Source organism: Ambystoma mexicanum, chromosome 8 (genome assembly GCF_040938575.1).
Source record: "Ambystoma mexicanum isolate Mex_15411 chromosome 8, UKY_AmexF1_1, whole genome shotgun sequence".
Taxonomy (NCBI): Eukaryota; Metazoa; Chordata; class Amphibia; order Caudata; family Ambystomatidae; genus Ambystoma; species Ambystoma mexicanum.
In genome coordinates, this window is record NC_090929.1 from 1,441,486,843 (window position 1) to 1,441,558,931 (window position 72,089).

A 72,089-nucleotide genomic window follows, 5' to 3' on the forward strand; every position below is an offset into this window, starting at 1 on the left:
CCACTCGCACAGGCCCTTTCGCGTGTGAAACTTCCTGCGCACCCCAGGAATACACGTACCCCACTCGCACAGGGCCCTTTCGCGTGTAAAACTTCCTACGAACACCAGTAATATACGTTCCCTGCTTGCCGTGTGCTGTGTGGCGGCCCTGTATACTGGTCCAGGGTTATCGCAGCCCTTTGTGCTGGATTGGGGATTTTGATGGCTTTTCCTTGCAAGAGGGGCGTTCTTGGGGGCGTAACTGGCGCTGCTGCAGGGTCGCTGCGCCACTGTGCACCACGTCTGGTTTTGGCAGCTAAAATACATGAATACTTTGTGCGCGGAAATGGATTTTAGCGCACGCGGTTGGCGCAGAGATTCGCACACGCACACTGTGTGCCAAACGCGTGCGCCACTTGTGCGCTAAATTCTATGAATTAGCCCCTTAGTTGTTACTGTTCCTCGTCATGCCTTCCAATATATGAATTTTCAAGGTCATCATACTGTCGTCTGAACGAACACCTTGAATTGGTTGCTTTTGGGTTATCTTTTTGTTGTTCTGTTCTTCTCGCTTTTGTGTATTCTATGTTGTTCGCGAGGGATTGACTTCCTGTCTTTTTTTGTCATGTGATGATTTTAGTTTGGAATTCGAAGCCTAGCCTCTTCAAGGTTTGCACATTCTTCATCACTCTTTGCTGTGTACTCTCTGTTGCCAGGTTATGTAAACCTGATCTGTTTTTGCGTGGTCGTTGAATTCGATTGGATTTATGTCTGCAGACAAAATTGCTTTGAGATCAGGTATAACCCTCAAGAGTCTCAATACATTTGTCTTATTTAGAATCAGTCCACTGGTCTTCGGTGATATTTGTTTTATTGATATCACTTTTTCTTGGCTACTGTTTCTTGGATCTATGAATGCAATACATGAAATTTGTGGGGATGAGTTTGTGCTGGATACATTGTGAGTGCCTTCAGCACTCCTGGGCTTTTCTTCTATATTCAAATCATCAGGCAGAGAATCATTTGAGATATAGCTATATTCGTTGTGAGGCGTCCTTCCATAGACTGCTCCAGTGTTCCTTCATTTCCAGTTTCTTCATATTTATCTATGATAGTTAAAGATGAAAGTTGTTGGTTGCAGATCTCATTTTGTTCGTTATTCTCAGTTTCCACTTCTCAATGAATTTGTTGTTCATCTTTGGATATTTCTTGTTGTCTGTCGGGAATTTCTTTCTCTTTGTGAAGGTTCCGGATAAATTGACATCTCCATCATACTGTTGATGGCAGCTTGCTCTTCATCTAGGTCTATCTTTTCTTGTGATGTAGTATTAGATTCTGTTTTAATTGTTCTTTTGTTTTTGTTTGAGCTGCCTCTTTGGCTTTTAATTTTATAGGTGATTTCTCTGGTAGTGTCAGATTTCTTAAAAATGCCCATGAGCTTTTTTTTGCGTTTTTGTTCCTCTTTATTTGCAGTTGTGGTTTTGTTTGTTTTCTTTTTTCTTGGGGCACTATTATTGTTGAGTTGTGTATCTGGCGATTAAATATCGCAACAGCTTGTTGCGCCTTTTTTGTCTCTACGTTCATCTCAGCTGTTGTCACGGTTTTCTCCTTGATGTTTTCTTTTGCACGACTCACTGCTGTTTTTTTTTCCGTCCCTCGTTACAGATTCTGCGTTTATCTGCGTCTGGTCTTTTACTGTTTCTTCAACTGTTGTTTGTGGAGTCTTAGAGTTGCCAGAATCATTATCTGTTGGTAGAGCTTTTTTCTGTTGCTTGTCTGCTAACATTTCTAGCATCGTTATCATTATTTGGGCTTTTTCCACTCTATCGTTACTGGCAATCTTGCAGAGTCGTGCCTGCCATTGATGAGAAGTTTCTGCTTCTCGATATAGTCTTGTTTGAATTTGGCTGATTAGACCTTCCATAGGATTCAGTTTCATCTGGACCATCGCTAGGAGAGTCGCTTAGTCTCTCAATTTTTCTGCTATGGTTTCATAGAGTTTTACAAACAGTATTAATGCGTGGGTTGATGCCGTGATCATTGTATTTTGTAGTTCTAGCATAGATGTGGGCAATGCTTGTTGTGGAAAATTATTGTCATTGTTGCACATGCATTTCCTATTTCTTGTTTTATTATCATCCATGATTTGATTCTGTTCCTTCTCCCGTTGGCTCCACATATTTGATTCAGTTTTAATCTTGTTGGGAAATAGTTTTGTTTGTGGATTCTGACCCCATCCATCCATCTTGGGGTCTATAATGAGAGTTGAGGTCATTCTTGACTCTTTCAAGGAGTCCTGGCGATCCGATAGATAGAATATCAGAGCTCTCTTTTCTGGGTTGCCCATGAAATCTTCTATTTCTTTAAGGTCCAGTGACAACATTTCCTCCTGTTTATTTCTTAATATTCCTGTCATTGATGATTGTCTTTTAGTCTCATTATAATGTGATTGCCAGTTTAATTTGGCTTGAATGTCTTTGGCGTTTTGGGTTGTTGTTGTCATTCTGTTATCAGAGTCTAGTGAAGGTACTAGTTTGTTGACAGACAAAGGTTGGGTCACTGACACCGTTCCCAACTCTGAACAGGTTTTAGAGTCTGCTAGTAGGTGGGGTCTTCGTTCTAATGATTCATTTGCTTTTGTTTCTTCTTTTTCTGTGTTTGCGTTAATCTCCTCCAATTGCAATAGCTCCTGTGATGGCTCTAGTTGCATATATGTGTCTTCTTTAGATCTCCCTTCCTTGGGTTTCTCTTTGTCAGGGACGGACAGAATCAGTGCGCCCTCTGGCTGCTTGGGTGGATTTGAGGCCGCAGTTACTGGGCAATTGGTTTCCGACTTCGCTTGCACCTCGTGCTCTTCATTATAGATATGTTCTGTTTATTCTGAGCATCTAGTGCTATCATATCCTCTTGTAGCAGCAATAATTGTGTCTCTGACAGTGTCTGGACAGTTCACTGTTCCAAAGCGATTGCAGATTTTGCTGCCTGCCTTTTTCAGGTCTCGTCGCAGTGTGGGTCGATTTTTCTGTCATGGTGAATGTATCTTATATTTTCTTGGCCGTTGTTTATTTGCCACTGGTATATTATGGTTCTTTTTGATTCAAGCTTAAATACAGACTTTCTTATTGAGATCACTTCCAGTTAGAAGCTTCGTTGTACACCTGCAGATATATGAGGTGTTTGCAGTCTCCGGGAGTGGGAGATGCCACGCGCCTGGCAGACTCTTCTCACCCCGATAGAGTTCTAAAACCCTGGGGGAGGGAGTCTGGAGATATTAACCATTTATAAGCCGCCACCGCTGCGATGTTGTTGGCGGGCCCCCTACCCTGTGATGTTTATGTATTGTCACTTTAGTCCGAGGTAGTTGGAGATTTCCTTTAGGAATGACCGGCTACGGCTTGGCTCAAAGAGGTAGCGACAGCCTACGCAGTCACCAGCTGTATCGCGGAATTGTGGAATCTCTTTTTAATCGGCTCTTGGGAGTCGGACATTTCTTTTTGGAATCGCCGCACATGGCTTGGCTCAAAGAGGCGAGAACCTCCATAGTCACCATCCGCGTACGGAGTCTATCTCTAGGCAAGTACAGAGGTAATGTCACACTTTCACGCTTATGTTATCATCTGAAGCAGAGGTCGAGGGTGAAATCATAGCAGGGTGGGGGAGGTTACGGGCTTACCGTGTTCTGTATCAGTTGTATTGGCTGCTAGTTTCCTCAGTCCGTGTGAATCTTTCATACCGTTGTAGCTCCTCCCCCACCGAACACCACAAAACACTTACGCACACTTTCGCTTCCCTTTCACGAATGCTGGAAGTTTTAAACAGCTGGTGCCCAAATCCTTAAAGATGCAGTACTTTAGTCGAACAAGCTGTAAATCCACGGGTCAAAACGAAGCAAAAGCGGCTCTCCCGAACACCACCAAGCACTTACGCACACTTTCGCTTTGCTTTCGCGAATGACGGAAGTTTTAAACAGCTGGTGCCCAAATCCTTAAAGGTGCAGTGCTGTAGTCGAAATAGCTGCAAATCCACGGGTCAAAACAAAGCAAACACCCGGCTCTCCCAAACACCCGCAAACACTTACGCACACTTTCACGAATGTACTACTGGCATGGCTTCCACAAATACCAGACAAAGTATTGAGGTTACATGCAGAGTTTTTGTTTAGACCAGAAGTACCCACAGTGGTGGCAGAAGGGCAGATAATTACAATTGAGCTAGAAGCAGCACTAGTAAGAGAGAACAGAGTGATTTTACATGGAATAGATGACGAAGGTGTGAATTGGCGCACATTAATAGCGCTCAACTTGGTACACAGACTGACTTGACAGATGAAGACTTGTTTGAAGATGAGGACTCAGATGACGAGGTGATGTTTAGCATCAGTCTCACGTATCAGTTGCAAATTGAGGAATCTGATTGCAAAATTCCTGTCTACCCCAGGGAATTCCCCTCGTTCTTCAACAGGGTGCTTCAGATTAACCTAGGAAATATATAACTTGACAGTGCGGTCATCCAATATGTGGTTGACATCTTATTGTGCAGCACAATGGAGGAACAGTGCAGGAAAGACACAGTGAAATTGTTGACAGTATTGACAGAAAAGGGGTACAAAATTGACAAAGAAATTTTACAATATTGTCAGGCGGAGGTCCTATAGATAGGCCAGCTAATATCAAAAAAAGAGAGGAAGGTGACACCTGAAAGAGCAGAAGCAAACCCCAAAGCACCCGAGTCAGAGACAGTGAAAGAATTACAGGAATTTTTAGGCCTTTGCAATTACTGTAGGGCAAGGATCTTTGATTACAGCACATATGTTAGACCAATTTTAAGGGGACTGAAAGAAACACAAAAAGACAAAAGTGACATACTCTGGACAGGTGAGATAACAGATGCCTTTGATGAGTTGAAACTAGCACAGTTTCAATGTTATGGATTCCTGAGTACAATGAAGACTTTTTCCTGTTCTTCCTTTCAAATGGAGTAGTGATGATGGCTGTCCTGGCACAGAAATGTTCTATGTGATACAAATCACTCAGATGATTATATGTGCTGTTTTTCTAAGTTAGAAGATGGAATCCTGGAGTACTAATAAGACTACCAGGATCGGTAAGAGATTTGAACTGGGAGCACCAACCAAAGATGTTTTTTCAAATAAGAGGAAATGGTGCATGTTTACATTTCTTTCCTGTCAGGACATTTTCTTGTGTGTAGACAAACGCACAATGACAACATAAAGCTTCAGGCTATGAGGTGATAATATCAAATCCATTAATCAAAATTGTTAGGTGTCGAATAGTGAACCCAGCCAGATTCATAGCAGACACCATAAAGGAGGGAGATTATGTGCATGATTCTACTCTCTACACTGATTACTATGATAATGTACCTCATGTTAAAAAAAATGCAGTATGAGGCGGGAGAATTCTCTTTGTTGATGGGTCATCGACGATAGATCAGAGCTCTGGAGAGAGGCACAGTGGAACATCAGTAGTGAAGGCTGGAGAGATATAGTAACAAGCACAGCATTGTCAGTGCATTTTTCAGCGTTGGAAAAGGAGGGCTTCTTCCGTGCAGACAGCACACCAACCCAGCTTGTTCCATTATTATAAAGGCTTATAGATGCACTTGAACTTCCATTGGCTATCGCAGTAGTGAAGTGCGCAGTGCACATCAAAGGTGCAGACATGATTTCCCGCTGCCACAAGGCCACTGATCTAGAAGCAAAAATGTCAGCATATTTCCCAGAAGTGTCTGACATTGCAATTGCCCGAAACAAATACACATTTACATGGATGTTTTGCTTTTCCAAAAAGTCCAAGTATATATATATATATATATATATATATATATATATATATATATATATATATATATATATATATTTCTTATCTTTCACCCCAGTACACTTGAATGAATGGAACTTTTTAGGCTTGAAGGGCAATTATACACATAAAGCACACATTCTGTTAGATTATAACAGGGCTCCTTATGTCCGCTTATTCATCCATTGGCACAGCTGTAAGGCACATCATCTCACCAAGACTTCACTGGAAAGCTCCACACCAGGCTGGCAGAGAGATCTTCACAACAGGATGGAGAGCGATACGTCTATCCTCTCCAAAAAAGCTTTCTCTGACAGCCTAATCCAGTGCTCTCCCTATTAAAACATCACTCAAATGCAGACTGGCATTTTTCCAGAAAGTCCTACTTCTCAAAGTTTACCTGTAGCCCATTCCCATGGATTATTGGCCGAATAGCTCATGGTCATCTGAACAGGCAAACTATTCCCTTTCTCATGGGAGCGTGAAAAACAGTACTTGAAGCAATGCAGACTAGCATAGGTGAGCAAAACGTGTTTTTCTAATGGAAGAGCACAGACACCGTTCAGACTTCAATTAAATGCAGATCTTACTAAGGAAGAATAACGTGCATTGCTGCTCTGGGCACGTCCAGAATGCATTTCATACAGACTCCATGTTTTAGTAAAAAAACATTACATTTCAAAAGCATTACAATGGAACATGGTGACAAAGGAGGGATTTAATACACTACCCATAGTGCACAGTGTACAGTTAGAGGGGTGTGCACCACCAGAGAAGCACAAATTGTGGAAAAGGAGGGGGTGTTCATTGTCCCTCACAGAAGCAACATGGTGGCAGGACAGCACCAGGAAGCTTGTTATGTCCTTAGGACTGCTTACAGTAGCACTAGAACCATTGCACTATCCAGCACACATTAAAAGGGAATGTCTTGTGGTACTAATTTCAGAGGAGTGGTTTGTCCCTAATTCAAATGAGAGAAAAATAGAGTCCTAAACTTAAGGACCCTCGCACCCTCTGTACAGCTTCTAACTTATCTCAGTCAATTATTTCAGCAGACATATATATGTAGAGCTCTACTTTTTTTTCGGCTAACAAGCCTTCACCAGGAGCAAAAATGTGTTGTACCAAGTTCCAATTTCTTCAACTCAGAAATCCCCAATTCCAAAAACATAAAACAGTCAATTTGTATCAATTTCATATCTCAATTAACAATAAATACTAGACCTCACATGTTCTGGTATAGTCATTCACCTGGATTTGATGATCAGGCGATCCAAAGAGTCTAGCCAAGCTAGTTCCCAGAAACTTTAGGGGTAAAAAAGAATCATCATGAGTAGTCCCCAATCAATAGGTAGCTGTAGAGTTTATCAGAAGTCAAGGACAACTAATGTATATGAAAAATTGCAATAACCTGATTCGTGGGGATCATACCTCTCAAATTAGTATATACTGTTTGGACATCAGGGTTGAAGTAGATTGCCCCTTGGATGTTCCTCTCAAATGGGCTCATACTGATGCTGGGAATGCTGCAACTATGTCTGGTAAGGAAATGCATGATTATTTCACAGCTATGACGGAATGTCTCAACTGGTATAGACATGGAAGCCGAGCTTGAAGAACACAGAAGAAGCACCTAAACAAATTCACCCAGAAAATTTATTGAAATCACTTTTGTTGTATCCTGTAGACAGGGTGTTGTGCAGTAACTTCGCTAGGAAGTGGCACCAGACCTGTTTCTAAAGACCATATATTGTGGAAGCTGTCACTCATCTGCGGTCAAAATTGAAGGCAGATGCACATGGATCCATCTCAGTGATGTAAAACTCCATAGTGGAGAGACCCCCCCTGTCTGCGAATATTGAGCCTGAAGGTGAAGAAGACATGTCAAGACCTCAGACAAGATTGATGACAAGAGCCAATCAGGTTGGTCGTGGCCTGCTAGTCTGGCGCGTGTACACCTCAATGTTACTCTGCTTCTTGGGTCCCCCATCGGCTTTGGTCATTATGGAAGCTAAATGTGATTCAGGGCTTGTCTGTGCTTGCTCTCTGTGTCAGCTTTCCTCTTTACTACCAGCGTTGTCCAACTATGGCCCGCATGGACAGAGTGCTACAATTATGGGTGCTAGTTTCACTGCCCATGCAGCCCTGCCTTTACCAGTGAAAAGCAGCAGGATATTTGCATGGAGCTGGGCAGATGCATTCCTCTAGCACAAGGTATAATGCAAATGCCTAGTCATACAGTCGAGGTTTAGTCAGAGGCCTGCCCTCGGCCGATTCCAATCACCACCGCACTGCAACGCAGTGTATTTCCAATCAGCACTGTTCCCCCTCAGTGGGTCCTCCACTCATGTTCACCTTGTCGGGTGCCAGCGAGCTGTGTCCCACGTGCATCAGAATCTCTGTGGTGCACCTTCTCTCTCCCGATGGCCCGTTCCTCCTCACCGGGGCACTCTGATCCGTGCGTACAATTGAGGAGGGCTCATCCTCTGTTGCCTCAGATTTACGTGGCTTGGTGCACCCTCCCCAGAGCCCCTCCAGGATGTCCAGCCCAGCCCATGAGCTAGGCCCCGACACACAGTGCTGCGAGGCAACTGCCATATAACTTCAGCGTTCCTCCCTCTCCACCTTCAGGATTCTCGCCAGGCATGCATGGCAACTTCTTCCACCTCCTTACTTTATGTCAACAACTGACTCAGTTGCACAGGGCATATGGTGGATAGATTAGGTGGTCACTCCGGAGGTGCAGTGGAGTCTATCCATTACTAAGGCTGCTCACCACTATCCCCAACACTTAGCCGGATGTTAACACATTGCACCTGGCCAGGTTGCCTAGCATTAGAACATGGAGGTAAAGATGTCACTTTATTGACCTTAACCCTGCTAGTGGCCCTTCCTTTCAATATGGTCATTAGCCTTGAGTGCCAACAAGAGAATACCATTATTGACTGCACTCGTGGGATCTAATGCTAAATTAGAACATTGGTTTTATTTAGTTTTGTTTGCTCATTAAGCGCTCTGACCCAAAGGTATCTACACACGCTGTCCAGCTAATCATTAAATCGGCCCAAGAAAAATTAGACTAAGAAGGTTTTAATCTTCTTACAGAAAGCTTGTAGATCTGCCATATCCCTCAGGGTAGAGACAGGGAATTCCTATGATTTACAGTAGTAGTGCATCATTTATATAGCACCTTTCATCATTAGTATGGTCACAGCAAGCTGTAGATTGAACGCCCTCAGGGACCGGAGTCCAGGTATGGGACGTTCGAGGAGGTGCTAGAATGCTTGTTGGCCAATAAGAAAATATGAAGGGTGGCCAAATCCTTGCTAACCACCAATGTCGAGCTGGCATGTGGATGGGTGGTGAGTGTCACACCGCGCGCTCGCTCGCGGGTGCCACTTGCCTGTCCTAGGGTCCCGGGTCCCGGGTCCACGGCCGCAGCGGTCTCCTCCTTCATGGAGGCTGTACCCGCGGTGGCGTCTTTCCCCACGCCGACCCGCGGTCCGGATAGGCTCCGTGGACGCCGCCATCTTGCGAGGATCTGCGCATGCGCGGATCGTCAGTATCCGATGTCCCGCGCATGCGCAGTGTCGGAACATGCGTTCCAACCCTCGCTTTGATGCCGGGCTTTAAAAGAGCACTGCATACACAGGGACAACGCGTCTCAACACGGTTGTTACTGTGTATGCGCTGCTGGAGCCCTGGCGTCCGTGCCTCAGCCTCCCCAGTTCCTTGCTCTGCCTTATCCTGCCTTGTCCAGCCTCTCCTCCTTGTCCTCTCCCTGCTCCTTAGTCCTCCTACCCCTTGCTTCCCAGTTCTACTTAGGTCCTTGCCTGCCTCCTGGTTAAGGGTAAGGGGAGGTCCTGTCTGGGTTCCTGGATTGCTTCCCTTCTGCTAGGATAGTAGGATTCCCCTGTCTGTTCTGCTTGTCCTTGCAGACCTTCCTCCTTTACCTGTCTTGTGCCCTGCCGGTACCTGTGCCTTGCTGCCTTCTTGGATGTTCCGGAGTTCAGCTTCCACTATTATCGGTGTCTTCATCAAGCCTTCTCTGCCAGTGGAAACACTGTCCCGACGTCACGTAAATACTGAGAAGTGCCACCCGTGGCATTGGGAGTTGGTTCAGTGCCATCCTGTCATATATTGTCAGTAGGGTATTGGGCTAATTTCTCGCGCTACCCATTCATCGGCAATAGATACTCCGACAGACTGGCAACCTCAACTCCACGGTCTCCAGGAAGAAAAGGTAACCAGCGATCTCGTGAAGACTCGTTTAACAGATTGAGACGCCTTTCCTTCAGTCTCGACATGGACGACATGCAGGAACTACGCGAAGAAATGCGTGCCATGCATCTTGAAATGACCACCCTCCGCCAGGAGAACGACACCCTTCGACAAGCGATGGGCCGGAGTTTGGCTAACCCCTCACAACCAGCTACACCACCTGAGAACTCCATGGCTTACACTACTCCGATGAAGTATGATGGTGACCCGCGTCGAGTGGCAGAGTTCTGTACACACTGTCGGATCCATTTCCAGTTCAGGTCAAGTCATTTTGGTCAAGACAAGGCTAAGATCGGGTATATCCTTGGAAACCTAACCGGCAATGCACTTGCTTGGGCCGCACCTTTGGTCTCTACCAACAGTCCCCTGTTGGGTGATTTCGCTGCTTTCGAGAAAGCCTTTTTGGATGTCTTTAAACCGCCCAATTTGGCAGCCATGGCCCAGAATCAATTAATGGAGATCAAACAAGGATCAGGTGACATAATCCACTACATCAGTCGGTTTCGACAATTAGCAACCGATTCGCAATGGCCCGAAATCACTCAGAAAACCTTGTTTCGTCTGGGACTACGAGAAGAGTACAAAGACGAATTGCTGCACATCCCGGAGCCAGAAACGTTGCCTGCATTGGTGGAACAAGTCTTACGCATTGACCACAGGTTAGCTGAACGACGGAGTGAACGTCGCAGATCTGACAGGTATCACCCGGTCCTTCCGGTTCAGAACCCCGGACCAGCTGTCTCTACCGATGTGCGCCCAGAACCCATGCAGTTGGATGCCATCCGAGGCCCGTTGTCCGAGGCCGAAAAGAAAAGAAGACGACAGCAAAACCTGTGCTTGTATTGCGGTGGTTCTGGCCATTTTCTAGGCACCTGTCCGCTACGCCCTCTGAAGAAACAGGAAAACTAACAGGCCCGTTGTTTGAGGCGAAGGCAGCAGCGGGCCGCCTCTCTGAATCTGACCTTCCTCCTATGAACCCGGTGCCCTTGTTGATCCTGAAAGTCGGTGTTGCCTGGCTAGGGAAGTGTATGAAAACCGGGGCCCTTCTGGATTGTGGAGCATCCGGCAACTACATCGATGCCTCGTTCGCGATTGCCAATGGGATCCGTTTACATTACAAAGAACGACCAACAGTGGTCGAGGTGATCGATGGTTCTGCTTTGTCTTCTGGTCCAATCTGCCAACAGTCTGATCCCTTGTGGCTCTCTGTGGAAGGGCATCTCGAACGGATTTCGTTGGATGTCATCAAGTCTCCCTCTTTTCCGGTGGTGCTGGGCTTACCTTGGCTGTTATATCACAATCCTCAGGTCGACTGGACCGCTCGTTCCCTGGTGTTCTCTTCGACGCGTTGTCCTCGGGACTGTGGACTTCACGAAACCTTTCCTGCAATTTTGGAGTCCCTCAATCCTGCTGACGTATCTGCCCGTTTATGTGCCACTCAGTTGGTACCTCAGAAATATGCCGGATACCACAAGGCGTTCTCCAAGCCTGAGGACATACCATTACCGCCCCACCGGCACTTTGATTGTTCCATTGACATCCTGCCCGATGCGGTCATTCCCCACGGCAAGATCTATTCGTTGACTCAACTCGAGAAAGGCGTCCTACAGGAGTACATTAAGGATTGCCTCAACAAGGGCTACATAGTGCCGTCCAAGTCCCCCGCAGGATTCCCGTTATTCTTCGTCAAGAAGAAAGAGGGCACTTTGCGCCCTTGTATCGACTATCGTCAACTAAATGAGATCACAAGGAAAGACAGGTACCCATTACCACTCATCCGGGACATCATCGAATCCCTGAAATCCGCACAAATCTTCACCAAGCTGGATCTAAGAGGGGCCTATCACCTGGTGCGGATTAGGAAGGGAGATGAGTGGAAGACGGCCTTCAAAACACCTATTGGTCACTACGAGTACAGGGTGATGCCGTTTGGACTCTGCAACGCCCCGGCCGTCTTCCAGCGGTTCATGGACGATGTCTTTTCGGACCTTATTGGAATATCTGTATGGGTATACCTTGATGACATCCTGGTTTTTTCTGACACTCGTACTGCACACGTTGCGCATGTTCAGGAAGTTCTCCGTAGACTAACAGCTAACGGCATGTATGCCAAGGTAGAAAAATGTCAATTTCATATGGAAAGCATGGAATTTCTGGGCTATGTGATCAGCAGCACGGGAGTGCAGATGGATCCCGCGAAACTGCAAGCTATACGAGAATGGAAACCGCCACATGGCGTGAAGTCACTTCAAAGGTTCTTGGGCTTCGCCAACTTTTATCGACGCTTCATTCCACGCTTTTCTCAACTTGCCAACAGCCTAACCCACCTGACCAGTACCAAGGTGCCGTTTCTCTGGGACACGCAGGCCGAGGAGGCATTTCTGGAATTGAAAAAATCCTTCATGTCGGCTCCTGTTCTTAGACATCCAGATGATGAAAAGCCGTTTGTGGTTGAAACAGACGCTTTGGACTACGCAATTGGTGCGGTCTTACTACAGCAAGATTCAGTCACGGGAACAGAGCACCCGGTGGCTTACTACTCACGGAAATTGTCAGCGAGCGAGAGAAACTATGCGGTGATTGAAAAGGAATTACTGGCTATGAAAGCAGCTCTCGAGGAGTGGCGACATCACTTGCTGGGTGGGAGGTACCCGGTGGTGGTTCGCACAGATCACCGTAATCTACAGTTCCTGCGCTGTTTGCAATGCAGAACCTCCCGTCATGCTCGTTGGGCCTTTTTCTTTTCGCAGTTTGATTTCACCGTCACGTACATTCCTTGTTCCCAGAATACGAAGGCTGATGCCCTGTCTCGGTCTCTGGAAAACAACGTTGAAGGTGCCAAGGAACCGGAGCCTCTGATAGCGTCAAAGCATTTTCTATCGATGGTGACTCCCCAGCTCCAACAGTTGATAGAAGCCACACGAACGGATCCCTCGAGATCACAGATACTACAACGCTCTGACATCAGAGAACGTGACGGCTTGTTGTTCTTTAAGGATCGTCTGTACGTTCCCACCTTGGAGCTTCAGAAGATCGTTCTACAGAATTGCCATGATTCCGTCGTTTGTGGTCACCGTGGAGTCCGCACAACACAAGAACTGGTTGCATGGCAGTACTGGTGGCCTGGATGGGCCACGCTGGTAAAGCACTACGTGGATTCCTGCCCTGTATGTGCCCAGACCAAGATTCCTCGCAAAAGGCCCATTGGTCTCCTGAAACCCACGCCTACGCCTCCGTACCCTTGGCATACCATCGCCACGGATTTCATCATTGACCTGCCCCTGTCTGGTGGTTTCACGTGTATAATGGTGGTGGTGGACTGCTTCACCAAGACTGCTCATTTCTTGCCCTTTCCTAAACTGCCCACTGCCTCCCAGATGGCACAATGTTTTCTACACGAGGTGTATCGTCTTCATGGTCTTCCGGAGAAGATTCTATCGGACCGGGGATCTCAATACATCTCATCTTTTTGGGACCAACTGTGTCGGCATTTGGACATTCAGCGAGCCCTGAGTTCCGGCTATCATCCACAGACCAATGGGCAGACGGAGCGCACCAATCAAACCCTTGAGCAATACCTACGTTGTTATGCCAATGCCACTCAAGACAACTGGTCGGAATGGTTGGACACCGCGAAAGCGGCTTACAACAATGCTGTTCATTCTGCTACCGGACTCAGCCCCTTTTTCTGCTCTACCGGTCTTCACCCCAGTCTGCTGCCAGTTCGTCCTACATCTTCCAGTGCCGTACCATCTGCAGATGCCCTGGTATCCCTGATCCGCAATCAACATCGCCTGGCGGCCGGTACCTTGGCAGTGGCACAAGCACGTATGAAGGAACAGGCTGACAAGAGACGGAGCCCTGAGCCTGTCCTTCATGTTGGGGACAGGGTATGGCTGTCCTCCAAGAATCTACCGGTACGCAATTTACCAGTAAAACTGGCTCCCCGCTTTTTTGGTCCCTTTCGCATCATTGGGCGTGTTTCTTCTGTTGCCTTTCGTTTGTCTCTGCCTCGTTCTTGGAGGGTCCATCCTGTCTTTCATGTCTCTCTTTTGAAGCCCTATGTGCCCGATGTTATGGGTCGCACCTGTTCCCGTCCTGCCCCGGTTTTGGTTCGGGGGGTCCCTGAGTTTGAGGTGCAGGAGATATGTGATTCACGGATTTGGCGGGGTGCTCTGCAGCTCCTGGTCAGCTGGAAAGGTTATCCTGCTTGTGACCGCACTTGGGAACCGCGCTCCTTCGTGCATGCACCGCGCCTGGTTCAGGACTTCTATCTCCGCTACCCTTGGAAACCCGGTGCTCCGGGGTTGTCCGGGAGGGGGTATGGTGTCACACCGTGCGCTCGCTCGCGGGCGCCACTTGCCTGTCCTAGGGTCCCGGGTCCACGGCCGCAGCGGTCTCCTCCTTCATGGAGGCTGTACCCGCGGTGGCGTCTTTCCCCACCCCGACCCGCGGTCCGGATAGGCTCCGTGGACGCCGCCATCTTGCGAGGATCTGCGCATGCGCGGATCGTCAGTATCCGACGTCCCGCGCATGCGCAGTGTCGGAACATGCGTTCCAAGCCTCGCTTTGATGCCGGGCTTTAAAAGAGCACCGCATACACAGGGACAACGCGTCTCAACACGGTTGTTACTGTGTATGCGCTGCTGGAGCCCTGGCGTCGGTGCCTCAGCCTCCCCAGTTCCTTGCTCTGCCTTATCCTGCCTTGTCCAGCCTCTCCTCCTTGTCCTCTCCCTGCTCCTTAGTCCTCCTACCCCTTGCTTCCCAGTTCTACTTAGGTCCTTGCCTGCCTCCTGGTTAAGGGTAAGGGGAGGTCCTGTCTGGGTTCCTGGATTGCTTCCCTTCTGCTAGGATAGTAGGATTCCCCTGTCTGTTCTGCTTGTCCTTGCAGACCTTCCTCCTTTACCTGTCTTGTGCCCTGCCGGTACCTGTGCCTTGCTGCCTTCTTGGATGTTCCGGAGTTCAGCTTCCACTATTATCGGTGTCTTCATCAAGCCTTCTCTGCCAGTGGAAACACTGTCCCGACGTCACGTAAATACTGAGAAGTGCCACCCGTGGCGTTGGGAGTTGGTTCAGTGCCATCCTGTCATATATCGTCAGGAGGGTATTGGGCTAATTTCTCGCGCTACCCATTCATCGGCAATAGATACTTCGACAGACTGGCAACCTCAACTCCACGGTCTCCAGGAAGAAAAGGTAACCAGCGATCTCGTGAAGACTCGTTTAACAGTGAGAGGTGATCTAGAGAGTGTATGCTAGAGTGGGATAGTCATAATGTGTACAGCTACCTATCAGATTTTTTTGTCGTGAACAGAAGCTGCATTCTTATGGCAGAGGTGTTGTGTGAAAAGTATTCGAGTGTTGTATGATGGCAGATGCATGCGGGTCGGTGGGCATGCCTTTAGCTAGAATTCCATATGCAGGGAGTACGACAAGGTTAAAAGCATTGACTAATTCTAATAGCTACCTAGACTAGGCACGTTGGCTACACTCCAAATCACCAAGGTTGAATAAGAGGCTTAATTCTACAGGCTCTTCGATTGGAAGTGTGAGATCCTGGCTTCCTTCATAATTCTTCTAGGTGCAGTACATAGACTAGCCTACACATTTCTTATAAATGCAGTACATATTGGCTAACCTACTCAATTCCTTTAAGTGTAGCATAATGGCAATTTGATAATTCTTTGAAGTGCAACATATTGGCTAATCTTCACAATTCCTCTCAGTGCCACATATTGCTAACATACACAATTCCTTTAGGGGTAGCATAATGGCTATTTCGTACAACATATTGGATAACCTTCACAATTCTTCAAAGTGCAACATATTGGCTAACCTTTACAGTTCTTCTAAGTGCTACATATTGGCTAGCCTTCACAATTCTTCAAAGTGCAACACATTTGCTAACCTCATACATTTTCTTAGTGCAATACATCTGCATTATAACAGCTAACTAAAGAGCATGGTGCAGATCAACACAATGTTAAGAGCACATGGTAGTAATGTGGGAGTGGCAGGGTTTTAACAGAGCACAGTAATAGCTGTGCTCCCCGCCCATACTGCCTTACCTGGTGGGCTATCCCATCAGGTGCCCACGGGCTAACAGTGAGGTAGAAGCCCTTTACTGTAGCCCTTCACATGCTGCCTGGGCAAGGCTGCCCTGGGAATGCCACTGAAGAGGGGGATGAAGGTCAGTCACGTGTTCTGTGACACTCACACCAATGGGAGCTGCGATGGACAAGAAGGGGGGGTAAGGGAGGTGGGACTAGGTGTGAGCTGGGAGGCAAGGGGACACAAGGGAAAACACATGACTCTGCTCACCAAAATGGATGAGCTTCTCAGTAAAACAAATCACAAGCCAACAAAGCACTTACCATCCCATCCTAGACCAAAGAACCAATTATACAGGGAAGTATGAAACAGTAGAGCTAAACCTGATCTAAGTAGAAGTGAGGGAGTATATTTGTGCATTCTTTTTTATGTACCGGGGACAATTGCCATAGTATGCGTTAAAGGCAATCGTGGGAATTTTAAAACTAATCCTAGCTTTAATTGGTAGCCAACAAAGCTTACACCTGTAGGAAGTTATATGTAGGTGGTGTGGGGTATTAGTAAGAATATGAAGTGGAGTATTCTGTAAGATCTGAAGAGATTGAATAGCATAACATGGGGTCCCTGCATAGAGACCAACTTGGAGCCTTTTAGTGCTCTAGAAATCACATCAGAGTGATGTTCAGATAGCAATGGGTGAAGTTGTCTCAACACCATTAAATCATCATTTGTAGAACTAACCACTGAATGGATCTGTGAGTTTATAGAAAGGGAAGCGTTGAATATGATGCCTAGAGTTTTAACTTTCACCATGAGACGTTCTGTAATAGGATTGAGCACTGCACAATTAGTTGACATCCGTCTTTCTACCATGTTAAAGATTTGCTGTATTCTTATTTTGCTAGTAGCTTGGTCCTTTCCAAGTCTATTTTTTTAAACCACTCTTTATTGGCATTTAATATGAAACAGTGCAAGCAAGAAAAAAAAACTCAACAACTGCCCGTCCTCCCTCCCCTTCCCCTCTCCTTCCCCCCTGTCCCCTAATACCTTACCCCAACATATTAAGTAACTTTGATTTTAACAAAAGGAACGCCCATCCTCTCCCCTTACCCCCTCCCTTCCCAAAGTCTGAATATGTCCTCCGGGCTTCCACGCCCTCCAATGGCACAGCATATCGTCTTTTTTCCCATCCCTTTCCTCTGTGGGTTGGAAACGTCCACAACCATTCCCAGGTACATATCTCTCCCATTCAACTTTTCCCCCTTCCCCTCCTATCCCTACCCGCACCTCTTCACGGCGGTCGTAGGTCATTGTCACTTGACAGGTCATTTAGCAATTGGGACAAATGGATTGTTACATTCTCCCTGCCCCCCTCCGGGTCCACCTCCTGCAAAACCGTTAATTCCGCCAGGCCCCACCGCCGCACATCTTTCCGCCACTGATTAATCGCTGGACCATGTGGGCACTTCCACGCTATCGCCATTCGACGCTTAGCCAGTATCAACAGAAACCGTCCCATTCTATTCCGTATTTTGTGCCTCTTCCCCCCTGGTAGCTTCCCCCACAGACAAATCTCCGGGCACCGCTCCCATCTGGTCTCTAGAAGCTCATTCACTCCATCAAGGACTTCCTCCCAGAACTCAGCTATTATCCTGCAATCCCATACCATGTGCCAAAACCCCGCCTGCGTTATGCCACACCTGGGGCATTCGTCCGACAACTCCCCTTCCATTGCGTGGAGTACCACCGGGGTCACATATGTCCTATGCAGAATATTAAATTGGACCAGCTGGAAGCGGGCATTCCTTGATGTTTTCCGGACCAATTCCCAAACCTGCGTCCATTCCTCCTCTGGTATTTGACACCCCATGTCCGCCTCCCACTTCTCCTTAACCCTCAATTCCCCTTCTGAGGTCCCCTCTTGCAGAGCTTTATAAATCCGCAATATGCGTGCCCTACCCACCGTCCGCTCCAGGAGAACTCTGAGCACCGCACAAGGCTTCGGCTCCTCTGGAATTCCTGTCCACATCTCCGCCAGCCTATGAACCACTGCCCTGTATGCTAAAAAGAGGCCCTGTGATAGATCATACCTCTGGCACCATTCCTCTCAGGTGAGTAGTTTCCCATCTTCAAAAAGGTCCCCTACCTTCTCACACCCCTTCTCCCGAAGCCTCTGTATTCCTACCCTCCCAATCGCCCGACGGAGCTTCTGATCAACCCCCCATGGAAGGTTGCCTTCATAACGCCCCACAACTCCCCTACCACCCACATACTTCCTCCACGTTTCTCTCACCGCCTCAAATAATGTGGTTCTACCCCTGTCCCCCAGTGGATGCCAAAGCAATTCATACGGCCTAAAGCTCTACGGCAGGTCCCCTATCAGACCCTTAAGGGCCTCCCCGCCCGGTTGGTCCCATATCAGCACTGATTGCAATTGTGCCGCCACAAAATACTGCTCATAATTTGGGAGGCCCAGTCCCCCCTCCGCCCTATTCCTCCGTAATATGTCTAAAGACACCCTTCTCCTCCCCGTACCCCACAACAGCTCCCTAATCTTAACATCCAGCATTCTAAAAAACACCTTTTTGGCCACATATGGTATATTAGTAAAAAAATAAAGCAACCGTGGCAGAATCACCATTTTGCATAGCGCCACCCTGCCCATTAAAGAAAGGGGCAGAACCTTCCAAAATTGGACCGAATCCCCCATTTTAGATAATGCCCTCCCTGTGTTATGTACAAATGTGTCCACCATCTCATGAAATACCCGAATACCCAAATACTGAAAGGACTCCGTCTCCCACCTTATCTCCAACTCCGGCAAATCCCCCAGTGGGCAATCCCGTAAACCCCCCACCGGTAACAACACCGACTTCTCTAGATTAATGCGAAGTTCTGCAATATCTCTAGCAGGTCTGGCAGGTACACTCTCGGGTCAACCAGATACAACAATAAATAGTCCGCGTTTAGGGACACTATATGCTTTTGACCTCCCACCTCAATTCCAGCATCCATCATTTCCTGCAGCAAGTATGCCGCCAACGGTTCCAGGGCCAGGGCAAACAAAATTGGGGAAGCCACACACCCCTGCCAAGTCCCCCTTTCCAATTCTCACGTTTCAGACACCCAATCGTTAGTCCTCACCATCGCCAGCGGGCTCTTATATAAGAGGGCCATCCACCTACAGATATTTTCCCCGAACCCAAACTCCCGCAACACCCTGAACAACCATCTCCACTCCAATGAGTCGAACTCCTTCATGGCGCCGAACAAAGCTATTGCCATCTCCCATGTCTGTGATTTCACTAAGTCCATGATATGATGCAAACGGGAAATGTTCCCAGATGTATTCCTTCCCCCGACAAAACCACACTGGTCTGCATGGACCAAACCCGGCACCACCCTCGCAAGCCTGGCCTCCAGGATTTTCCCCAAGATCTTCCCATCCACGTTCAACAGGGAAATGGGCCGATATGCTGCGCAATCCCTCGGGTCCTTCCCCTCTTTCAGGATCACTGTGATCACTGCCTCCCTCATCGACTCTGGCAGGCACCCCTTCTGTAAGGACTCCTCATACACCTTTTGAAGCTGAGGCACCAGGAGGTCAGCAAACATTGCATAAAATTCTACCGGGAACCCGTCACTCCCCGGCGCTGTGCCTCTTCTCATAGTACGGATCGCCCAGCGAATGTCTCTCTCCCCAATTGGGGCTTCCAATTCATCCCGTTGGTCCTTCCCAAGTTTTGGTAACCTCAGTGACTCCAAAAGATCCTCTACCTCCATCTCCACATATCCTCCCTCACTTGTGTACAACTCCTTATAGAATGACAAAAAGGTTTTGTTAATCACACTCTGGGTTCCCACTACCTCCCCCGTACTTATCTTAAGTTGGGTTATGACTCGATCCGGATGTTCTCTGCCTATCAACCAAGCCAACAGTTTACCCGCCCTGTCCCCTTCCCCATGCAGCCTAACATCCCGCCTGCTGCTGTCAAAGAGCGACAGCTCTGCCAGGGTACCCTGATAAAGTTCCAGCTCCCGCGCCATCACCTCCCCCACCTCCACGCCCCTCGCCACCTCCCTGTCTATTTCAGTCACTCGGGCCTCCGTGTGGCGTAGCGTATCCAGAAGCCGCTTCCTCATCCCATCCATCATAGACAGACATTTCCCTCTCATAGTCACCTTAAATGCCTCCCAAAGCACTCCCCTAGGCTCCACCGAACCCTCATTCAACTCGAAAAACATTTGAATCCCTTCTCTAAGCTCACCAACAAAGGCTCCATCCTGCAACGCCTCCCTCTGCAACCGCCACAACCGCCGTGGGGGCCTCTCACCGGCCCCAAACAACTTAGCCACCAAGGGGGAATGATCCGATAGGGTTTGCGCTAGATATCTCGCATCACCAAATAACCGACAATGCTCCCTGCCTGTTAAAATATAATCCAATCACGAATAGGACCCGTGCACACCGGAGTAATAAGAGTACCCCCTTTCTTCCCCGTGCTTCTCCCTCCACACCTCCACCAAATCGAGTTCCCGCATTATCTCAGGGATACTGCGCCTCATATACCTCTTAGACACCCCCTACTTCCAGATCCGTCTAGCCCCTCGTCCAGATGACAATTAAAATCCCCCCAAATTATCATGTCTCCCCTATACACCCCCATCATACGAAGCACCGAGGGAAAATATTCCTTGTCGTCCACATTCGGCGCATACGAGTTAACCAAACAGACTGCCCCACCTTCCCATGAGCACTGCGCAAGCACCGTCCTACCCACCTCGTCCTTTGATATCACATCCACATTCAATGGTACCCCCCTGGCCACCCAAATGAGCACCCCCTTAGCCTGGGTTGAGTATGTCGTACCAATTACTTGCCCTCCCCACATTTTCCCCAGTTTCCCCAACATCTCCGCCCCACATGCGTCTCCTGTAGCAAGGCCACCTGTATTGCCTGCCGCTTCAAGAACTCCCCCACTCTACGCCTCTTCTGATAGTTCCCCAGCCCCCGCACATTCCAAGTCCCAATTTTCAAACTCCCCAGCCTACCCATTTAAAAATGTAGTGTCTACACTCAAGTTACCCCATCATCTCTCCCAACACCTTTAATACCCAGATCCACCTCCACCCCTACTCCTACCACACACCAGATTGCTGCTGTGCCAAAACTCTCATTTCCACCATATACCCAGACCCCACTCAGGCACCCAAACACCAAACCCTCCCCCCAGTTCCCCTTCCCCCCACCTCCCACCCCACCCTGTCTTCTCTCCCCGTCCCACCCCCCCTAACCCCTCCCTCAGCTCCCACCTCCCCCAACTACAATAGGAGAGCCCACTCCGCTGGGGGCTCATCCTCCCCTTTCTCTCACCCCTTAACTGTAGACCCCTTAGCTTGCCAGACCCCCCTTCCTCCCCTCCCCCGGGTTAGCCGCCAATAGGGTTGTTTGATCTGGCGGGACCACTACCTTCCCCCTGCCACCCCTCCAGTTTCATATCCCCTCTCGTTCCCAGATAGGTCAACCTGTGGTGCAAGCTTCTGTTCACCTTTCTCCACCTCATCCCCGTTCCACAACATCTTGGCGCCTCGCCACCTTTTGCAACCTTGTGTCTAGCCAATCCCACACCTCTCTTGGGGACGCAAAAAACCAAGACTTCCCCCCCGACAACACCTTCAACTTCGCCAGGAAAAACATCAAGTACTTCAAGTTGAGTTCCCGTAGCCGACTTCTCACAGCATCATATGACCGCCTTTGGCGCTGCACTTCCAGCGTGAAGTCTGGGAAAATCCGCAATCTCCCACCCCCAATCTCATACTGATCCTGCAGGATAGCATGCCGATCCCAGAAATTCATAATTTTGGCTACCATTACCCTTGGAGGAGCCCACGGCGGTGGGGGCTGGCCCGGGACCCTATGGGCCCTCTCTACCGTAAAAAGGGCAGAGAGACCCTTAATCCCCAAGGTCTTTAGGATCAATTCTTCCACATAAAGCTCTGCACTAGGCCCCTCCTCCCTCTCCGGTATCCCAACCAAACGGATATTACACCGTCTAGAGCATCCCTCCACATCTTCTGCCCTAGCCTCCAGCACTTGGGTCGCTCCCACCAGGCCCGCCACCTGATTTTTGAGATTCTGGACCTCATCTTCCACCGTGCTGACCCTCTGCTCCACTTCTGTCACTCTGTCACACACTTTGCAAAGGTCCGCCCTCACCAGGGATACATCCACTCCCACCTCTTTGATGCTTTCCTGAAGGGTGGACCTGGAGACCTGTATCGCCTCCATTAGCGAGTCCAAGGTTACCACACTTGCCCCCCCTTCTGTAGATCCCTCTCCGTCTTGATGCCCAGGCCCATGTTGCCCGTGCCCTCTGACCTTCGCCTCCGCATACTTCTCCATTCGCTGTTGGCTTTTACCCATGGCGACTTCGGCGACTGGCCTCACCGTCTGGCCACCAAGTCCTTAGCTCAACAATAAGCTACCAAGATCAGCCCTCACGATCACCCTGTGTGCCACCAGGGTGGCCCACTCCAAAACAGACCAGCTCCCACCGGCGCCACTGAACAGAATCCTAGCCCCTCACCAAGGTGCACTCTCCAAGGGCCAGTGTCATTTGTCCCAGAGGGGCCACTAAACAGCAAATTTCACATTCAAGTTCCTATTAAGGAATTTATTGTATATTCCAGTGATGGGCCCCCCGGCTGGCCCCAGTCCGGGCCTCTCAGCTCCTCCAACCCAGATGTTGGGGTCTTCGTGCCCCTTCCACACCGCTCTCCCTGCTTTGCAGCCACAGTGAAGCCTCTGCCACTCTGGTCCCAGTGACACCGTGCCAGATAGCCCCTTTTTTCCCACGTGGGAGGCCACTCACCCCTCTCACCTGGACTGCGTCCACGACACTTGAAGAGTCCTGGGGGGCCACTTCTGAACCCCCCACTTGCCACAAACAGAAGGCCTCCATCAGAGGGCACCCGCCAGGGACTGCGTCTCCCCCAACCCGACTCGCACGTCAGGTCCTCCTCAGCCCCTCCGCCGCCACCAGTCCTCCCGCGGCGAGGCTCTTTCACCTCGGCCCACGCCGCGTGACCATGTCGTCGGCCGCAACGCACAGGCCGCCACCGGCCCCCAGTCCAGAAGGGGCGACCAGCTCCACTCCGGACGAGGGGGGGGACGAGCCCGATCACACCAACAGTCCGGGCGGCAGCCTCTCCCCCCCTTTTCTGTCAGCTCCTCCTCAACCCCTCCTCAACCTCCAGTCCAATTGCAGCAGACCTCCTTCTCTTCGGCCCTCTGCGCGAGGCCGCGCTGCCGTCCACAGCCCACGGGCAGATACCGATTTGCAGCCCAGAGGGGCCAGTCAGTTCCGCTCCGGCAACCCCATCCACACCAACAGTTCCGGGCCGCAGACTCTCCTTCTCGCCACCTCCCTCCTTCCACTCGGCTCACAAACTCTTACCAGGGGAAAGGGGGGCGCCCCTCAACCCTCCGCCACACCGAATCCACTGCTCCCAGGTTCCTCCGACCCCTCGGAGCAGGATCACCGTCCTCGCGCCTCTCCCCCACCAGCAACGGGTATGCCCCTCAGATGTCTGGGCACCCGACGAACTGCCTCACATCACCACAGTCCGCCACCGGGGCCATCTTGCACGCGCTTCCTCCTGTCAGCCGCCAAGACTTTAACACGCGTTAAAGCCGGTTCTCCAGCGCGTCCAATCTACAGATCAAAACCAGTGGCTCCCAGCAGGTCTAGTCTCTGCCCTATGCACCACTATCACCATTCATGGGGGTAGTATATCAGGATTTCGGCAGGAGATTCCTGCGGTGGCCCGGGAGCTCCGTAGGTTTACCTCATCACTCGGCAGTTGGCCACACCCCCCCCCCGGTCATTTCCAAGTCTGAAGACAAGTTGGGTGTTGTCAGCAAAATGATAGAATGTGGTGTCAAAGTCCATTAATACACCATGTAGTGGTTTTATGCATATATGAAATACCAATGGTGAGAGATATGAACCTTGGGAGAAACCCCAAAAAACAATCTCTTCACGAGATTTGTATGGTCCCATATTAATTCTAGAAGATTAATTAAGGGAATCGTACTAAAATGTCACCCCCATTTGTGCGCCCCCGCAGTCACTGCGACTTTGGGGGCGCACAAAATACTGACTCGCATTACTGCATCCAAGCAAGAAAGGGGTTGCCGGGGTGTCCCCTGCTCTCCCTGGCGCAGTAACAGGAGCCAGGGGTTGCAGGGGTGCCCCCCGCTTACCATTGTGGTAAGCAGGGGACAAGAAAGTAAAAAAATAAAAAAAATAAAACAAATGCACCCTGCGGCATCAGCTCAGACCCACGCAAGTGGGAGGAACCGACGCCACAGGGATAGCGGGAAGTCGGCGGCGCACATAGAAGTGTGCACCGCAAAGGTAAGTGGGATGGGGGAGTCGGGTAAAGGAATGTGGGCCAAGGGACGTGTATGAGGTGATCTATTTGATCACTGCGCCGCAACATAATTGGCATCGACATTTTCATCAGCGCAGTTATGGGTGGCGCAGTGATCACATAGATTCTTAATTAAGATGTTATGGTACAACGTATCAATGGCTGTGTACAAGTCCAACAGCATACGATGACAAGTGTCCTCATTGTCAATAATGTTTAGTAATGAATCTCTGATATCCAGAAGGGCTAGATCGTTGCTTTTAGCCGTTCTGAACCCTGGCTGTCAATTACCAAGCAGGTTATGTTTTCGAAATGATGGATTGCTCAATTGGAAAGTTGATACCTCATTTGAGGACAATGGTTCGGCAGAAGGATTCTAATGTCTGGTAGTTGCACGCTGGCTCAACTTTACAACACTTCTCCTTTGTCTCTTGGTTTTGATTTTTAACACTCTGAAATCCAGGGGTGGAATAACTTAGTAGCATTATAGCTCTTCCACCAAGAGCTATCCCTGTCGTTATATACTCAGGCCCATATCTCATAGAGTGGGCATGTAACGATATACAGGTAGAGCTGTCATTACCAGCTCATATTCATTAAAATTGGATCATCACTGTCCGAAACATCAGTATTCCACCATCTCTACCAGGCGAAATCTCCACTGTTTACAAGTTCAAAGACACAAAGGCCCTCATTACGACCCAGGCGTTAAGGGGTTAACGGCGCCGTAAAAGGTGGCGGCGCCGTTAAACCCTTAACGCCTGATTACTAGGTCCCTTTGCGGGTGGCACTTCAACGCCTGCTTTTAGCAGGCGTTAAAAAACCAACCTGCAAAGGGACCTAGGAGCTAATTACGGCACCGTAATTTACGGTGCCGTAATTAGCACCTTCCCCAGTCCAATTGAGCCCTATGGGGCAAAAATGGGAATGGGGAAGGGCCATGGCGGCATGGAGAATTACCACCCCGCCAACCTCGGAATGGGGCGGAGTCGGTAAGTTACCGGCATGGACCATGGTGCTATTAGCACCATGGTCCAACGCCTGGGTCGTAATGTGCCTTATACATACCAGAATGCATCACTGGCATTGTTGATCACATATATAAAAGAGGATAAAACCATGCACATAAAACGGTAGACTTCATTCTACTCCTTTGCTCTAGCCTATGCTCTTTACATTTAGTTCTACCCCAAAATGGAAGGTGTCTGTTCGAAATCAGCCTTTCATGCTTTTGAGATCGATAACTTGAGCATCATTAAACTGAAAGAGCTGTTATTTACAACAATGAAACAGCAGTACTATTTTAGAAAATGTTGTATACAAACAGATTAGCTCGTTTTTTATGAGGGCGTAACGTTTCTGGGAGTCATAAAAGCTGTACTCAAGGCTTTTACACCTCCCATTAACGTAAACCCCCATTTTAATTCATTTGTATGTCAGAGAGGATGGGCAGGTCACAACTTGTGGTTCCGCCACCTTCGTTCCTCTTCGCTATACAACTGCTCCAGTATTTATGCCGGCATGGATTTTCGGTATGGCGGGTGTTTTTACATGGAATTTTTGCTGAAAACCTTTTTGAAATTTGTTTTGGGGGTTGGGAAAGGGCATATAAAGGGTTGTGGAGGGGGTAAGGGAAAACAAAAATAGGTAGAGGACAGGGGTTTGGGTGGGGAACCCGCGAAAATATTTTTTTAAAGGTGAAAACGCTACATAAAAATACCCGTCGTAAAAACGGGTGTCAATGAAATGACAAAGAACCGTCACTTCATGCCTGCGCAAATGCTGGAGGTCCCTATGAGGGGTCCATTGTACACGCACTCTGCCATGCATGCATGGCAGGCAGCCTGCACAATCAAATGAAAATTAGTATGTCAACACGTAACGGCGGTATCAGGTAATAATATTGCCACATATATGGTCGCCGTAAATAATATCGCCAGGAAAATGTTGTGCCGATATAATTTGGGTGACCATATATATGGCGACAGGGGCAAAAAAAATAAAAACAATTTTTTAGAAAAAAAAAAAAATGTAGGGGTTGCAGGGGTGTCCCCTGTTGGGCTCTGTTCGATCACGCAATAACGAGACAGAGCCAGCGCTGCTGTGAACTTCCTTTATTCACGCCTGTAGACTTTCTGCCCTCCGCTCCTCCAGCCCCTTCCTCTTTCCTCCCGCTCTTTCCCTGCTGCCCTTCTTAAAGGGGCTGTGTCCCTTTTGTACATGTACAACACCTCCCCCATACTTAACATGAGAACCCAGTTACATCTGTTCGATGAGCCTCACTGGTTTCTTTACTGTTCTAGGGGGTCTCCCTGGGGATTCTCGGCTTTCGCCGGCTGACTCCACTGGGGGTTCTGCTTCTTCTTCTTCACTGAAGTTCTCGTCGGGTGTCTCTTGTGTTTCGGGCTCCTCCAGATATAGCTTCTTGAAGAAGGAGGAGTTGCGAGTGACGTCTCCCAGTTCTCCCGTCGCTGTGATCATGGGTCCCTTGATGGCTGTGATGATTCGCGGCTCGGGGCTGTATCGGGTGTCCGTTTTCTTGCGTTGAGTTTGTTGCACCAGGACCATTTGCCCCATCTCTAGTTGTTGTTCTTTCGCTCTCCGTTTGGTGTCGGCCCATTGCTTGGCCTTTCTCTTCTTTTCGGCATCTCGTTCCCTGATGGCTAGGTCTTCTTCAGGGGTGTAGTCCTCCCATCGGGGAATGCGTGTCCTGGGTTGGTACCTCACCATGAGCTCAGCTGGTGGCTTTCCTGTGGCGTCGTGTTGGGTATTTCGGTAGCTCCGAAGCATGCTGCAGATGGCTTTCGGGTGAGGTGTCTGTTCCGCTACTGCTTTTTGTCTGGTTAGCTTGATGGTGGCCATAAACCTTTCCACCATCCCGTTGGCTTGGGGCCAGAGAGGTGTAATCTTTTGGTGGTGAAATCCTAGGTGGCTTGCGAAGTTTGCGAATTCTCGTCCTTGAAATGGAGAACCGTTGTCGGTCTTGACGACATTGGGGATGCCCCACTCGCTGAATAGTTCGTCCACTATGGGTGCGGTTTCCATAAAGGACATTGAAGGCGTTTGCTTAACAAAGGGGAATCTCGAATATTCATCCATTACTACTAATAGATAACCCCCTTCTTCTAGAGGTCCATAGAAGTCCATTGCGACCTTTTGCCAGGGTCTTGTCGGGAGTGTGGTTAGTTGCAGAGGGTTTGGGTTTGGTCCTTTCGCTGCCAGTTGGCAGGGCCTGCAGTGTCTGAGCATGTCTTCCACTATCACGTCCATGTAGGGGAACCAGACATAGTTCCTGAGAAATCGTTTTGTGTTGTCTATTCCCCTGTGGCCCTCATGTGCCAGCGTTGCTAGGGTCTTCGTTAGGTCCCTTGGTGCTACTAGCCTTCTCCCCCGTAGCAAGAGTCCTTGGTCAGTGGCTACGAGTTTGTCGTGTATCTTGGCCAGCCGGTCAAGTTCCTTCTGGTCTACATCCTCCCCTCCGGTTCCTTTTGTGTGGCGTTCCCTCCATTTGTTGGACCGAGTGAGAAAGACAGCAGCTCTGAGTGTTGGGTCGGCTTTGCTCCTTTCTTCGAACGTTGCGGTCGAGATGGTCGGTGGCATGGCATTTGATGACAGGTACGAGATGTATTCTGTGGCTTCCTGGGCTAGGGTGCCGTCTTTGTCCAGTAGGGGGTGTCTGGATAGATAGTCTGCTGGGTTGGCGTCTCCTCCTGGTTTTTGGACAATGCAATAATCGTACTCTTGCAGTCTTATCCCCCACCGCTCTATGCGAGGTGGCATTTTCGTTTTGGGGTTCCCGAAGATTGATATTAGGGCTTGGTGGTCCGTTACTAGAGTGAACCTCCGGCCAATGATAAAGTGGTGGTATTTTTCGCATGCCCATACTGCTGCCAGGCTTTCCCTTTCTGCCTGGGAGTAGGCCTTTTCCGTGTGTGACAGGGCTCCGCTGGCATATGCAACTATCGCGTGATGAGCGTTGTCTGCGGTGTCGGTCTGGGCAAGGATGGCTCCTAGTCCTACTGGACTTGCATCGACCGTAATGATGGTGTGCCAGTCCGGACGAAAGTACGCCAGTTGTCGGTTGTTGGTGAGACCTTCTTTTATCGTTATGAATGCTTCCTGACAGGGTGCATCCCATACGAATGGTGTATTCTTCTTTAGGAGGTTGCGGAGTGGGTCAGTTTTTGTGGCGTAGTTCGGGAGGTAACGTGCACAGTACCCTGCCATGCCCAGCAGGGAGCGCAGTTCTGCCGTGGTCGTAGGTGCCTGGAGATCGGTAATGGCCTTAATCTTGTCCGGGTCGGCTGTTATCCCTTTGTTCGAGAATATGTGGCCGAAGAATTTAAGGCTTGTCTTGTTGATGTCACACTTGTCTTCGTTGAGAGTCAGTCCCGCGTCTTGTAGGATGGAGCAGATGGTTCTTAGGGCTCTGTCGTGTTGTTCCTGATCTCTTCCAAATATTAAGATGTCGTCACTATAGTTTAGTGCGTTCATCTCCGATGCTATGAGGCGTCTGATGGTCTCTTGAAAGATCTCTGCGGCAGATGATATGCCGAAGTTTAGGCTTTTGTATCGAAAAAGGCCATTGTGCGTTGCGAATGTGGTGATGGGTCGTGATTCTGGGTCCAGGACCAGTTGGTGGTAGCCCTGGTTGAGGTCAAGCTTTGAGAAGAACCTCGCTTGGTTTAACCTGATCAACATGTCCTCCAGGCTCGGGCCTGGGTGCCTTTCTCTCTGGATGGCCGTGTTCGGGATGCGCATGTCAACGCATATGCGGAGACGACCATTGTCCTTGGGAACTATTACTATTGGCGATACCCATGGTGTTGGCCCTTCTGCTTTCTCTATAATGTCGTTGAGAAGGAGAAGTTGGATTTCTTTTGATACTTGTTCTTGAAGGTGGAAACCCACTTTGCGCGGGTGTTGTGGTCCTGGCCTGATGGTATTGTCGATGTGTAGTTTGATGCGTGATCCTTTTAGCATTCCAACTCCTTCGAATAACTTGGGGAATTGGCTCTTGAGGTCTCCCTTCGCCAGGGGTCTGTCAATCATTGCTCTGACGGATTCGTGTGGTACTGGTAGTCCCTCTATTACTTCTGACTGGTTGTAGAGTAGGTCAATCAAGGCGAGGGCATTGGCCGTGCGGTAGCTGAGGAGGCAGCGGCCGACGGATTGACTCTTTATGACGTGTATCGTGGCAGTTACTGTGATGTCCCTGTGCCGTAGGTCACATTGAAATTTTCCTTTGGAGGTCATCGGCTACGCTGCTCCCCATTGAAAGATGTGAGTCTTGGATTCTTGTAGTGGGTATGAGGAGGCTATTTCCCGGTAGATGTCTTCATTCATGACGTTTACCGTCGCTCCTGTGTCGACGATAAATCTGTTTCTGGTACTTCCCATCTGTATTGTTACTCTGGGAGCTGAGGTGTCTTCAGTTTCAGCACTGAGGAGGCATACGTACTCTCTGTCGTAGCCATCTTGTAGGTATCGGGCTAGTTCATTCCCTCCCGGCTGATGTTGTGGTGGGGAGTCGAGATATGGGTCTCTTCCTTGTTCGAAAGGGCTTGGGGTTTCTGCCTTGTAGGTCGTCCCGTGTTCCAGGTTTTGCATGAAGTCGCTCTGGTGGATGTCATATAGTTCATGATCTTTCCTATCTGGTTCAATCTGAAGCCCCTCAAGGGCTCTTACAGTGTTTGGGCATTGATAAGTATTCGTGGGGAATGGCGCACTTCTGTCTGCCTGGCAGAGTTGTTCCGTGTGTGTCTCCGTCATGCGAGCGGCAGGTCGCGGGCGTGTCGAGCTCCCTTCCAGTAGTAGTTCCTTGCACATCACTTGGAAATGGTTTTCCATACCGCATCTCATGCAGCGTTGGCCGATGGCAGGGCACGGACCTCTGTGCGGATACTCAAAACCACAGCGATAGCATTGGCGGTCGCTTGGTGTTCGTTGTGTCGGGTACCTCGGGTTTATCCTTGCTTGTGGAGCTTGGTGTCGGGTGTATGGGTGCATTGCTGCTATAACTTCTCCTTTCTTGGGGTTCTCAATGGCTGCTGCCTGGATGTCCACTCTCTCATAAACTCTGGCTAGGTCCAATACTTCCTTTAGGGATAGGGGTTTCTTTAGGAGGTGTTTCCGGAACATAGAGGATACACAACCTTCTATGATGCGTAGCCTTATGGCTTCTTCGTCATTAAAGTTGGCGAAATCGCACTTCGATATTTTCCTTTGAAGGCGAATGACGAATTCTCCTATTGATTCGTGAGGCAATTGACCACATTGGTTGAAAGTGTATCTCTCATAGTCACGGTTGGGTGAGATGACAATCTTTTCATTTATGGCTTGTCGGAATTTCGCATATGTGGTGCGGTCCTGTAGGGCAATCGTACGGATGATGTTTTTGATTTCTCTCCCTGCGACATTTGCAAAGATGCTTAGTATGTTGGGCGGTTCTTGTGTACCAATGGCACCCACAAAGTCCTCGAATTCCTCTATCCACTCTTCCCATCGTTGGCCCTGGTCGTGGTGTGGGTTTAATGTGAACGGGGCGGGTCTCCTCATTAGACTTGCATAAGAGGAGGGTGCTCCTGGTGGTGGTGGTTGGGCATTGGGATCCGCTGTATCCTGGGCCGACATGATGGTGCTGCTTGGTATGCTCTAGTTAGTCCGGTGGTGCGTGGGCGTTGATCACGATTCGATTGTCTCTTGGTGCTGTGTCTTCCTGTGCACATGTGCCCAGGTTGGTCTTGCTGTCCGGGTGTGGTGCAAGGTTCTGCGGTGGAGTTTTTTTTTTGCCTGGTGTAGTGTTCCCTTCCCTTCTCCCAGTTGTTGCTCGCACCTTAGTATTTTTTTTTTTTGGGTGTCACTTGTGGGAGACACAGGGTTTCTCTCCTTAGCGTGGCCTTCCTGGCGTGTGGTTTCGTTGATGTCACGTGGGGAGACACGGGGATTCCTTTGTGCCGTCGCGTGCGCTCCTTAGTCTTTGAGTGTTACTTGTGGGAGACACAGGGTTTCCCTGTTTGGCGTGGCATTCCTGGCGTGTGATTTCGTTAATGTCACGTGGGGAGACGCGGGGATTCCCTTGTGCCCTGGTGTGCGCTCTTTACTATTTTGAGTGTCACTCGTGGGAGACACGGGGTTTTTTTTTTTTTTGCCGTGACTTCGTTCACCCTTAAGTGTGTTTATGTGAAATGTCACGTGCGGGAGACACGGGGTTCCCCTCTTTGCAGTTATCCCTACCCGGCACCTTACTTGTAGTTGGTGCCGCGGGCCTGCGGGTCTTCCTCGGTCCTACGCGACGACGTACGGGCCTCTTCCGGCTCTCCGGGCTTCCGCGTCGCTGGCTCTTCAGGCTCCGGTGGGCACACGGGCCGCGGCTCGCTGATGTGTGCCGGCCTTCCAACGTCGCCGCTGGGTCCACTTGCGGGGCACACGGGCCCTCCCGATCTCCTCTGGGCACACGGGCCCTCCAGCAGGGCGCACGGGCCGCTGCTATCTCCTCTGGGCACACGGGCCCTCCCGATCTCCTCTGGGCACACGGACCCTCCAGCAGGGCGCACGGGCCGCTCCTATCTCCTCCGGGCACACGGGCCCTCCAGCAGGGCGCACGGGCCGCTGCTATCGCAGGACACGCAGGCCGCTGCTGTCGCAGGGCACACAGGCCGCTGCCTTCTTTTTTTTTTTTAAATAATTTTATTATTTTGATCAAACAATACATTAAACAGCAAATAAGCATAAAACCAGAAACAACATAAACACTGCACTCACCCCCCCTCCCCCCATATGAGCCTGTTTATTCCTTGCTCTCGATATCTGTTTCATGTGTCAGGGTTTCACTGCTTTCAGATCCTGCTGGGGCCACTGCCGCTCCAAACATTTCGGCTATCAGCAGTTTCCATGCCATTAGAGAACCCGTTTCCTCTTCACCCCCAGCGCCACTGGCTTCTTGCCACACAATTGTTTCTGCCTCCGCCCATTTTTGCAGGTCTTTCCACCACACCTCCACTCGCGGCCCGTGACACTTCTTCCACCCCATGGCGATCCTGCGCTTCGCAAGCACGTATGCTAGGTCTTTTACTTTTTCAATATGTCTGTGCTTCCGCGTTCTGGGATACCCCCCCAACAGGCAGGCCCAGGCCGAGTCTATTGCTAGTGTGATCCCTTTTTCCGCTAACTTCAGAGCCACTTCCCCCCAATAGGCTTCAATTACTGGGCATGCCCAGAACATATGTATCATGTCTACATCCTCCTCGTCACACTTAGGGCAAGCCTGGCGCCCCACATTTCTAAACCTTGATATTCTCCGAGGGGTCATGTAGGCCCTGTGCGTCATGTACAGCTGTAGTTGCTTAAACCTGGCATTTCTCGACACCTTCTTATGATATCCCATAGCCCGTTTCCACATCCCATCCTCCATCGGGGCTCCCATCTCTGTTTCCCATTCTGTTCTCAAGTGTCCCAGGTCCTTCCCGATACCAATCATCAGCATCTCGTACAACCTGGACACTTCATGTCCCCCCTCTGAAGTGTCGTATATCACCTCAACGGTGGTGTTCGGTTCCTCCGCCAACCTGGCTTCGGGCCACCTACTCAGGATCTCCTGTACTATCCTGTGGTAAGTTACATACTGACCACTGTGCAGTCCCGACATCATCCCAAGCTCCCCCAACTCCATGATAGCCCCTTCCTGCCAGATGTCTCCCAAGGTGACTAGTCCCACCGACTCCCAATAAGTCCTAATGATTACCCTCAATTGCCCATCTCCCTTCGTCAGTGCGACCAGCGGCACCTGCGGGACACAAGGGAAAGGGTCCCCCATCATTCGGCAGGCTCGGCGCCACATGCTCCATCCCAACCACATCATCCTAGGGCGCCCCCTCACCTCAGAGCTAGCCACCCAAATTATTTCCCGCAAGTAAAAAGGAGCACAATCTCTCGCGAGCAATCTGTGTTCCGGGGTCTCCTCATCAGAGAGCCACCTAGCTACGTACTGCAGTTGTGCCGCTACATAATAAGCCTCGAAGTTGGGCAGTTTAATACTGCCTTTCTCATAAAAGTTCTGCAGCTTCCATAATGCAACTCTGTGTCGGGTGCCATGCCACAAAAAGTCCCTGCACAGGCTGTGTAGTCTAGCAAAAAACTTCCTAGGGATCATATAAGGGATATTGTTGAAATAATGTAAAAGTCGGGGCAGGACCACCATTTTAAGCATAGCCCCCCTGCCCATCATCGCAAGGGGCAGCCTTTCCCAAAACCTCATACACTTCCCAATTTTTCCTATAGCAATTTCAGTGTTGCGCCTGTGTTCCTCCTCAACGGAGTGATATACATCTATCCCCAAATAGCGGAAGGAGCCCACCACCCATGGGATCTGCAACACAGGTAGCCTCTCCACAGGCTTTCCCACGTACCTCCCCAGCGGGAATAGGCTAGATTTTTGGGGGTTCACTGCTATACCGGACAGTCTGGCGTACCGCTCCATCACCTCCAAAACATACTGAAGATTCTCTTCCGGATACATTAAATATAACAACAGATCATCCGCGTACAAGGAGATGAGATGCCTTTCCTTTCCTATCTCAATGCCAATCGGCTCATATTGTTAACTGAGGTATATCGCTAGGGGCTCCAGGGCCAGGATGTATAACATCGGGGACCACGGGCATCCCTGTCTAGTGCCTTTGCCTAGCTGCCATCTCTCAGACACCACTGCCCCCGTACGGACCCTAGCTAGCGGTTTGCTATATAGCATTCTAGCCCATTTAATGTAACCCGGCCCCATGCCATACCCCCGCAGGGCCGCCAGCAGCCACGGCCACTTAACGGAATCAAACGCCTTGACCGCGTCCAGCGTCACAATCGCCATTTCGCTATCCTGTCCACACCCCCATTCGACCACTCGGTGGAGTTGTCTATGGTTGTGAGTGATGTTTCTGCCAGGGACATAGCCTGTCAGGTCAGGGTGAATCAACTTCCCAATCACTCTCCGCATTCTATTAGCCAAAACCGCCGTAAGGATCTTACTGTCCTGATTTAACATCGACAGAGGCCTATAAGAGCTACAGCTATGTCCTGGTTTATTGGGTTTGGGGAGCGGTATAATAATCGCTTCCCTAAGCGACTCCGGCAGCTGTCCCACTTCAAACGCCTCGTTAAGCATTTCTAGCATGGGTGGAAGCACCTCTTCCTGATACATTTTATAGAATTCGCTAGGGAACCCATCTGCCCCCGGGGCTTTACAAGTAGGTAACTGCCTCACCGTCTCTTTCAGTTCCTCGAGAGTGATTGGTGCATCAAGTTTATCCCTTTCCTCGTCACTCACCTTGGGCAGGCCTATGTCCTCCAATACTTCCTCAATCTCATTTTGGTTGCTCTCCCCATCATCCACATATAAGGCAGTATAATATTTCGCGAATGCCCCGTTTACTCCCTCTTGAGTATCCACCGTCTCACCCTCCTCATCGGTTACAGTCCGAATCGGGGATCTGGGGGCTTCGCTCTTATATAGCCACGCCAGGAGCCGGCCCGTTTTATCTCCTCCCGAATGTTGCCTTTCTATGTATTTTTTGTAGTTTAAATTACAGAGCCTGTCCCAGCATTCCGCACACTTCCGCTGTAGTCTAAATATTTCCTTCGTGTCTGCCTCATCTCCCTCCAGCTTCTTCTCTAGTTCAATCTCTGCCTCTTGTAGTTCAGCCATGACCCCACCTAGCAACCCCTTTGACTTAGCAATGGCAACCCCTCGCATCACCACTTTGAAGGCCTCCCATAAAGTGCCCGCTGACTGCACGCTGCCAGTGTTCATTTCAAAATAAGCAATGATCTCCTCTCTCAGATCCTCCCTGAAAACAGAGTCTTTGAGCGCCTCCGCACGGAGGCGCCATGTTGGTATTCGCGCCCTGGGGGGGCAATACTGCCACCCGAGGACCAGGGGCGAGTGATCCGAGAGAACCCTAGCTTTATATTCTGCGTGGGTACTCTCAGTAACCACGTCCGGGGTGGCAAAGATATAATCAAGTCTCGTGTATAGCTGATGCGGAGCCGAGTAGTGCGAATACTGTCTCCCCTCGGGGTGTTTCACTCTCCACACATCAGCCAAGCCAAAGTCTGTTAGCAATCCTTGCAACACCTTGGCCGCTGGGCTGAGCCTAGCCGCCCCCACGTCCGACCTATCTATTTTTAGATTCAAGACACAATTGAAGTCCCCTCCCCACACCACCGCAGCCCCCGCCCCCGCACTCAGCTTAGTACACAACGTCTTAAAGTATGCCGCCGTATTTTGGTTTGGGGCATAAGTATTCACTATACATACTTCTCTGTTTTCTAACAGCCCTTTGATTATGACTAACCTCCCTTCTGCATCTACAGTTTCTTCAATCATCTTAAATGGGACATGCGGCGCTATCCAGACAAGCACTCCCCTTGCATAGGCAGAATACGATGAGCCCACCGCTATTCCTTTCCATTTCGTCTTCACCACTTCCAACCTCTCCTTCGTCAGATGTGTCTCCTGCAGCAAGGCGATGTCTATCTTCTGTCGCCTCAAGTACAACATAACCTTATTGCGCTTCAGATAACTGTTGAGCCCTCTAATGTTCCAAGTTACTATTTTGAGATCACCCATGGTCTGTCGATTGCTCCCCATCCCCTCCCCCCCCGGCCCTCCCCCTCACACCAAACAGATTCCCTGTGATAGAACGTCCACCAGGCTCATATATATATTTTAAACACCCCAACACCCCAACCCAACTAACTGCCCAGCTCCATCCCTGGATCTCAGGCATTCCCGCGTTTGGCTCTCCCTTGACTACCCAATGGAGAACCCAGCAGGGCGTCACCTCACTAACAGTGACCTAACTAACCTCTAAATGGGGGTAGAGAGATCGGTCTCGGGAGACTCCTACCTTACATAGCATTCTTCATGCGCACGGCTCATGTGTTCTACCAGCCGAAGTGTGCCAGCCGCCTAGCCACATCAATGACTATAATCAAGTCCCACAGATCTCAATCCAGCTAGCTCCATCCCTCTGCTCGTTCCGTCAAACTGCATCTTGCTTTTGAATATCTGGCTCCTGGGGGCAGCTCTGCATGTCTAGCCACCCCATGGCGTCTTCTGGAGTTTCAAAGAACAGCATCCTGCTTCCGTGGAACACCTTTAATTTAGCCGGGTAGAGCAGCATATATCTGTAGCCCGCCTCCCGCAATCTCCTCTTAACCGATCCGAAGTTCATGCGGCTTCGCTGCACCCGCAGGGTGTAATCCGGATAAGCAGTTATATTCGCCGCACCCCGTTGTATTGTTCCCCCCTTACGGAAGTGTTCAAGGATTCGTTCACGATCTCGATAATTCAGAATCTTGGCAATCAATGGCCTGGGCGGGCTACCCGGAGGTGGCTTCCTGGTCAAAGCCCTGTGCGCCCTTTCTACAGCGAATCCCTGTGATAGGTTCCCCCCGGTGATTTCCTGCAGCAGCATAATTTCCACATACTCCGTCGGATTGTGGCCCTCGGCTCCTTCCGGCAGTCCGACAATACGAATGTTATTTCTCCGAGCGCGCCCTTCTGCCTCATCAGCTCTGCTCTCCAGATTGCCCAATCGTTGCACCACGGCATGTAGCTCCCTTTTATGTGCAGCACAGTCTGCAGCGGTCGGGCCCATTTCCTTTTCCAGGGTCTCTGTGCGCTCCGCCAGAGTCCTGACATCTTGCCTGAGGAGGTTCACATCTTCCTGTACTGCCCCAACTTGCCGCTCCATCGCTGTTTTCAATTCCGACACAGCCAGTTGATGCTTGGACTCCCAGGCCGCCTTCAAGTCCGCAATTGCTTCCAGGACCTCCTGATTTGTACTCACGGCGGTCATTCCACCTACTGGGGTCTTATCCTTGCTCTTGGCTCCTTCTGGGCCAGTCGGCGTTCTGGTGTATTCATCTAGCGTAGGCTGCTTAGCTTTCGCTCTCGGGGGCTTGCTGGCCATTTCTTCCGTTAGCAACAGTCTATCGTTCAAGCTTGAAATTCCGGGGGCGATCCACTCTGTGTGACCCAAGCGGATAGTGCGCCACTCCCCCGCCGACACTGTTTCTTGGTGATGTGCCTAAGCGTGTCTCCGCCTGCGGCCTATTGCCTGCATGGAGCTCGGCTATTTTCTGCCCCTCGTTATAGACTTCGCAGGTCCCAGCTTTCGCTACCTTCTCTCACCCTTCTCGGGGCGAGTGACTTCCAGTGTCTGCAGTGCAGGTCATTTCTCATGATTGGAGCCAATGTTATGCGGTATTACCCTGCCGCAACCCCCTCAGGCGGTGTATCTCGGGGGTGGTGCGGCCCCCTATGCTGCAGCATTTACGTGGCCTGTCCTGCGGGCTCCTCTGCTCTTCCTTATTATCAGCAGGCCAACAGACCACCGCCCGACGTGTTGTAGGTGGTCTCCGTTATGGGGCTCCCACTCCGATGGAGTCAAACAGATGGCACAAAGGGCATCTCCCCTGCCTTTACCAAAAAGTCATTCTCAGCGTAGTGCGGGTGCGCACGAAAGTCGCGCGTGCCTCCGCGATGTCTTCCAGGGCTCCTGGAGCTTAACTTCTCTCCGCTCGAGCAATTTAGTTCGAGGCAACAACGTTCCAACCTCGCGTGGGTCTAAGCGCGGAACGCGTGTTACTGCCGAATCCCGCCGGCGCCTGCAACAATGTATCTTTGCCAGCGTGTGCGATCATCTTCGCACTCTTCATCCGCAGCGCCGGCGAATCAGCATGTCCGCGTCCCGCACTCGCCTCAAGCCGTCTCCGCATGGGGGGCACTTCACGGTTGCCGATTGCTATATTCAATCTCACATCCAACAGATGCCGGTCAGCAGTATCTCCGCCCGTCTGCGCCTCTATCTCATGTACGATCGGCCGCGCACAGCCCACGGTGTCGGCATCCACTTCAGCGCCGATCGGACGCCAAGCCTCCTCGGCGCCTACCCGTTTCTTTGTTCCGATTTTTCCATTTTAAATCCCAATCCGGCGAGAAGCGGGCTGATGTTTCTGCTTTTATCTTCTGCGTGCCGGCTGCATTCGTCGCGATTCGTTCCACGTGTATGCGGTGGAACTTCACACGACTGCTCCTACTTTTCTAGCGCCGTGCGCCGCATTTCTTGCCCGTTTTCGTCCGCGGCATACAGGATCATCAGGAGCTCCTCCACAGACACGTCCTCTCACATGGCTCTGTAGCCACGCCCCCAGGCCGCTGCCTTCTTATGGGCGCACAGGCCCTCTCAATTTTTTCCGGCCGTACGGGCCCTCCAACGGGGCACACGGGCCCTTCCCACTGCTGGGCTTACGGGCGCACAGGCCCTCTCGACCTCTGCCGGGCACACAGGCCCTCCAACAGGGCACACGGGCCCTTCCCGACTGCTGGGCTTGCCGCCCTCCTGCCACTGCTGCTGGCACGCGAAGGATCGCATCGGCTTCGTCGCCAGTGTTGGGCTCTGTTCGATCACGCAATAACGAGACAGAGCCAGCGCTGCTGTGAACTTCTTATATTCACGCCTGTACACTTTCTGCCCTCCGCTCCTCCAGCCCCCTCCCCTTCCTCTTTCCTCCCGCTCTTTCCCTGCTGACCTTCTTAAAGGGGCTGTGTCCCTTTTGTACATGTACAACATCCCCCCCATGTTCCATGAAATAATGTCGCCACAAAAAACGACCATTTTTCTGCGATATTTTTGCATGGCGATATTTTTGTGGCGACATTATTACATGGAACCGTAATGGCTAACTGCCGCCAAATGACACTTTTGGCAACTATGAACTACAATCGTAAACCTTCCTTCCCAGTTGCCTGCTCCGTTCAGCAGTGACCGTCTAGACTCCATTTGATTTGCAAAGCGTGCTTTTTAATTGCCCAAATCAAACACTGAGGCATTGCACCCTATGCCTGGCTGGTTAACATTCTGCATGCCCCACCATGCGCGCATGCGCGCAAGCCGGTGCAAAACTCAGATCCAGATGACATTTTATAAGGGAGTAATCCACGAGAGTACATGCAATGGATTTGTGTGCCAATCAGCGTTTAAGGACCTCCATTTCTGTGCAAATCTCGGGGCTGACCTGCCTCTCGAAATCAACGGCAAGAGTTAGAAGTCACAATCTCCATAGAAACAGCCCATCAGATCGGGCTGCGGTCATAGATAAGGAGGGCTGACGAGCGAATAAAATCATTTCAATGCTATAAGGGTTCGCGCACCCACCCCCAACTCCCCTCAATCACTGCCCAATTTACACCTGAGAAAAAAAGCCTGAACACCACATCCTGAAACAAGCGTCCCTCTGGCGAGAAGTGTGGTGTGGGATGTAAATCAATAACTATAATATGCAAACGCCGAGGTGGGGGATCAGTGACAATACACGCAGAGCTGTATAGAGCTTGAAAACAGGAGGACACGCATGGGATTTACTATCGAGAGGGGGTGGACGGAGCTGGGCAACCCATCTTTTACAGTCTAGTGGTTTATTTAAGGCAAGGCCAACGCATGTTGGTATAGTTCTCATCATTAGTTGTGTGCTGAACATGCCGAGTCATGCCTTCCTGCATTCATGTAGACCAGTGGTGGAAATTGGCAAAATATGCGTTGGGATCCCATTGCTGTGATGGGGCGAGGCTAGGAGTGGAGCCTGGCAGACAAGTGACAGGCTCGTAAAAAGTCCAAAAGCACAGGACTGAAATACCACAGAAGACTTGAAATCCGCAGAAATGACATAAACAGCAACCTGACACTACTGTTAGAATTTGATTCTTGCTTTATTTTCCACATTCTGAATGACCATCAGATTAATGTATGCCTAAAAACCTCGGTTTCTGGAAAGAAACACAGTACAAGAATGGTGTCGCAAAAACATCACTATACATCCCTCCCATTTTCAATCACCCATCATTTGCAGTTATGAACACGCAATGCCACTGCGTTTCATTCACTGCTGCGGCATCTGCAGCCATCTAACGTTACCTGCACTTTTATGTGCTCATGTTTAAACAAAAGAAGCATTGTCAATGCCAACAGGTTTGGCTTTGCTGTAGGCATGGAAAAGGCTTCTGACAGGCCATTGAGGTATTAACTGGACATTGAAGGTAGCAGCTGCAAAAGGGTAGAGTACCTGGGCATATACTTGCAGTGCCTGGCAAAAGCCTAATTCTTATAACAATCCCAAACAATGCCAATACTTGTTTTTAACAGGACTTCGGTGAAAGGCAGGCATAGTGCTTATAAATTGAGTGGCTGAAGGCAGACCTGATTAAGACATTTTTATTACACCAGTAGACCGTTTACAGCTCCAGTTAAGTCAACTCTCAGAAGACGGCTTTGAAAAAACACTGGCAGGCACTTCGAGCACAACGTTTGATGCTAAGACTTAAAAAAGCTAGCTCAGTGAGAGGGGCAGGCAGTGGGTGGGAATGGCTACAGGGATTTTGCATGGCAATGAGCAGTAAACGGGTGGGTAAATAACCAAACAACACCTACAAGCTTATTTGTGTCCCTCCTCATATGCCATTTCTCCCTAGCTGTACTCAAATGCAATAGTTTCGGCTTATAGTTGGAACTTGAGCACCACCTAATAGCCAAAGCTTCAAAAAGACAAGCCAGAGCATTGCCCCTTTCAGCTGCGAATGCAGGGGAACAGCTGTTACTACAGGTGCAGTGTATTAAAGTGGCTCGGCAAGGGCATGGGCTGTTTGAATTCCCGGATTTGGAATCTGTGGATACTTGTTTTTTTCGGGTTCCGTATCCAGGTAAATCCGGCCCAACTCCAGCACTGAGTAAAGCACACGAGGCACATATGAATGGTGCCAAACTCACGAGCAGCAGAAAAAAAGCACTGCTGTGTCTTCACGCTGACATTGCACATTTTAATGGCTGCTTATTTCAGTTTATCAGGTCACACTCTCAGAGTTTATAGAGTAAAGTAACACACCAGGACGTCAGGCTACTACTTCCCTTGTTTCCAAGAAATCCTAATCCTTCTTTTTTCAAACATTACAGTAACACCCTCAATCCTCCACCCCTCTCATCTTAAATGTATTTTGTTTCCTTTAAAGGTCAGGCTATTTAGTGTGCTCTTGAACTAAATTATCTGCTAATATAAGTGAGGTAGGCCCACATAGGTGGTTACTTCTTTATTTTAAGTTCGGCCCACAATGTGGGACATTTGTGTATAACAGTCCAATATGATTTTTACTGATGTAAAGTATATATATAATCTTTTTCATTATGGCCTCGTTTATTTATTTTCACGTCCTAGTTTCTCTTTCCTTGTCCATGTAGGCGCAGAGAAGTGGGTATTTTGTTTATTATGTTGCAATGTGAGTTAAACTTGGGAAAACCTTGAAGAAGCCTACATCTCATCACCAAATAATTCAATGGGGAGATAAGCAGAACACAGAGATTCAGGTTATATGCCACATATCTGTGTAAAAAAGGCTCTGGATACCAGCATAGTATCCCTGTCCCAAATTGATGCCCCTCAGCCCAGAAACCTCAGGGGGTTTATACAGTTTACACAATGGGCCCCTCATGCAGAATATCAGCATGATACATTTCTGTTACATACACAATGGACTTCCTAACAGTACATCCTAGGGGGCATGCCTTTACATATGCGATTTCATTGGACCAAAGGCCCTTAGCGCGTGAGCGCGTCTGTGACGTGGCGCGCGCGGGTGTTTCCCTCATTAAATGTGATGACAGAGCACACGTGGTAAAACTGCACGTCCGAGTGTCATCGGGTGTGATCGGAGGGAAGTGAGCGTACACGCGATTGGCCTGGGTACGTGTGTTTCGGGGTGCGCGGGAAGTTCCACACGCGATTAGCCTGGGTACGTGTGTTCCGGGGTGCGCGGGAACTTTCACACGTGATTGGTGGAAATCCACGTGTGTTCTGTCATCACGTGCAATGAGGGAAAAACCCGCGCGCATCACGCCACAGACGCGCTCACGCGCTAAGGGCCTTTGGTCCAATGAAATCGGATATGCGTGCTGACGTGCATACGCGCTAAGGGCCTTTCCTCGAATTACACGCAGACGTGCAGGATTTTCACATGCCAATTCATTCCGTATCAAGCTGGCCACGCGTAAGCACACGGAAGACCACTCTCCTGCCCAAAAGGCCGAATTACTGCCCCCCAGAGCCCCGAGCAGCCTCCCACGAGCCATCTGCTGCTGCCTGCCTGCCTGCCTGCTGCCACCGTGCCCTGCCATTTGGTGCCTGCACATCAGCCATCTGCAGGGGTCCATTTGCTGTGTCCACCCCTGCTGGAACAGAAGACTCCCGACTGGGATACCATCGCTCCACAGCCCAGCCCCAGGACCCAGTTGCCCACCCACTCCTGCCTCTGGGGTTGCCATGTCGGACACTGAAACATCTGGCACCACTGGCAACCCCCGGCCAGAGAGGCAGAGGGGCACCAGCTTCACTGCCACCGAAGTTGGTGTCCTGGTGGAGCAAGTCCTGGGGCAGTATGATGCCCTCTTCGGAAGTAAGCGCGCCAACAAGGAAGGACGGACTCGGATCTGGACAGACATCGTGACTGCCATCAACGCGGAGGGGGTGGCAGTCCCCGACTTCCAACATGTCAAGAAGGGCTGGGATGACTGCAGGTCCAGGACCCTCTTGAAGGCCCGGCGCCTCGTGGAGGGGGGCCGGGGCCGCATGAGTCCCATCCAGATGAGGGTCCTGGAACGCGTAGGCCCAGCGCTCCACGCCCAGATCCTTGAGAGGCAGACCCGTCTGGAGTTGAGCGGTAAGTGGCCAAGCATTGCTGTGTGAGACAGGGCATGTCGCAGCGTGCTGGTTGTCTGATACTTGCCTGTATGTGTGACATAGGCCATGTATGCATGTGTGTGTGCAGGGACGTCATGCATGTGAGACCAGTAATGTGTGAACCACACGGTTGGTGCATGTGTTCAAATGCAACATGGGTTGCCCTATGCGGAATGGCCACATGAAAGCATGCCAGTCTCTGTTCCTGGACATGGGTGGGGGTGAGGGATGGGTGCTGATGCCATGTACATGTATGCTGTCCATGTCTGTGTGTCTGACCTGTGTGTCTGTGACTTGTGAATGCCAGGGATGCATGACACATGTCTGTCGCAATGTTCAGGTTCACTGATGCAGCCTAGTCATCCTTGTATCCACTGTGTCTGTGGTGTACGAGGCCAGATGGATGAAACTAGGGTGAAGTGTGTGCATGTGATAGGCATGGCCCATGATGCATGTGAGTTCCAAAACAACATTGTATATTCCAAGAATCCCTTGGGCATGTATGCTAATGTCCATAGCATGCACCATGTCTGTTACCGCATGTGTTTTACCTGCACTGAGCCATGTGTTGTGGAGGGACATGATGGAAGTGATCTTTGACAGTGCCACTCATCTGCTATTGCTTCCTGTCTAGGGGACCATTGTACAGTACCCTGATGGTTGTGTTCTATGTCTCCTTCTACACAGCACCACGTGAAGAAGAGGGCGGAGACGGCTCTGTGGAGCAAAGCGGCGGGGATGCCCCCACGGCTGCAGCGGAAGGGGTGTGTGAGCCCCCACAGGGGCTTGCAACGGCGGAAGACGGGGTGGTGCCATCCAGGTTGGTGGTTTCCACAGAGGAGGAGGAGGCCGCTACTGAGGCGCACATGGGACCTGGTGGGGGCATCCCTGCTGGTGCAAGTGTTGCAGTACCAGGGGCAGGGGCAGGAGGCAGCATAGGTCGCCGTGGAGGGGCCTGTGCATGTCACTGTCCCTGACACTGTGACTGCACCACCATGCACCAGCAGGGATGCCCCATCCCAGGCCCGTCCGCAGGTAGGGGGGATATCCACGTCATCTGACTCCCCTCCACCTGCGGACGAGGAGACCCCCGGCCGTATGGAGAAGGTCCTGATTGGTGTCGCGTTGCGCACAGATGCAATTCGTGATGAGGTGCGTGCTTCCCGGGAGGAGCATGCACGTCATCACAGAGAGCACCGTGTCGACGTGGCCCAGTTGGGAATGGCCATGGTCGGGGGTTTCCTACATGTGTCGGCCAATCTGGCGACCCTCTCCTCCTCTGTGGAGACTATGCACCAGTCGTTCTCCATGCCGTCTTCCGGCCCAGATGCCACCAGGGCCCCCTGTGGACCTGCCCCGACCAATGCAGCCGGCTCGGTGGGGATCCCATCCCTGCCACAGTCGGGAGTCGGAGGTCCAGCAGGGGTGGACCCACCAGCAACTGGACCCCAGCAGATGGAGGATGTGACGGCATCATCGGACAGGGCACGTGCACGACGGCGTCGGTGGATTCCATCAGCCTGGATGCCGTCGTGCTGACACAGGCAGTTGCGTTGGAGGCAGCGGCAGGCTTGACGTGGGAGGCATCATGGCATCAACATCAGGGGTGCAGGCATCGGCCAGAGGGCAGGAGAACCCTGGAATGGGAGTGGCTTCCGTGTGGGAGCGGTTGGGCCAGCAGATAGGTGCGGAGCGGCAGCGGGCAGAGGAGGAACGGCTCACAATGGTCAGGGCGGAGAACTCCATGCGGAGGGCGCTGAGGAGTGCCTCGAGGGTCTTCGCAGGGAGTTGGAGCTGGACACTGCTTTATCCCTGCGAGACCTCGGGGCCAGGGAACATGCCCGCCTCCAAGCCATTGGACAGGAGTTCGATGATGCCCTGGCCCATGACAACATCCAGTGAGCCGTTGGACTAGCCCGCTGCCCATGTAAATAGTTATGTAGTTAGTGTTAGGTTTCCTTTGTTTTTTGATTTTTTTTTACCTTTTGGACATTGGCCACATTTTTGTATATAGTTTATTTTATTAGTTAGTGTTGTTAGACAGGTTTCATTTCTTTGGTTGGGACAATGGACCCTGGCTTGTTGGTCTGTACATAGTTCACTGTTGGATTTTATTTCACTTTCACAATTTACCCATGGAGCAATGGCTTTCAATTATTATTTCCCATTGGATTTTCTTTTGTGGACAGTGACTTTGGACACCATTACTTTGGATTATGATTTTTGCTTTTGCTTTTTTTCACGGACATGCTTCTTTTCATTTCTGTACATTCCCATTTCTGTTTCTTTATTTTTGAATCTATTTATGTTTCCTTTAATACATATTTTTTTATCGAACTTCAATGTGTAGTATCATCTCATTGGTTTCATGCATATCATGATATGGGTTTTGAGATTCACTGACACCCATTGGGTGTATCTGAGGGACATGTGTTTGTTTCGAAACTTGCAATTGGTGTTCTGTCATGTAATTGCCATTTCAGAGTGGGTGGATGCAATACTCAGGTGGCTGTTTTGCATTTGGAGGCTGACCATAGGGACCAGGGATCTAGAATGTGATGACATGTTGGCTGGGGAACATGAGTTGGGGCCTGCTGGCAGGTGCCCCACAGTGCTGGGGGGTGGGGGTGGTGGGGAACATGAGTTGGACATGGGTGGGGGCCTGCTGGCAGGTGCCCCACAGTGCTGGGGGGTGGGGGTGGTGGGGATCATGAGTTGGACATGGGTGGGGGCCTGCTGGCAGGTGCCCCACAGTGCTGGGGGATGGGGGTGGTGGGAAACATGGGTGGGGGCCTGGTGGAGGGTGCCCCTGCACTGCGGGGGGGGGGGGGGTGGTGGGAGACATGGGTGGGGGCCTGCTGGCAGGTGCCCCACAGTGCTGGGGGGTGGGGATGGTCGGAGACATGAGTTGGACATGGGTGGGGGCCTGGTGGAGGGTGCCCCTGCACTGCTGAGGGGTGGGGGTGGTGGGAGACATGAGTTGGACATGGGTAGGGGCCTGGAGGAGGGTGCCCCTGCACTGCTGGGGGGTGGGGGTGGTGGGAGACATGGGTGGGGGCCTGGTGGAGGGTGCCCCTGCACTGCTGGGGGGTGGGGGTGGTGGGAGACATGGGTGGGGGCCTGGTGGAGGGTGCCCCTGCACTGCTGGGGGGTGGGGGTGGTGGGGAACATGAGTTGGACATGGGTGGGGTCCTGCTGGCAGGTGCCCAACAGTGCTGGGGGGTGGGAGTGGTGGGAGACATGGGTGGGGGCCTGGTGGCAGGTGCCCCACAGTTCTTCGGGGATGGGGGTGGTGGGGAACATGAGTTGGACATGGGTGGGGGCCTGCTGGCAGGTGCCCCACAGTGCTGGGGGGTGGGGGTGGTGGGAGACATGCGTTGGACATGGGTGGGGGCCTGGTGGAGGGTGCCCCTGCACTGCTGGGGGGTGGGGGTGGTGGGATACATGGGTGGGGGCCTGGTGGAGGGTGCCCCTGCACTGCTGGGGGGTGGGGGCGGTGGGAGACATGGGTGGGGGCCTGTTGGAGGGTGCCCCTGCACTGCTGGGGGGTGGGGGTGGTGGGGAACATGAGTTGGACATGGGTGGGGGCCTACTGGCAGGTGCCCCACAGTGCTGGGGGGTGGGGGTGGTGGGGAACATGAGTTGGACATGGGTGGGGGCCTGCTGGCAGGTGCCCCACAGTGCTGGGGGGTGGGGGTGGTGGGGACATGAGTCGGACATGGGTGGGGGCCTGGTGGAGGGTGCTCCTGCACTGCTGGGGGGTGGGGGTGGTGGGAGACATGGGTGGGGGCCTGGTTGAGGGTGCCCCACAGTGCTGGGGGGTGGGGTGGTGGGAGACATGGGTGGGGGCCTGGTGGAGGGTGCCCCTGGTGGCTGGGGGTGGAGGGGGACATCCGTTGGTGGGCAGTAGTGCAAGTTGACATGTGGGTTGGCTGGGGGGCATGGCCATGGTGGATGGGGTGCCTGCAGGACATGTGCAGGGTAGGCCCCTGTGGTGTGAGCCACCTGCAGGGGCCGTGGAGGGTGTAGAGGGAACACCTGGGAGGACCCACACGTGCAATTCACGTGTGGTGCTCCCCGCGCACCCCTGTAATACACGTACCCTGATGGAATCGCGTGTGAAACTTCCCACGCACCCCGAAATACACATAGCCTGGACATTCGCGTGTGGAACTTCCCGCGCACCCCTGTAGTACACGTACCCTGATGGAATCGCGTGTGATACTTTCCGCGCACCCCTGATATGCACGTACCCCGCTCAATCGCGTGTGTAACTTCCCGCGCAATCCCGAAATACACGTACCCCGCTCAATCGCGTGTGTGACTACCCGCGCAACCCCGAAATACACGTACCCCGCTCAATCGCGTGTGTAACTTCCCGCGCACCCCTGAAATACACGTACCCCGCTCAATCGCGTGTGTAACTTCCCACGCAACCCCAAAATACACGTACCCCGCTCAATCGCGTGTGTAACTTCCCGCGCACCCCGAAATACACATAACCTGGACATTCGCGTGTGGAACTTCCCGCGCACCCCTGTAATACACGTACCCTGATGGAATCGCATGTGATACTTTCCGTGCACCCCGATTATGCACGTACCGCGCTCAATCGCGTGTGTAACTTCCCGCGCAACCCCGAAATACACGTACCCCGCTCAATCGCGTGTGTAACTTCCCGCGCACCCCCGAAATACACGTACCCCGCTCAATCGCGTGTGTAACCTCCCGCGCAACCCCGAAATACACGTACCCCGCTCAATCGCGTGTGTGACTTCCCGCGCACCCCCGAAATACACGTACCCCGCTCAATCCCGTGTGTAACTTCCCGCGCACCCCTGAAATACACGTGCCCCGCTTGCACAGGCCCAATTGCTGTATGTTGCCACTTTTGTAATGCGCAGGGACGCTACCGCCTGCCTTCGTGTGGCGGACGTGTTTCGGCTTGTCCGTGTCTTTGGCTGTGCGTGGCTTTGCCCTATTCGATTCCATGAATACGTGTGGTTTGAGTGCGTGTGGGCGTTCCGTCTGCTTCCCTGCAGTACATCCCCAGTTACGCCCTTATTTTCGCGTGTTGTTCCCCATTCCGTGCATTACGCCCCGTGTTCCGCCCACTTTCTGGTGTATGCGCCGAGGTTGTGCGCTTTCAATGTGCGCGTCGCGCACGCCTTTCGGGATGTTGCAGTGACGTGTGCGCCATGCATGGGTTTGGCGCACATCCCGAGGAAAACACGCGCAGGGACTTCCATGAATCGCACTGTTTTTTTGCGCTTGCGCCTGCTTGCGCCGGCTTGCGCAAAGATTTTCGGCGCACGTTTGTGCCATGAATCGGCCCCTAAATGTCCTTATGGTGAGCACTACAATTTATCTCTATGAAGAGAACATCCTGCTTTTCCCCTTGCATTCTCATCTTTTTTGGATGCCTGTTCAAGCAACACTGACAGTTGAAGTGGGATCCAACCCATACGAACCGGACCACATGTCATTGGAGGCAGGACATCAGTACATATATTCGGGATCTTTTATCCACAAGACCTTTGATACTTTACAACTTAGAAGCATCCATCTAACCTACCGCTATGAGTTGGTATTGACCAGATGAGACTGTAACCACTAAAATTTTACGACAGCATTATTTTTCATCTACTATTCATGAGACAGCAGTCACATAAAGCATTATACTCAAGTCACAGGAATAAAAGGCTTTGAGAACGACCTGAATGGTCGAAACACATGTCAGCTGAACACAACAAGAATACATTGTGGCTGTATATAACAAGATTAAATTGTATTTTTATGAATACTAATCTATAATTCAGTAACCTAATTTATCATCTATACCTATTGTGAGCTTACAGATAGGCAACGCCCGAGTCACCATATTCCAACTCTATTATATTTGTTTACTTTTTAAAGGCCCTGTCAGGGTGGGCTTTGTGGAAGGGTGAACGCTGCGTTCCACCATTCTAGTCAATTCAAGGTGGTTATAGAAGCGCACAGGTATACGTGTCGAACCCTCTACCCAAATAGCTTCAACACTGACAGTTGGTCTAGTGTTTTGTTGGTGATTTTTCTGACTGCCCTTTCCTTTCCACTCATGCACCATATTTTCTGCCAATGTCTGACGGGCAAGGAAAATCCCCCTTGCTGTCTTGTCAGCAAGCACATTCCCTTTGATGACGCTATCCTGTGGGTGCTGGTGCATAGCACATTTTATGACTGGTAATTCTTTTGGGTCTTATCGAGTCTAGAAGGGAATTTCATTATTTGCATTTTTAATGGGGCACATCCTGCAGTTAAATAACCCTGCTTCTTCCACAAAATGCCATAAGTGTGTACTATCCCAAAGGCACAGTGAGAACTGGTAATTATTGATTTGCTTGCCTGTTTCTAAGCTACATGCACGAGTAAGTGCAACCAACTGAGCTATTCATGCAGCATTTACCACATCTAATTTCATGTTTTATATCACTTAATGGGCTGTACGCAGTGCTTAGGTTGCCTGTAGTTCCTTGTTCTCATTTCCCACACAACTCTCATCCACCAAGAATTCCTGGGTTTGGTGAGTGTATTTCTAATACCATCATGATCCTCCCCATCTAATTTACAGGGCAATAAAGATGCTGTATTTAGCATTGGGCAATGCAAACAAGTCATGTTTGTATGATTAAGCAAGATGAGCTCATATCTAGTCAACCACAATGTTGACATGTGTTGGTCTTTACTTTTTAATAACAAGCCTGTTATTACATGTGGAGCTGCACACCTGAGAGGCATTTCAAGCACTATATGTTCTGAACTTTGCACAGCCAGTGTAGCAGAAGTGACTGCCTGGAGGCAGGGTCGTAACCCAGCCACTAATGGGTCTAACTCTGTGATGATGCAGTTGGGCGGTGTTTGTCACCCTGTTTTTTCATTAACTTGTGCATAACCATCTTTTCATGACATTATAGAATACATGCTTTTTTTTATAATTGGTAGCTCGATGCCTGGCGTCTGTTTTATTTCTACAAATGCTCTGTCAGCCTCCACTGTCCATTGGAAGAGTTTGGGCATATTCAGATGGGTCATTTCCTGTAGCCATTTCGCTATGTTTGCATAGTCCAATACTGACAATCATCTAATAAATCATGAACTTGAACTGACTATCATTAAGGATGCTTGGTATGAGCACTTCCGTCGATTATATATATCAGAAAACAAGTTTATATTATCAGCCCTTATGGAAAAGAATGTTTGTTTAGAGCCACTAATTATCACCAAAGATGAAGTCAGCATTGCATTGAACTCTCAAAAGAGAGTGGTAAGGCCCCTGGGGTTGATAAATTGTATATTGATAGTTTTAAGGAAGAACCTGGGTTTGGGTGCCTTTCTTAACAAAATGTTTTAAAATATTGAACAATGTGGGCTATGTGCCTTCAAACCCAAAAAGGAGGTAGGCAAACCCCAGGGAACTATCAATCAATCTCTCTTATTGATAGCCTTTCTAAGGTATACAACACAATTTTATTAGAACGCCTGGAGTTCTGGGTCAATAGAAAGAATATAATTTCAGATTTACTAGCAGCCTTCAAAAGACAATTGATAATGATTGATCAGACCTTCTACCTATTTTCGATTTTAAGTAAGTTAAGTATGTTTGTAACTTTGAGGAAAGAAATTAATGTATAGCTTCTATAGATTAAAAACATATTTTTTAAAGTATAGATAGGGATATTTATGGAGAGTTTAAATTAAGTTAAACTTACCTTGGATATATTTACACCCATAGAAAGACATTGTCAGGGTGATTTAGAGCTAGTGAGGTATGGACATGGTGAAAAGAGAACAGATCCCTTTCCTATCCAAGATGGGGTATGACATGATGCATCTTGGCCCCACTTCTATTTTCCTGTACATTCATGATATGCCAGTTAGAATATCTGTTGACACACCAAAAATTGCCAACATAAAGGTTGCCATATTTTTATATGTTGACGATGCAGTAATTATCTCAAAACACAAAGTGGTGTTAATGAAACAGTCGCAAATAGTACTGGATTTCAGTAAGAAAAGGAACGTATTGGTTAACTCACCTACAACAGTGGTGATGGCTTATCTTCCTTTATAATGTGTTAACGCTAATGCTTATATGCAAGGCACACTCCTAAAAGAAATTAGTTCATTTCACTATACGGGCGTGAGATATGAGAAGAACATGAGTTGGTCTCATTATATGGAGATAAGTGAAGTAACCTTGCAAAGAAAAAGAGGTAGTATATCTCTCTCTAACAAGTTTACTGGGGATAAGGAATTCATTAAGAAAACATGCCTTTCTGAAATGGGAACTACAAAGACCATGAACGGTTCAGTCACAGAATGGGTCACTATTAGAAATGCTGGCTTATTAGAAATGCTAACTGTGTGCACAGTTTCAGAAGATAAGGCAACTTTTTTCAACTTGTTCACCCTTATTGCGGAGTGATTTGCCCTTGTAGATACCTCTCTGAAAGAGATTTTTCAATTGACGTATGGACCCCTCTTGGTCAAAAGGAATTAATGTCTGCAATATTAAGTCAGCAGGGCCTTGGTAATCCTAACTATAATTTTTTTGCATCTTTGAGACTGTTCCTGTTGTCATGTTTCAAAACAAAGGGTCAACAGTTATTACTGTCCTTCCCCCTGTGGCTTTGAACTCAGGCCGATTGGGGCACGCCTATTTCAAATGCCCGTCCTGCTTACAATAGTGACAAATTGTGTTACTAGTCACAAGTCAGTTGCCATTTCCTTGCTTGACAGAAGTTTCACCTCCAAGGCCTCTATGTCTTACCTGGGCACGCCCAGTGCTTCATCCTGGTACTGCCCCCAACTCCTGTATTTACAGATATTGCCCTCCCTGCCTCCTCATTTGTTACTGCTGCTGCAGAAATTTCACCTTGAGAGCCATCAATTCACCCTCATTATCCATTATCCATTATCAATTTGATCTTGACAAGATACACAAAGACTCGCAGCCGCAATGACTCTGAGAGGGGCTTCGTCTACCAACCATTGCAAACTAGCTTGAGCTGTTTTTGTAACTTTTGCATCATAACTGTTATCACTTCCTGTGCCATATCCTGACATTTATAGCTGTATGATTCATAAAAACACATTCAAATGATCTAGAAAATCAATCATCTGGTGACTCATCCTTCCTTTGTTTGCAGTCTTGGCGCAATCATTTTTACAGGGTCATAGCACAGCAATCCATTGTACTAAAACATCTCTAATATCCACCAATTCCGTGACATATCCTACATCTTCCCTGGGCAAACTACTCTCTTGAGTCAAACACTGGTACACTTCGGCAGGCATAATCACTCTCATGCTCATGAGGGAGTACAGGTATGTATTACATCACCCAAATCTTCAGTACATTTTCCATGCTGTTCCTGCTATTTGGAAACTCTTTACATGAATTCCTGAAATCCCCATGAGTCCATGGGGTATGTACCATTACCAGGTAACCAATTCCATCAGCCCCCACTCTTGCTACATGTCTACGCTGGGCTTTGAGGAGATAATTCTCTGCACCTTGAATCGCACCATGAATGGGAGCACCTGGTGTTGAACACACTTCCTATCTGGCTAGTCAGACCTTGGGGCAAGAGTGGCATGCTTTCTAGGGTGTGGAAGGGGCTTCCTGGGTTTGCTCTTGCATTGCTTGCATAGATTGTATTGCTTGGACCACTTCCAGTCGTGCCACCTGCTCTGCTGCTTTTTGATCGCATTGAACATCCCTAAACTCTCTATGATATCTACTCCTGTTTCATATGATTCATCACCCTTTTTAATGTTCTTTAATTGTGAATACAGCTTAGCCATGGGAGAAAACGAGTTGCGCCTTCCCACTTCCTCTTATGTTGCTGCACCTTTTGTAGCTCATGCTTTAATTTCACATTTGAATCCTCTATGTTTCTTAATCATAAATCCCTCAGTCTTGTTGATCCTTCTGTGAATCAATGTAGAAAGACTTTGCTCTCAGCCGGTTTAAGCAATGAGCCCTTGGCTTTCAGAACAATCCACAAGCAGAAAAGTTTAAATATTTCAAATGTCACATTTACGCAAAACTGTCAATGTATATCACCATTTGTTAATATGTTCAATGTTTTAAAGTATCTACATGATTCTGGTCAATGACATATGTATGTATAATATGCTACAATATGCCTGTCAGGTGGTTATGGCTTTTTGATTGATTTCTCCTAATGTTATACTGTTTTTTCCTGTATCTTGTATATCTGTTAGCATGCCCCTTGTTCTCTTGTGGGGGTTCATTGACTTCTTCCCTCTGTACCACTTTTCCTGTGGCCCTGTCATCAGTCCCCATCGTCTCTGTTTATTTTATCTTCTTTAATTTGCTAATCCTTGCATTGTGTTTTGACTTTTTACACCATTACTTATTCAATTTGAAAGTCTTGTTAACCCTTTTTCTCTAATCATACCCTTTATAAATGCTACTTTATATCCTCTTCAACCCATACTTCCTTATATTTAAATAATCACAGCTTTCACACAGACGAAGAAGAAAGGCCAATCCTCTCGGAATTGTTCTCCTGCAAAACCTTTTTAAGGTTTTAATGGGGTCTCTTAGCTATCCTTTTTGTGCACACAGGGGTTCAAAGGGAAGCAGACTCATACTTCCCGGCCATCAAAGTTGGGCATAGCGAATCCAAGGCATTATGGACCAAATGCGGAGACCGGCTGCTCATCACCAGGCAGCAAAGGCAGAATCAGTTTTATTCCATGCAGCTTTGTAGAAATGGACAGAGAAACCAGCAGAGTTTCCGGTCCCAAAACGGAGGTGACTGAGCTCAGAAATATCAGTGTTTCTATACAGTTTTACAAAATGGAACTTATTCCGAATTCATTTAGACTTCCTAACAGTACATCTTGGGGGCTTTACACGACCATCCAAGCTCGATGTAATGATGCTTGACCATGTGACACTGACCATTTCCTCTTTGGGAGCTTTGCATCATACCTAATTGTACCAAGATTGCACACTCATTAGTTACATGATCGATCCTCCGGTTCTCTGGCAGCTAAGCCTGCCTCCATGATCTATTGGGGGCGTGTTTATAGGCATATCTGTGCAAGGGATGGTGATTTACTTAATCCTCACACTCACTTAGGGACACCCATGTGCTTGCCAACCAATCAGCAACTAGTCTGCACCACCATTCCTGAACTTGGCTGTGGTTTCTACCTCATTGCCACAATGATTGCTGCTGTTCTGTCCCATCCATGGCTCATGTACGCCCACTGACCTGAAGTAAAATGCCATCAGTTTCCATAAAATGCCTACCTTATCCTCAGTATTATGATCACAAACCTTCATGTACCTCATAGCTTGGTTTCTCTACATCTGCTCTTGGAAGATTTTGAAAGTGGTACATTCCCCTTAAATTGCGCCTATCACATCTCATTTCATTGGTTGATGATCTGGATATTTCCAAAAATGGGATCAAGTTAGGCCTTTATATCTTGGTCGCCTCATATAACAAAAGGCTACAAGTAACTGGCCATATGCTAGTCTGCATGGGCCTAGTGATCCTTTCAGTTTCCCAGGATCTTTAGTAGGGATGTGCTTTGAGTTTCTTGAAGACAACACAGCTAACTGCTTCATTATTCTGTGTTTGCATGAATTGGGGGGCATTGCACAGTGCCTCACACCTAGCAGATATTATTGACATTTGTTTTTTTTAGCTCCTCTTTACTACATATTATGACACAGAAACACAAATAAATGGCACATAACGCTATGGAAATGTACTGCACAGAATCGATGTGTGCTAATTTGTAGACAATTGCATATTGGCATTATCATACACTGCAACAGTTTCTGCCTGAAGGCTGACACCAAGACAGCAACTGTACAGTAACTTTTACAGTAACTGTACAGTAACTTTACAGTAAGTTTTCTAGTCTCCCCTATACTCCTCATGTTAGGCTTGCCATCGATCACATTAGTGATTTCACTCCCATGGAAAGGTCATCCATGTATGTTTCTTGGAGGATGGATTTCACTTTCCTTTCTCTGCTATGTCTTTCCCACAATGTTTAGCCTTTTTACTCATCCAATCCTTGATTCTGTCACCTTTAACAGTTGACTTGGCAGTCTCAGATTTTATCCATGGGTTTTGCAGGGGCACCTAAAAAGCTTCCTAACAGTTCTAGCCTTTACACTGAAAGGACTGGCCAAGTACATCTTGGGACCACACCATAACTGTGCTGCCACAAATTCTCTCACTCCTGACATCCGAGAAATAGTCTACATGGATTTGTTCAAAAGCAAACTAAAAGCCTACCTCCACGCCTCCTGAGTTACCCTCTTAACTTACCTCTCATCTGCCTGCAAGCTAACATTTTTCCCTCGCCTCTAACCTGCCTCTGTCCATCACTTCCTCTGCCTCCACTCTAGCACTTCACCCTTCATGGTCACATCCCGAGCACAGCGGGCTGTACCGCCTGCCTGCACTTAAAAAGTCCATGTTGGTTGTCCTTAATCTATGTATGTCCACTTATGTATTGTCGCCGATGAATGTTCCATTTAATCCCCTCCACAACACAGTCAGCATCTCCCTCAAACTCACCTCATTGTATGAAGCTCACTACTTCCGTTCCAATCTGATTTCTTATCTATTATATATTATTTTGTGATCAAAAGAGCATTGTTCCTCCTATATATAAATAAATAAAGATAACATAAAAAAATAATTTGCGTGCATCCCTTCATGGTACTAGAAACTGTCATCATTGATACATACTTCTTTGCATGAGATATATTATTGACCTCTTTCTAGATCAGCATTCAGACCTGAACCTCTGCCTACTGTTGCGCACACTATCTTACATATACAATAATTTTCCTCTACTTCAACTCCCTCGTATTTACCCAATGTGTTCTTCCTGCATGTTCCTTTGCTATCCATCTGCTCATGCTCCCTCACTTTTGCCCTTTTCTTTTCTCTTCCTCAGAATATTGTCTGGTTGCCTAGGGTAGGGGGAACAGTGCACCAGTTTCTCAGATGGGGAACTGGCACCATAGCACCACTGCGGTGGAGACTGGCGGAGTATAAAAGCATAATAACAAAACATGATCACTAACCATTTCATGCATTGCCCTACGTCAACTATCCAATCTCTCTTGGCTAGAGGACCAACACATAGCTATTGCCTTTCCTTTAAATTTTACCTCGTGGGTGTTTGATTGGTTGATGAACTAGGGTAGTTTTGCTAAGGTGATTAGGTCAAGTGTTGATGAGTTAGTCACATTACACCACTAAAGGCAACAGGGAGCTGGAGTAGTTCTTGCCTTTGTGGGTTAGTGAATCATTTCATTTTCCAGATTCGTTTTAAGGGCCCTGCCTGTCCACCCCGCTGTAGCGTTACTTCCCTGGATAAGGGGAATCTCTATCTGTGTTTATCCATGTGAACAGGTAATTTACTGCGCTTGTGTGACCTTCGGGCGGGGTGCATTTTAGGGGGATCTCATTCCTAGCAGAGTATTACCCCACTAAATCAGTGTGCACCAATAGAAAGCCATTTATTAGCATAATTGTCATCAATCCTTGTTAAAGGCTAGGGTATCAGCAGTTCCACCCATGCACCTCACATTAGCTCTGCTATATCTAGTAGTTATGAATTCACCCTCTTGGGGGGGCATGCAAGCGTGACTCTAAGAGGGTGAATTCAGCACTCAACAGATTCGTTGTATCCTCTAGCCTATTCCCCAAATGAGATGCCTGGGGAGGTTGTCGCATCAGGTTCACCTAGATTCCCGGAAACTCTCCCTTTCCAGTTTCTGCTACCCAGGGAGGCACCAACTATACCAACCAATCAACTTACCCAGGGATAATTGAAGCTCTTCTGAGGCAAATACCAAGGAACTCTAAGGAAGGAAACTGCTTAGTTACTGTGCATGATCAGTGGACACTGGGGAACCACGGAAACCTAATCAAAGCCTTTCCAAACATCAAGGAAAAACCACATAGTTTTGCTGTGATATAAGGCTATAATCCCCATGGGCGTAAAAATGCCCCATGAAGTCAGTCAGTTCATTCAGCAGAGTCGCTGGCCAGTGGCCGACCCTGAGGTAGACACAGATTTGGAACATGCACAGGAAATGAAATACTACTCCTCAGGGTTGCCCCTGAAAAACGTATTGTGGAAAAATGAACAAATGTGTACAGAACAAAGAGGAATCTTCTGCAGACAACCTGGATCATTTTAAGGTGGTTTTAACCCAGTATTCTGTCACAAACAAACCAACAGATACTGTACAAGAAGCTGGGGGACAATGTCAGCTAAAAGCAATGTTTGTAAGTCACTTTCTACCTAAGCTACTTCAAACGTCTAAGAGATTTGACATGTGTGCGATTCACAATTTAGCCTCACCTTCTTATGACACCTGCAAAAAAGATACACTGGTGTTGTTAACTGCATTACCTCATAAGAGTACAAAGCATTCAAACAGATACTACAGTTATGCCAAGATAGGATACATTGGCCCTCATTCCGAGGTTGGTGCTAGTCATGGCGCTATTAGCGATAGGGTTAGAGTAGGTTTTTGCACCAAAATAAAAGTATTTACCTCACACCACAATGAGCTGTCCATCTCCTGATTCTGATTTACCACATAATGGCCCTCATTACGAGTCCGGCAGATAGCCGCCGGGCCCGTAATGATTTACCACCACCTAACTTGCCGGAATCACTGGTGCATTACAGCCCCACCGGTCTGGTAAATCAGGTGGCAGTAAATATTAATCCCCATTCCCATTTGAGTCCTATAGCACTCAATGGGACTGGGTACCACAGAAGCACCAGTGCTTCCGTGAAAGTCTGCGGGCGGGTGCCGTACCGCCCACAGACTCATAGTTTGCCGGTCCAAAAACAATGGTGCCGGTAAGCTTACCGGCACGTTGTTTCCAGAATGGAAAACTTGTAATGAGGGCCATTGTACATTATTTTGGCCAGTTATGGAAGCAGCAAAGTTTCATCACACTGTGAGGCTCGCCAATCAAAAACAAAATATATGTCTCCGCCCTACTGAATGCCTACCAAAACAAATTGCCATAGTAAAATGTGCAGCATACAACTCCTTTGTGACAAATGATTGAACGCAGATGCTTTAGTAGATGATGATGCTAAAGAGGTGGCAGACACCACCATTCTTTTCATTACAAGATGTATCCATCATGCAGTATGCTGTTCCAGAATCAGAATAAGTTCTTCATCTAAGGTAGGATATTTCCTGCACCCGATAATATTTGGATACTTAATCGCTTGTATTTATCACAGATTCCCACACCTAGGAAAGTGGGGGTTTGTTTGCCTCCCTTGGTAAGGACTGTTATGCACCAGAGTTTTACACAATTGCCCACATGCGTTTGAACAATGTGCTATTTGCCAGCAGCATAACATAGGCAGAACAGTGCACGCAAAACCAGGAACACACCCTACCCCTTGTGAACATCCAAATCAACCTCATCCAGCTGTGAATATGATGCGGTTACCAGTGTGTGCTGTTCATTGGAGATATCTTGCGTTCAGACAGACCCCCCGTTTCAAAGCTGACGTTACAAAAATAGATTAACTGTTTGTCAGAGATGCTGTACCCTGATTTGATCTCTCTCTGAGTATAAAAGAGTGACAGGGGAACTTGCCTTTCCGAACAGGTTGTGAAGGAACTGTGCAAAGCAGATCACATACAACAGAAACTGTACTTCCCCTACCACCCTTAATCAGATGTGGCAGTTGAGCGATATTAAGTACCATATAAAATAAACTTGCTAATTTATGTGCTGAATACGGCAAGTGACTAGATGTTTACCACTGGTAATGGTATTGTATTGCTATGGACGTGTGATAAATAGGAAGACTGGTTTAAATCCTGATTGATCGAGTCATGTGTCTTCTCTCATCCCCACCGCCGACGAGATGATGCTGGAGTGCTGTAAGAGTCTTGTTACCTGTATTAAGTCTGCATGTAAAATAAGCACTACCAAAGGAGCCAGAGGAAGTGTGCCATTCACTGGAGCCAATTGACTGTATTTATGTGGAGGTTCACCAGCAGAATATAGGCTACATTTCGCGATACATCGTGAGACTATATAGAACTGAGTTAGCAGGGAAAGTGAATAGCCAGAAGCACTGGTTGAGATTGCAAAAACACAGTAAAAGTAACAGGGAGTGGACACTGCATTAACAAAGCCCAATGAGCAGAGGTTGACGAGTAGTGGGACACATCACAAGGATCAGGGACAGGTGGCTCCAGGAACAAACCCAAGGAGCAGGGGCTGGAATCAGCGGGGGTACACCACAATGGTGAGGAGTGAAAAGAATGGCTGGAGGGTGGGAGAGGAACTATATGTGTTGATGTATAGAAATGATGGAACTGTAGTTGCCACAGCTTTAGGGTTTCTTGTGACTGCATTTTGAGGTTTGCAGCCCTTTGAAATATGCTTTTCTTTTGGTCTTTAAGAAATATGCCGACCTGCAAATCAAAGCCAGAGAGGGTTTCTGGATTAGGTTGCTGGCTTTTCAGGATATCGCCAGTTGCATTATCGAATGGTAGTCCTTTGAAACATGCTTGTATTCTTCCCTTCTTCTGAAATACAGGTATGTGCAAGCAGAGGTCGAATTAGGATTTTTAGTCATATCTGCTGATGGTTGCCAACACTGCTTGGTGGCAGACAGCGTTGCCCAGAGGCAGAGATGCAGAATTGTGACATATCATAACACAAGGAACAGTTTATGTGATACTTCATCACAATGTTAAATGTGCTAATTCTTAATGATAATGTTTGGAAGATTCCAGTCCATAATTGGAAATGCAGTAACACTAGTGATTCGCTCCTTGCTTGCTTCTTTCTGCTAAGCAATTACTTTCTGGATTGTTGTAATTGCCTTTTTCTTAGTAATTCTCGGGGACTAAGAGCTATTGACAGTATTGATTCAGGCATGTATTACTGCAATAGTGTGGATTTTTATGTACATTATGCATCTGATGAAAACATAATTTCCAAAATGAATAATGCAGAGCCTTGTGAAATATTTAGGAATGCATTTTGCATATCTATTAAACTAAATATTTCAGATTAGTGCAAAACACATGGTGTTCGAATATACGAACAGGGAATAGATCTGAAGAAACCCTTGCACTGCTGGGACTTCAATGATTTCGTATAGGAAGCAGGCAATTTACCTCATAAAGTGCTAACAGGAGACAAGGAGTAATGTGAGAGGTATATCGTATGAGTGAAAATAAGGCAATGGTGTCTGTGAAAGTATCATTTCACACATTTTCCTCTGTGTGCTGGGCCTTTCTCAGCTGACCCACATAGCAGGGCTACTTTGGGTTGCAGTTTGGTAGGTTAGCTGGTAGATGATTGGCTACATGGGAGATGGTCCTAATGCTGCATAGAACATAAACAATATTCTTTTTTTTTTTTGAAAACTTTATTTGTCAAGTTTTGAATAAAATTGTACAACTTGTAGAAACAAAAACCAAACAATAAAACCACATAACCAAACACCCCACCCTACCTACCCCTCCCCCCTCCCACCTCCCTCCCAGACAACGAGCTTCCACTGCACCAATCACCATTTCTTTAAACAGTAAGAGAAAACGTATCCCAGCTATTGCAAATCCAACAGTCTCAGGCGCTGCGGGCACCAAATCACCCTAAAGTCATCTTTAAGGAATTCCAACAGCCCGCCCCAGTCCGCCACAAAGCTCTGAAGCTTGTTGAGAGTGGTATAAGTCGCCCACTCCAGAGCCACTATTTCCCACAGTTTTCAAAGCCAATCCTGGGAACCAGGGATCTCCGGGCTCTTCCATTTCCTTGCTATTACCATTATTGCCGCCAACACCAGTATCAACTTTGCTTTTTCCCCTCCTTTAGATTCGCCCACATTTTCTTTTGCCCGGAAGCCTAAAAGGATATGTATTGGAGGTCTATCATCGCCCGGGCCAAAGACCAAATCTTGCGCTTTCCGTAACTCCCCCCAGAAAGGTGCTATTTTCGGGCAAGACCACCAAATGTGCTTGGCGGTACCCACCATGCCGCACCCCCTCCAGCACCTCTCCGAGTCCTCGGGATACATCTTATGGAGTTGAGCGGGAGTATAGTGCCATCCATACAGTACCTTATACCAAGTTTCTTGTAATTGGGAAGCCTTAACCAACTTGGGAATCTTTCTCCATACATCCTCCCACTCCGAAGAGCCAATCTATCTCCCCACCACCCGTTCGCACTCCCTCATAAAGGGCCACCGATTGCCTGCAGAAACCCTGCCCAAAATCTTATAAATGTTAGAAATCAGGCCTTTCGATCCATCATTAGTAAGGAGGAACCTCTCAAAAGCTGTTGTGTCCCGGGTGGCCGCCTTTCTAACCTCTGGTTGCATCACCCAGTGCCGAATTTGCGCGTACCGCAATCGCTCACTTTCCTGGATGGAGAATTCCTTCTTACAATCTTGAAAGGACAACACTGCCCCCCCTCGGAACATGTCTGCCAGTTTCCTGCAACCCCCCTCCTGCCACCACAGAAAAGCCCCCCTCTCCAAGCCCGGTGTAAAGTCCCCATTCCCAAAGATAGGGGTGAAGGGTGATGGGAAAGTAGTCAAGCCCCCGGAGTGCACCAGTCTGTCCCAGGTGTCAACCAGAAGCCTAGTAATAGCGCTCTCATAGAGATGCCGGGGCCTAAGCGTTTTAGGAAGCCATAAAATTTATGCTAGGCTGTGATGAGCAACTGCCCTATCCATCCTCACCCAGTGCTTATCCGACGGACTCTCAGCTCCCATCAGCCATTCCCTAATGACACGAAGCTGCGCAGCCTCGTAGTACCGCCTAAAATTCGGCAACCCAAGCCCCCCCTCGTTTTTGGGCGCCATCAAGAGCTTAAAGGCCACCCTAGCCCTTTTCCCCTCCCAGATAAACCCCTTGGTGAGCGATTCTAACTCCCTAATGAAAGTAGCTGGAACAGGAAGCGGGGCAGCCTGAAACATATACAGAAGCCTTGGCAACGTGACCATCTTCACCGCGGCTATCCGTCCAACCCAAGAACCCTGAGATCCCTCCACCTTTGATAATCCTTTTTTACTGCTTTGAGGAGCGGGGGAAAGTTAGCCACATACCACCCTGCTAAGTTAGCTGTAATTTTCACCCCCAGATATCTGATCCCTCCCGGACTCCACTTAAATTGCAAAACCTCCTTTAGCCTATCCCGTTCCTCAGCACTCAGTGTCAGGTTTAGCACTTCTGACTTATTAGTGTTAATCTTCAACCCCGATGCCTCCCCAAAAGCTACCAGCAAGGACACACTCGCTGGAAGCGATTCCCCCGGGGCCGTCAACATCAACAGCATATCGTCCACAAATGCCGCGACCTTCTGCTGTTCTCCCCCAAATGGAATGCCCCGAATCTCCCTAGTCTCCCTGATTGCCTGGAGAAGAGGCTCCAAATAAATCGCGTAGAGTATTGGGGAGAGGGGACAGCCTTGCTTCGTTCCTCGTCGCAGAATAATACGCCTAGAGGCCCTCCCATTGACCATCACCCTTATGCTGGGGTCCTGATAGTTAGCTCGCACCATCCTCACAAAGTCCCCCCCGAAGCCCATTCTCTCCATCACTCGGAACAGAAAAGACCACTCCACGCGGTCAAAAGCCTTTTCCGCATCCAATGCCACCAAGACCGCGGGAGTGTTCGTCTTCTGGGCCTTTTCGACTATGTGAGCTACTCGCCTGATGTTGTCCGACGTTTGTCTACCCCTAATAAACCCTGTTTGATCGGGGTGGATCAAGCTCGGGAGGACAGGCTCGAGACGGCTCGCTAGAATCTTGGTATATAATTTTGCGTCGAAATTCATCAACGCAATCGGCGATAAGAGGATCTGTCCTCCGGGTTCTTACTTTTGTTTAAGAAGAAGGGTGACCTTCGCCTCATCCATGCTAGGGGAAATCCTACCTGTCCGTCTAAAAGAATTAAACAGCAACGTCAAGTGCGGAACCAGCTGTGAACTAAACAGTTTATAAAATGCAGCGGTAAAACCGTCAGGGCCGGGAGCCTTGTGCACGGGGAGGGCCCTGATTACCCTTAACACTTCCTCAACCGAGATTTCTTGATCGAGGGCTTCCCGCATGCTCCTGCTAAATTCCCCCAGATCCACCCTCCTTAGGAACTCCTCCTGGGATGCACTCTGAGTGCCCTGGGAGGTGTACAATGACTCATAGAATTCTGCAAAAGCCTCCTGGAGTCCCTCCTGCCTAGTAATGCGAGCGCCCGACTCTGACTGCAGCGCAGAAATTGCATTCCTTGCCCTGCTACCCCTTAACAAATGCGCTAAGAAAGCATCCGGCTTATTGGCTTTCATGTAAAATTTTTGTCTCGCAGCCAGGAGGACGCCCTCGGCTTTTTTAGTGCGCAGGAGTTCCAACTGACCCACCGCCTTTCTATAATTCCTCATTGCTGCCCGAGAGGGGATATCACCCGCTGCCTGCCTCGCCACTTCCACCTCAGCTTCCAGCTAAGTTTCTAGGGATTTCAATAATTTCGCCCGATGGGCCGCCGCTGCGATTAGTTCCCCCCTAATAGTAGCTTTAAACGCATCCCACCTAATTCCCTCCCCGGTATCTTCCTTCCTATTAATATCGAAAAATAATTTGATCTTTTTCTCAATATCCCCCCTAACCTCCGGGTCCCTCACTACGGCCTCAGAAAATGTCCACCCCCACAGACCCTTTGCCCTCCGGCCCAAGTCTAGTACCATGGAGACGGTTCTATGGTCCGCTATTCCCAACGGGCCTGTCTGTACCTCGCGGATACTACCCACCAGCCGAAACCCAAATATAATCTATTCTGGAATGTGATCCATGCACCCCCGATAGGAAGGTGTAGCCTTCCTCCTCTCCCTTGCATTCCCTCCAGACATCACGCAGGCCCATCTGTACAATCCTGTCCCTCGTCCTCGCAGACATCACCACTCCTCCCCCGTAAGCCCGCTGACGATCCCTGTCCCTCCCCCTATCCCATGCAATATTAAGGTCGCCCAAAAGGACGATCTGACCCCATGCCTCATCCTTTAACACCTGCAGGACTCGATGTAAGAATTGTTCCTGACCCGAAGTGGGTCCATACACCACTGCAATTGTGTATTAAGCCTCCTGACACCTCCCCCTCGCTATTAAGTACCTCCCTTCCTTAACCCTAATCACACCACAGACACTGAAATCCACTGTGTTTCGAATGGCCAGGGCCACCCCCCTTGCTTTGCTAGGGCCTGAAGCGTGGAGGATTTGATCAAAGCCGCGTAGCTTTAGTCTACGCTGATTTCTATGGAGCAAGTCCGTTTCCTGGAGCCCCAGAATATCCGGCCTTTCCTTCTGCGTGAAATGCTCCAACTTCTTTCCCTTGAGAGGGGTATTTAGCCCTCTCACGTTATGCGTTAACCACTTAAGTGAGCCCCCCATCCTGAGCGGGCACTAAGCCCGGCGACCGCCCATTCCTCCTCCCCTCTTCTGGTTGCTCGTTTCCCTTCCCCCCACACCCTCCCCTGAATCCCCCCTCCCCACCCCTGAAGGATAACTCTTTCCCGCCCTCCCCCCCCTCTTACCACAGGCATCTTGCCCTTCTCTTTTCCAACATGGCTGCTCCCCCTAAAACCCCAGCGCTTTCACCCACCTTATGGAGTCCCACCACCCCTATACCGCCCGAAGCACAGAGGGAGACGTTCACTCGAGAGCCCTCCCACCTCCAGATTTCCCCGGGCCCAACGGTGCCCTGTCCTTAGGTTCTTTCCGCCATTTATCCCTTACAGTTGCCCATTCCCAAGGCCTGGATTTAGATCTGTCAACCATGCTTCTTGGACTCGAACTTGAGGGCGCATCCTCTAATTCCACACGCAGCAGATCAGCCCCTTCCTGCAGTGACCTAATGCGCCTCTGGGTACCCTCCCACTCAAAAAGCAAACCAAAAGGAAAAGTCCATTTGTAACAAATCGCTTTCCCGTTCAATATCTTCAATAGCGGGCCCATCTGCCTCCTCTTCAGGAGCGTACTGCTCGCCAGATCTTGAAAAAGCGCTATCTGCTGGTCCTCGAACATGATGGGTTCTTTTAATCGTGCTGCTTTGAGGACCGCCTCCTTCTGGGAGTACCTTGCGAAGGCCGCCAGAACGTCCCTCGGCCTCGCTGACTGACCCCTGGGCAGACGCCCCGTCCTGTGCACCCGGTCCAACTCGATCATACCAGGCTCGCACCGCCCAGGATGTCTGCAAAGATGCCTTGGAGCACCCCTTTTAAGTTCTTATCTTGTACCGTTTCCGGCAACATTTTCACTCTAATGTTGATTCTGTGGGAGCGATTTTCTAAATCCTCCAACTGTGTTTCTAGATTTCTGGCGGCATTATCCAGCCTTTCAATCGCCTCACTATTCGCTGTAGAATCCTTTTCCACTTCCTGCAGGCCTCTCTCCAGAGTATCCATCCTTTCGCCCAATTGACGCAGATCCTGTTTCATTTCTCCTAAAGCCTCATTGAGATCTGCTCGCATTAACAGGAATTGCTCCTGAAAAGTCTTGGTGAGGTTGCTCTGTAAGGCTTGCAACTCCCCAAGGAATTCTCTCCTATGCAATATTGCCATGTCCTCCGACGCCCCCTGGGAGGGACCCTCCCCCACCACCTCACCGGGGGCGCCGCTTCCATCCCTGGAGGCCTGCGCCTGCCACAGCCCATGAAGGGTGCCATGATTGTCACCTGGAGCCGGAGGCGGCCTATTCCCCTTCCCCTTGACTTTCATGGACATTCTGCCCTCCCTACCACTTTCCAAGGACTTGTTGCTGCCCCAGTGAGAGCGCTCCGCGGCCAAGCTGGCAGATCACCCCACAACCTGAGACTTCCTCACCACCTCCGCCCGTGCAACACGCCAGAGTCACTCCTAGGACCCCCTTGGATCCTCAGCCACCAGTCCCACACAATAAGTTGTGAGAGCCCCCTGTCCTCCTCAGGGGCAAGCAGCGTTGTAGCTATACTCCTTTGCCACTCTAATGGCTCGGGTCAGCAAACTTCGCTCCAGTGCTCCTCCCACCTTAAGGGCCAAATCTCTGATCTCCGCCAAAGGCCAGCTCGCAATGCGTGTGTGGCCGTGGGGGAGGCCAATGCCCTCACTCCTGCGCCGCTGTCGTGCCAATGCCCTCACTCCTACGCCGCTGTAGCTCCACCACGAGTCGGCAGGCAGGGCGTCCCTCCCCCTCCTACCTCCACTCAGGACTCCGGGACTGCCCACCCACGCCGCATGGTGCCAATCAGCCTCTTCACAGGCGAGCCCAGAGGAGGCCCTGCTGTTCGATTTCCCCGGGCCTCCTCCGCCCGCTGCGCTACTCCGATGGCCTCCTCTGCCCGCCGAGTCCCCCCAGCCCGTGTTTCCGGGGCCTTCCCGGCCCGAGGCTGAGGCTGAGTCCCTTCACAGCAGGCGGCGTCCCCTCCGGACAGGGTCCCTCGTCGCTGCAGCCTCCACTCCTACCGGGCCCCAGCCCTCAGAAGGACCGCCGGCAGCGCAGGATCCACTCCTGCCTGCTAAGACCCCAGAAGGGCCCTCTTCCACTGCTCTCCAAGCCGGTCCTCTGCAGCCAGACGGCCCGCCGTAGCCCCCGGGTGGGTCACACACACAGGCAGTACCTCCGCAGGCCCCTGCGCAGCCCTCGGGGAGGGGCACCGATCCCGCCGGAGCCGGTTCCCGCTCCACTCACACGGCCACTGCTGCCGACTTGGGCCCCGCCTTCCAGGAGAGGCCGATCTCCGTCCGGTGTCTCCGACGCAGCAGCTGCCCTCCCGCCTGCGAGCTGCCGCGTCTCCGCTACCTCCGTCGCTCGTCCAAACAACAACTGCTTCAATCTCCCACGGATCCCGGAGATCCCGGGCAGCCGCTTCTCGGCAAATGCTGGGGTGGTGGGCACCTTCTGCAAACAGGACCGTCGAGCGCCGTCGGCACGTCTACTCAGTGCCGGCGGCCATCTTGGAAATGATAAACAATATTCTTAACTACCACATACATGATGCCTTGGTCCTCAGTGTCGCTGTAACAATGTGCTGCTCTAGAGCTACTTCTCAGTCAGCATCAAAATGCAAAGTGCAAAATGCTTTGTGCCCCCTCATAACAGTTACCAAACTCTCAGGTACCTTGCTAAGTGGGCTCTTTTAATTCATTTTGGTCAGGGATTGAATGCATTTTCCCAATTGGAGCTGTCAAACACATGGCTCTGTTTAGGGGTAGGATTGCCAAGTTCGTGCTATGGGTTTCAGAGTTCCTGTGGGGTCTGTTTTAGCTGCAACACTTGTCAGTGACATTTGACTGTTGCTGAACAGAGACATCAAAAACTTCGCTCTCGATACGCATAGGGACAGGTCTAGTTTTGAGAGTCCCAAACCTATTGTGGTGTAGTGGAGGAAACACCTGTGTATAGGTGTGTTATAAATACCAAATCATATTATATATCAAAGGCCTCTACCAAAAGTCGCACCCACGTGTTGCATATATGCTGGCAACCGGAAATTTCCACATGCGCAACACCAGTGATGGTACCTATACCACGAAGAGTCCTTGAAACAAGGTATCCACTGAGAAAACCCTACATGATGCACCCGCGGAGAAATGACAGTCTCCTGAAGGAGGTTCTGGAAGAAGTGTGAAAATGAATGAAAGAGAAGACTGGTGACGTCACATGAAGCAGAAAGGACGCACCCAGAGGAGATGCCAATGAAGAAGGTATATAGACCTTATAGATTCTGATGGCGAAGTGAAGAATTGAGAAACATTTCATGAGCAAAATGAAGATTGCACGCATCGGAGATGCACTGAAGAAAATGCAAAGTCGTTTTATAATTGTACAGATGCAGTACTGCAAGTAGACCTCGTAACCATAAGGCTGGATATACTTAGTAAATAGAATGCAGGCGGTGCCACCAATATATATATATATATATATATGTGTGTGTGTGTAGAATCTGGATGTTCCATGACACATTTTACCAAACTTGGAACCCATGAATAGAAGGGCTGAAAGTGTAGAATAAAATAGCGGACTGCGAAGGAAGATTCAAGAAGGCTTGTCTGGCCCTGTGTCAAAAGTTGGGGCTGCCAAGAGCCTGTTATCTATTCGAGAAGATGCAATGAATGTGAGAAGCGAGCCAAGCTCCTGTTTGAGGTGTAATGGAAAAACACTAGAAGTGCCAGGTTTTATTCATTTAATGGTATTAAATACAACAAATGATCTCTCCTGTCACATGGTCAGATGAAAATAGACTTTGGGTAAGCTACACCGAGACCAGAAGATAAGGCCATGCTCACACTCCCTTTTATTCTCAGGCACAGTGATCCTTTGCAAGGCTGAGTTCAAAGAGCTAATTGAATGGCAGACAGCAGGAGTGATGAGGGATGTTGGGCTAATTGGGTGGGGAGGCATGATCAAGCCAACCTTCCAGCACCTGGGGTCCCAGCTTGCGTGCTGCTAGCGAGCACAAGGGTACAAGCATGCCAACCAATTGTAGAAGGCCACGTAGCAGAAAGCCCTATAGTCCTATAGTTTGAGAAGCAAATGAAACGTTGTATATTTTCATGATGCGGAAGTTGACTTGCACTAGGGGTGGGCATAGCTGTCCACCTGACCTTAGAGACCTAATACCCAATCACAGTCCAGTCCCCATAGAAAGTATACATAGATGTCCCTAATAAGCCTATCACATCCCCTAGTAGGTTTTCTTATTTTGCCACGTAGTATGATGTCACGCATGACAAGTTTTTACTGTAAATGAGTGTTTTCATGTGAATCATTGAGAGATTTATGACTGTGCAGCACCTGTTGAGGCCCGTTGTACTCCCTGTTTTAAACAATTGCGATTAAAACAGTTGTGTTTTTGCCAACTTCCTGAGTCGGTCTGATTATTGATGTATGAGTAAGATCTGCATCCCCATCCATCTCAGATACTGTTACTAGTGGCATCAGCAAGATAATATCAAACAGATAATAAAATAAGTGTAAGATATAAAAGGAGACAGGAAGAGAGAGGTCAATGCCTTGATGATGTAGAGAGAGGTGGATGCTGTGTAGAAGGTAGGGTAGGGTATGTTGCATTCTGTACCAAAGAAGGTCCAGCTCTGATGGCAAAGCGGATCAGGTCGACTACACAGATGGTGTTCAGGTAAGGAGATACCTCTTTGAGTATGGACATCAAGGGTCAGGTCGAAGGTTCAGTTTAGATGAAGAAGCTCAGGGTCAGTTGTATGGTCAGGATCTTCTCACAGTTCCTATATACAAAGACATAGTGGCAGGCCATCCACATTTGTAGTGCATTTGGGTGTTGGTATTGAATTGTTGTGTTGTATTGTAGGGTAGTTTTATAAAGCACAAACGTTCATCAAGTAGGCATCTTGGTCCGCCAGAGAAAGCAGATTTGCCTGATGCATGCATACATTTTTATTGCAGAAAATTCTGCATTTTTATTGCAGAATTTCTTTATCATATGGATTTTAATGAATTTTTGCTGCAAAATCAGGGGGGTGACCCTATATCCCCTCAAACACACCCTTACCTCATACCATAGTGCCTCATCCAAACCTCCCCCTGCTTGCATTTTTCAGCAAGAATTCAGCAAAGTCGATGTGATAAAAAATTCTATGGCGAATTTCCAGCAGTGAAAAGATTGGATACCAATTTCACAAGTGCCGTTTATTAAAAGTAGTGCTGCTACATCAGATAAGAGAACCTTCTATTGTGACAACTGTTTCAAGCCCCAATCAGATGGTTGCATTTGTGCAATCACTTTTTGTGGCCACCCAATCAGTAGGGGGATGCTGCATGCATACTGCTTCGAGATGTTAGCCTATGACAGTAGGAGGTATACAAATGCAAAATAACATAACATTCAGGTTTTGAAGGCTTTTACCCTGGGAAACTCTCCACATGTGTCTTTAAACCCGAATCCAGATATCAATTCTAACTTGTCTTATCTGGTTTCGTTCTGCATAGCCCCCCGAAATCCAGGGCTAGCAGCGCCCTGACTATATATGGCCACATGTACTTTGTTTCATACGAAAAATGTCAATGTGGTAGAGCTCTGCTGTGACCCCTATGCTCCCTGCAATTCATAAAAGACTGCCACCAACAGTATCTAGCTATGCAAGGCGTACTCACATATGAAAAGCAGGCTAGAAGCTGTAGCCCTAAGACTGAATAGTTTTGGGTCTCTCAGGAGCGACATCAGTTTTCACCTCCTGGATGAGTTCTACGATTAGATTAATATCATGCAACATTGAGAAACAAGGAGGGACAACTGAGCAAAAATGGCCGGGATGCAACTTCGGAGCTGCTTCTTCAGAATTTTGGTCTTAAAATGATCTGATTTGATTTCATATTAGAGTGAAATTTCTGAAGGCATCTTGGCACTATAAGCAATATATTGGCATTACAAAATGGCTGCAATAGATAGCAATACTAAAACCCAACTGATAAGATGCAAACAGGAGAATGAGGGTGCACAAGGACTAGGACAAAGAAGAGCATGCAGAAAATTCCCAAGTTTACCAAAACACTGTCTGAATAGTAGAGTGACAAGTCAGTGGATTCAAGTCCCCAAAGATGGGGTCCAATTAGAAACCACAGCTTCTAGATGCTGCTTAGAACCACCCGATGGTGTAGAGGCAATGCTGTTGCATCCTGGTACCAGAAGGTAGGGCTGTGCAGATAGCCCGCCTCTGAGCTGTGTGCCAAGACCAAAAAGCAAGAAGATCCACAGACTCCCTTCAGGAGACTAACAGAACTGCTCTGTTCATGGCAGACACAAGTAAGGGCAGATGATCTCAGTTGCCCTCACTGCATAAACTGCATATTGTGGGCAGCACTTGGGCACACATGGCTGAATCACAGCAGAGGTCGACCATACGGCCCACAGGAAGCCAGTAGCCTTGCAATGAGCAGGATTCACTCCAACTGTGACCAACACCTACAGCGGGCACCTTGCCATCTCAGACCTACCTATCCACTCACTCAGTATTCAGCATTCAACAGTAGCCACACTGCCCTAACTGATTCCTTCATTTCCTCCTCCAGAGATTTGGCAAAAAGATAGTAGAGAAGAAGTGTGGAAGTAAAGGTAAAATGAGCTGTTTGTCTGGGATTTGTAGAGAGGGCATTTGTTTATCCCCAAAGAGGCACTTCAAATAACTTGCCGTCCGTGTCCTTGTTGAATGAGGAAAATAATGGTTTACAAGGGGAAAATAACATGCTGGATGAAGTAGCACAAATGTGGGTAATTTTGGTGATGAAGAAGTCAGCATACCCTTAAGCTGAATGGTCTGGAGATGAGGAAGCAAGAAGATGGCTGAGGTATGTTAAGGGATGACATGCGTTAGATGATTGCGAATTAATAAGGACCTTTAAATATTAAACCTTGATGGAGTTGGGAGAAGGAGTGTAAATTGAATGAGATTTGAAACATGGTTGTAGACCCTCCCGAGTGGGCACCTACCCATAGAACAGGTTATTTGGCCGTGTTCGGTCTCGGTAGTGGGGCTCAAATCCTTTTTGCTAAATTGAATGAGAGTTTACAAAGATAGAGATGTCTGAAATGTTTCTCTTGCCCCAGCAATAATCTGGCTTGCACAGGGACCGGCAAAGTGGGGAAAGGTTTAGCATTCACCAACGTGTAGGCTTTTTCCCTTAGAG